Below are 70874 nucleotides of genomic sequence, written 5' to 3' on the forward strand. Positions count from 1 at the left end.
CTCTCTCTCTTTCTCTCTCGAAGCTGAACTGTCAAGTCACAGATTTGAACAAGGAGGCATCTGTTTCTTTCAACAATAACTCAGGTAAGCCCACACTCACGAAAGTTCTGTGCCATTCATTCCTAGTTTTTAGGCTATGCTTGAAAAAGAAAAAATATTTTAAACAAATTTACCCTGTTTTCAGGGAAACAGAGTGATAGCATTTGGCTTAAGTGAGGCCAGGTTACAGGACCTGTAATCTTCTTGGAATTTAGTTTACCCAGGAGTGGCAAAGAGGACATTACACAAAAGGGCTCACTGGGAAGAATTTGCTCATCAACACATGAGTTTTCTGTGCCATGTTGCCTGGTACAAGTTGCCAGTTTTTAAGATACTCCCCTCTGCATAGGAAAGGGAAGTAAATGGTAAGGCTTCTTGTGGGAAGAGGAAAATTCAAGTAACTAACAGAACAAATGAAGTGCATTTCTGGTTTAAAGAAGAGTGCACTTTCCCAAGTCGCGTTTTTAATTCACCCAGTCTCTCAGCAAGAGTCTCAGTGAGGGCAGGGGTTTGGCGGGGAGGTGGAGAACGCAGGTGGGGAGGAGGGAAGGAAAGCGGACTCAACCCGGGACAAGCACGGCAGACCTAGAAAAGAAACCCAGGAAAGCAAGAGAGGGGGCGGGGGGCCCCCCAGGGAGGAGGGACCCTAGAGGAGAAGTGGGCCTGTGGGTGAGAAGCAGCCAGTGGGGCCACAAACGAACCCAATCTTCTGACTCACTGAGTGAACTCTGAGCAACCGACTACATTTCTCTGTAAACCAGCGGTCGTAATTCTTTCCACCCACCTCCTCAGCTTTGTGCAGACAACTGAGGCATGGGTGTGAACATGCTCATGAAATATAAGGTTCTTTCGCGTGTCGTAACTCAAAAATGATCATTTTTTTAATTGAACTCTGGTCTCTGTCCCTCAGGAACAGCCATGAGCCAAAATGAAGGCAGTCCCTCTGGCGAGTAAGTGACCTCCTGTGCATGCCATTTCTGTCCTACTCTGTGCCTTAAGTCAAAGTGAAAGTCGCTCATGGACTGCATGGTCCATAGACTTCTCCAGGCCAGAATACTGGAGTGGGTAGCCTTTCCCTTCTCCAGGGGATCTTTCCAACCCAGGGATCAAACCCAGGTCTCCCGCATTGCAGGCAGATTCTTTACCAACTGAGCTATCAGGGAAGCCCTATTCTGTGCCTAGTTTGTATAAAAAGCATGCTATCCTCTAGAATCACAATATGAGCCAGCAACTATTTCTTCATCAGAGAGAATAACTTTGCACTGTTCATTTCAATTTCCCTGGTCCAATCACTTCACTGGTGGTCATGACCACACCTTTGCCCAGCCAAGGTCAGAGGAACCATCTCTGGCCCTGGAACAGGCAGGTTACTTACCCACCTGGAGATGGAACCACCATCTTGGCTACACATTTCTGATCTTCAAAAAATTTGCCTTTTAGGGGGCCAGAACAGAGTGATATAGACAAACTTTGAATGACAATATACATTTCTAATTCTATCTCATCCCCCAGTTTTCTTGGATCCAATATGACAATGCCCTACAGACCTAGAGAAAGCTAAATGCTTTAAAATCATCATCTTATTTGATAATAGAGTCAGCTTTTACTTTATAAATACAATATGAGAGTATCTTCTCCCAGATATTTCCTTATCATTAAAAATATTCCATTGGCATGACAGTATGGTAATAACAAAGTAAGTTGGCTCTTTTTTCACCTTGTTTTTTTTTAATTGAAATATAATTGATTTATAATGCTGTGTTAATTTCAGGTATGCAACGAAGTGATTTAGGTATACACACACACAAAAATATATTCTCTTTAGATTCTTTTCCATTACAGATTATTACAAGATATTGAGTATAGTTCCCTGTGCTCTACAGTAGTCCTTGTTTGTTATTTTATATGTAGTAATGTGTATATTTTAATCCCAAACTCATAATTTATCCCTCCCTTGCCCCTTTCCCTTTTAGTAACCAGAAGTTTGTCCATGTCTGGTTTTTATGATTTATTTATGCTGCATTGGGTTTGTTGTGGCACATGGGACTCTTCGATGCTTTGCTAGGTGCACAATCTTCTCTTCTTGCAGCACATGGTCTTAGTTGCCCTGCAGCATGTGGGATCTTAGTTCCCCGACCAGGGATTGAACCTGCGTCCTCTACATTGGGCCATTAGGGAAGCCCCTCTATCTGTTTTGTAAATGAGTTCATCTGTATCCTTTTTTTCTTTTTTTTTTTTTTGGATTCCACATATAAGCGATATCATGTGGTATTTGTCTTTGTCTTCTAAGTAAACTTGCTCTTAGCAGGACCTTATACAAAGAATCACCCAGTTCACTGTGCCAGAGGATCAGAGCTAAGAAGAATTCTGGTGGGCGAAACGGGAACCAGCAAAAGTGTGACAGGGAACAGCATCCTCAGGAAGCCAGCATTTGAGTCCAGGTTGAGTGCCCAGTCCTTGACGCAGACTTGCAGTGAGAGTCGGGGTAGCTGGGGAGAGACCGAGGTGGTGGTTATTGACACACCAGATATGTTTTGTGGGAAGGACCCCTCTGATTCCCTGAACCAAGAGGTGCACAGGTGCTACCTGCTCTCTGCCCCAGGACCCCACGTGTTGCTCCTGGTGATGAAACTGGGCCGATTCACCATGGAGGACCAGCAGGCTATTCAGGGGGTGAAGGAGATCTTCGGAGAGGGTGCCATGAGGCACACTGCTGTCGTCTTCACCCGCAAGGAAGACCTCAAGGGAGGCTCCCTGAGGGATTTTATCCAAGGCTCAGACAACAGAGCCCTAAGTGAGCTGGTGGCAGCGTGTGGGGGGCGAGTGTGTGCCTTTGACAACTGCACTACAGGGAGCACCTGGGATGACCACGTGAAGGAGCTCATGGACTCGATTGAGAGCCTGGTGACAGTGGAAAGGAGTGACCACTACACTAACAGGCTGTACAACCTTCTAACACAGTCAGAATGTGGGCCTGTACAGTCAGAGCAAAGACTGCAGGATTTCAAAGGGAGCTTTATAAAATACATGGAAATTCAGACACGTGGTACAATCATGGCCAAAGCAAATTGCCTGAGAAAAGCCCTACTCCAAACAGCGCTGTGTATTGCATTGTGTGCTCAGGTGTCTGCCACATTGCTCATTCAATTATTTTGTGTATTGCATAGGACATGCGATTTCTTTTGCCGCTTACCCTTTAGTATGTGCAGTTTATTCTGTAGTTTACTGTTAGTCATACCCAAACAATTAGTGATGATTTTTAGAAAGGCCAGTAGACTGGATGCAAGACTCCTGTGTCATAGTTACTGATCAGTGCCTCTTCATTCACTGTCATATCCTGGGTGAGTTACAGTTGCCTGCCCCGGATAGTCAGTGTCTGATATCGCTAAATGTTTGAGATTCTGTGAACTGTTTAGATCTTAAACTCATCCTATTTGTTAATGAACCAAACAATTTTAAAATTTCCTGTTTGTTTTGAAATATAATACCAAAACCTTCTGAAAGTTATAAACATAAAATTCCTCTCATTTGCAAATCTCTATCTAAAGTCAGTTTTATGCTCCTGAAAACTCCTTTTCTTCTTTATACCATCACTATTTCTTCTGAATATAACAAAAATGGCAATAAAATTTCTATAAGGTATAGTAAATTAACAAGTGAGCTGTAAAGTTTCTGAGCTCACATGTCCTTAACTCCGTGCTATGGTTTTATCCTCCAAAGATGGTAAATGGACATATGGCATATTTCTCTGATACAACCACTCACGCTCAACAATCACACATAGACACACACATCAATAGTCTGTTTTATGTCCATCGAAAGAGGGTCAGCTAGATTTTATCCCTTGTGTCCAATCCCAATCATCACTGAAGCATACTAGAGGCTTATGTTTCAGACAAGAGTGGACTTAGTATTTTGCATTTTGCATTTGCAGTATTTTACATTTAACATCTTCCTGTTAAATGCAACTAGAATTTATTAAAATAAACACAGTCTTTACGACTGATGAGCTCACTAGATAATTAGGAAAACTCCAAGGATGCAGCAAACAATACACATAAAAGGGAGGTGGGAAAATGTAAGAAGGATGTAGAGCTACAAGCACCTTCTCGTAACCAGGTAAACCCCCAGGCAAAGTCACAGATGGTGAAGGAAGACTCCACATGCACACATGAGAACACTGAAAGGCAAGGAGTTGCCAAAGAAACACTGAAAGCATCTTCCTGAAAGGTATATGTTGGGTAGCAAAGACTTAGTCAACACTGGTCTACATGGTTTGGACTAGGGTGAAGCCAGTAAGAAGCCATATTCACCTCAGTCTTAAGGAAATACTCACTCCCGGGTCATTCACCTGTAGTATGGGCACTTGAGAGGCCTTGGCAGTGTGTCTCCTTCAACTCTGTGCCCTGAACACCAAACTTTCCTCACACTAGTCCTGGCCCCGCTAGCCTAGTGGGAGAATGAGAGACTCCGGGCTTCAATAATGCTGAATGGAAAAAACGGGGGTGTCAGTCTTTCAAGAGACACTGTACCTGGAAAAAAAAAAGAATGGAAAACAGTTGACCTTGGGTCTCTTTCCTACCTGAAAAAATGGGCTGGAAAGAAAGATGAAATAGCAGGTCCCAGCCAGCAGATTAGGGCTCAGGACAGTCGTCTTTCCCACATCCAGCAACAGTCAACTCTAAAAAGCTTGAGTTGGATTGGTGACCTGACCAGTTTTAGGGCCAGTCCTTTGGTACCTGTTCACCACACCACTGGGTCTTTTATTGACCTCACTCTCATGACCCTCATGAGAGAAGGCAGAATAACTGGAATCAGTGATACCAACACAGATGACCAGATGAAGCCTCTACATAATGCTAACTTAGGAACAGTGTAAACGTATGGTGGCTTGGCAGTAAAGAATCCACCTGCTAATGCAGAAGACACAGGCTCGATCCCTGGGTTGGGAAGATCCCCTGGAGGAGGAAATAGGATGCCACTCCAATATTCTTTCCTAGAGAATCCCATGGACAGAGGAGCCTGGCGGGCTATAGTCCATGGGGTCACAAAGAGTCTGACATGACTGAGCGACTAAACAGCAACAACAATTCATCCTCATCCTCAATACATCAGCCAGCTTCAAGTCCTTTCATAGCTGAGAAGACATTCTTTCTCAGATAAAACTCTGCTTCTGGATTTTGCTGACAGACTAGACCCTAGAGTGGCACCGACCATAGGGATGTCCAGTCAATGGTCGGCTGTTGAGAAAAGCTATCATGTTCTTTGTTCTGGAGCAGAAAGCACCCTGGACTTCTATATGGGGAAAATACCTACATGGTAAAAAGTAATTGAAGATTAGATCACTAAGCAGTTCTAGAAGGAGACCCAGACCTTGGGGTCCTACAACAAGATATTTGGTATGGTGGGGCAGGGGGCAGGGCCCTGCTGGAGAACTCAGAAGATTAGTCGCAACAGGAGAGAGGTTTTGTAAGATAAATACTTAAAGCCTACATTGAATGTTCCTGTCTCTTTAAATCATCACCACCACCTAACCCTCCCTCTGGGCTCAGAGTCTCAAAGACTTCCTCTATGCAGAGTGGAAGGAAACAGCCCACCACACTCAAAACCAAAGAGAAAGCAAAGATGAGGGCCTTCTTGGATCACCAGTGAGAGCCTGTCACCAGGAAAGGCAAGCCCCGCAGGGAGCAGGAGCTACAACCAACCAGAAGGAACATGGTTCTGAGAGCATTTACTGTCTGAGCACCCAGGCTCCACCAGGAACCTTTCGGGTGAGTAAGAGCCAGATCCATTAAGATGGGGTGTCCGGATTTGTGAAGATGTTCAAAGTTTCCAATAGAGGAAGTTCAAAAAAGGTTTATGAGCATGGTCCCCAGTCTGGAGGGCACACATGTCTGTCTCCTTCCACACTTCCCCCATACAATAAGAAAAGTCTGTACTGGAACTATGTCTAGGAGTAAAATGCATTTTAAAACGCATTCAACATTGCTCAAACTGCACGTTCAGCACAGGCAAAAGATCTTTCTTGTGGCCTAAAGCAATCTAACTTCAGAGCAAGTTACAGTGTGCTGAGTCAGGAAACCATCAGAATTCAACCCCGCCCCGGATTCCCCCTCTCCCCTCTGTCCACAGTAAGGGACCCTCAAGAGACTAAAGAGGTTAGGAACCAGGTCTTCAACCCCTTGTCCTCATGACCCCTGACACGTTGACTCCCTAATTCAAGTCTCTCCCACCCCTGCTGTAGGAACACCTGTTTCCTCATCTGTACAATGAAGGGGGTCTGAATAAACGGCTCATTTCCAAACACTGATGTGTGGACTGATGATATCAGATACATCGGATTCATGAATCAGAATTTCTGAGCATGGTCCCCCCAGAATCGACATTTTTAAAGAACATTCAAGTAGTTTTGAAAAACAACATATTTGAGAGGCACTGAGTTACACAAACTTTGAATTTTCAGAGTATTCAGAATACAGAAATTCAACATGCTTTACAATAAAGAGCTATTTATCACCCCAGATTTCAGGAAGAGTTTATCTCCTTCTTAAAATTTATTTTAAATGATTTTAACCCACATTTCAAACTATCTGGAAATCCCAGTGACCTACTTGAGAGTTCTGTGGATTCCCTGTAGCACACTTTCTCATTTCCATCTTTGGTGAGGACCTCTTGCTTTAGCTAGTCTTCTTTAGGGTTTGAATCTTGTGGCTCTTTCTTCATTTCTGCTCTGATGTCAATTATGAGAGTTTGTTGATGCCTAGACAAAATAACTAATCATATCATGTGATTTGCCCCAGGGTAAACTTTACTGAAAGCTTTGCATGGGGCAGCAGGAGAGTGATGGCAAAAATACCAACAGCTTCGGCTCGGGTTCTAGACAAACTTGCCCTCTGAGTCCTTTGGCCAGAGAGGGGTTATCCACCCAGCCTCTTCCTTTGCTTTTCCTTCCCTGTTGGTGCCAAATGGGGTTGAATACAGTTACCTGCAGGAAAGAGTTGGGTGATGTGAGGAGGTAGAATTTGAAATGGATGTTGGAGTATAGACAAGACTCAGGCAGAAATGTGGGGTGGATGAAGGGTCCTGGGAGGGAAAGCACGAGGTGGGTTGGGAAAGGGCGCTGAAATCTGCTGTGTCTGGAGTGGCTGACTGCGGGCAGGGGTGAAGACAGAGCAGGCGAGGTGGGATTTATTGGAAATGAGGCTGGAGAAGTAGACTAAGCAGAGACTGTGGGCTCATGTTCAGAAGCTTGCGTGATCAGGCGAACGATCACAAAATGTTTAATTGTATTAAATGATGTTTGAGTGGGTGTAATCATTGTACTTAAGAAGCCTCAGCCTCGAGGGCCAGAACATAAAGAGCTGGAGGGGAGCCTCCCAGTCTCCCCATATTTAGATACATAAGGAGAAGCCAAACTATGTGGTTATCTAAGAGCAGAAACTCTCCAGATGAGTTTGGGAAATACGTCTGTTTTCCAATTTTCTTCTTGCTTGTTTCACAGGCCAGCCACCATAAGGTAGATCCTCTGTCAGTGAGCAAAGTCTTGTTCTCGGGGTTTTCCAAAGCCTACCCTCCATCACCACCCTCACTGCTGAAACTCCTGGGAAGTCTTGTTTTCAACAGCTTACGTCACTGACATAGGTACTCAGTCTCTTAGTCATGTCTGACGTTTTCTGACCCTTTGGACTGCAAACTGCCAGCATCCTCTGTCCATGGAATTTTTCAGGCAAGAATACTGGAGTGGGTTGCCATTTCCTTCTCCAGGGGATCTTCTTGACCCAGGGATCAAACCTGCATCTCTTGCGTCTCCTGCATTGGCAGGCGGATTCTTCACCATTAGCACCACCTGACATAGAATTACCTGGAGAAATTAACATCTAAAGTTTACTCATTGGCATGGATGGGATTAAGTGTTATCATCTCCCCTTTGCTCTTTGCATTTGAGGGCCCTGAGAAGACAAAGCCAAGCTCACCAGGTGTTCTCACAGCATCATCCCAACCCAGACCAGGTTCCTCCAATGTCTTCCCTAAACTCCGATGCTCAGAGGAGGGCAGGAACTATGACCTTCTCACAGTGGGGTCACCAACATTTTGGACTTGACCTGACACTGTAGGCAGCTGCACCTATTTGATGAATGAGTGAATGAACAAATTGTGTCTGGGATCCTTTCAGGTGATCATGGGAGGACGGAAGATGCCAAGAGATGAAGAAAATGCCTATGGTAAGAGCACATCTCACAATGAGTGTTTGCCCCCAGGAGTGAGCTCTAGGTAATACAGGGATGGGCTAATTCAAGACTGAACAGAGAGAAGCCCAGAGGTGTCTTGATGCTGGGGTGAAGTAGCAAGAAGCCTGGGGCTGGCACTTCACCTGAATCTTTACCCCCACCCTGCTGTGAGATATTAAGTTCTTTGATAACCTGCAGCTCTGTTCCCAAAGTAAAATGAATAAACAGAAGGGGACGTAGAGGGCATCAGATCCTGTATTAGAGGGAACATGATTCACCAGGTAAAAGGTGTTAGGGAACACGGATGGAGGTTATTAGACAGCAGTTTAAAGAGAGAGGAGAAGAGAGGAGGAGAAGGGAGGGAAGAGAGATGGCCTGGTCTTATCCTCCCAACAGCCTATGAGGACAGCGCTACAGTATTGATTCCGTTTGTGCAGAAGAGGTTCAACACTTAGATTAAGCAGTTCCGCAGGGTTACAATGCTGGTAGAGGACAGGTCTATGATTCAAACCCCAGCTAGGGGACTCCAGATAGCCCTCCCGGCCTGGCCCACTGCCCCACCCCTTTCTCCAGTGGGTCGGAATCAGGGAAAATAAGACAGAGGCTCCTGAAATTGTCAATGGGGACCAGCTTTGCACAGCCTGTATGACAGATCATATTAGACGAAGTAATGGCCTGTATTACAAAGGCTCATCCTCTAGAGAAACGTTCAGCAGCTGCTGGAGCACCTACAGGTGCATGTGTGACGCCGAAGACGGGAGAAATAGACGGGTAGAGACCCCCTTGGAGTGCCCAAATCTCATACCAGTTCACTCAGTAAAGGTTTGGCCCCAAACACAACCGTGGAAGCGCTCTGTTCTTTGCAAGCAAGGCGTCCAGGAGACCCGGGGACCGGGACATGTCGCTCTCAGGTTCCGAAGCTTACAGACCACCTGTGCCCACAGGTTTCCCGGAGTTCAGGTCCGCCCCGCAGGAGCGCAGGCTGCGCCTCCTCCTGGTTGGGAGGTCGGGGACCGGGAAGAGCGCCACAGGCAACAGCATCCTCCAGCGGAAGCACTTCCTCTCCAGGCTCGCGGCCACGGCGGTGACCCGGGCCTGCGCCACGGGGAGCTGCCGCTGGGCCTCGTGGGACGTGGAAATCCTCGACACCCCTGACCTCTTCAGCCCCGAGGTCGCCCAGGCAGACCCGGGCTTCGAGGAGAGAGCCCGCTGCTACCTGCTGTCGGCCCCGGGGCCCCACGCCGTGCTCCTGGTGACCCAGCTCGGCCGATTCACCGCCCAGGACCTGCGGGCCTGGCGCGGGGTGAAGGCGCTCTTCGGGGCGGACATCGCGGCGCGCGCCGTCGTGGTCTTCACCCGCAGGGAGGACCTGGCGCGGGGCTCGCTGCAGCAGTACGTGCGCGACACCGACAACAGCGCCCTCCGGGAGCTGGTGGCCGAGTGCGGGGGCCGCTGCTGCGCCTTCGACAACCGAGCGGCCGACGGGGAGCGCGAGGCGCAGGTCGGCGAGCTGATGGGGCTGGTGGAGGAGCTGGTGCGGGACCACGGCGGCGCCCCCTACACCAACGACGTGTACCGCCTGGCGCAGACCCTGGGCGGGCTGAGCCCCGAGGAGAGGCTGCTCAGGGTGGCGGAGCGACTGGCCGCCCGCACGCCGACGTGGCCGCGGCGCTGGCCTCTGGCCGGGCTGTGGCGGTGGCCCAAGGCGGGGCCGGGGACCCGGTGTAAACTGGGCCTGGCCGCCCTGATGGGCGCCCTGTTCCTGCTGTACCTGCTCTGCAGGCGCCGGCCCGAGGCGATGACTGCGTGACCTTCAGTCTCGCAGGTCACCTGGCAAGAAAGGCCCTGAACACTTGGATCTGAAGGGGGATTTCAAAGGAATCAGAGTTTTCATAAACTTCATGTTTACCCCAGCACATAATTTTTAAATAAAGTTGTACCACTTCAAAACATCCTTAAAATGTGTTTAGTTATCTTGATATATTGGTCGTCTGTGAGAAATCGTAAAATGACTGGCAGTTTTCGGTAGAAAACGGATTCCTAGCAAAGGGAAAACCCACTCTTTATTTTGAGCTAGTGTGTGTCTGTTTGCTGGTTTGTTTGTTTGTTTAGACACTGCCTTGCTCTCTTTGGACTGCTGTTTTAAACACACAGAGAGAGAGTCTGGGTGGCTTTAAAAAGACAGAAATTTATTCCTCACAGTTCTGGAGGCTGGAAGTCCAAGATCATGATCGGGTTTAGGGGAGAGTCTTCTCTGAGACTGCAGAATGTCAGCTTCTGACTGTGCTCTCACACTCAATTAGAACAATCAATTATAACAAGGCACTAATTCCAAACATGAGGAATCTACCCTCCTGACCTAAGACCCTCCCAATGACACCACCTCCTAATACCCTCCTCTCCAGACTAGGTTTTCAACCTGTGAGTGTTGAGGGGGGAGGGGGCAGACATAAACATTCAGACCATAGCCTATACAGACTCTTCTTGATATTTTCTAGTTCTTAAAGGTAATTATCTCCCTTCAGTGATCCTTGCAGATTTTTATTATCATCAAGGAAAGAGAAGTCACAGTCAAACATCTTAATGTTTATTTCCAGGTGACACTGAAAGTGAAAGTCACTCAGTCCTGTCCAACTCTTTGCAACCCCATGGACTATACAGTCCATGGAATTCTCCAGGCCAGAATACTGGAGTGGGCAGCCTTTCCCTTCTCCAGGGGATCTTCCCAACCCAGGGATTGAACCCAGGTCTCCCGCATTGCAGGCAGATTCTTTATCAGCTGAGCCACAGAAAGAATCCACCTAGCAATGCAGGAGACTCAGGAGCTGGGTAATCGATCCCTGGGTCAGGAAGATCCCCTGGAGAAGGAAATGGCAACCCACTCCAGTATTCTTGCCTGGAAAATCCCATGGACAGAGGAGCCTGGTGGGCTATAGTCCATGGGGTTGCAAAGAGTTGGACACGACTGAGCACACACACATACATCACTTTATTCACCAGCACAATGACTTAGAACCAAGAAGTTAAAAGTGACTATACTGAAAATAACACAATTTCCAATTTTCTAGCATGTATTATGGTTCATGTCTGTCCAAAATGAAGTAAGATTTGGGGAAAATAACATGCAATGTCCTCAATGTAGTTATCTATCTAGATTTTTATGCACGTAATAATAAAGTTCCTGTCTCAGAGAAGAGAGGAAGCTGCAGGTGCATCAGCAGAGAGCCACAGAGAACTAGAGGTTAGGTGTGGCTGCACCCTTGTGGGGTTTTACACAGGGTGGGTCAACCCACCTAAGTCCTTGAACGCCATCCTTACGGTGTGTAAACAATCGTTATCGTTACCGTTTCTTTATTTCTGAAACAACACTTCAAAGGGAAGCCTTTCTACCAGCCACGCCCTAGTTAGGAGGTGTGAATGCGGGAGGACACAGATACCCCAAGACTATCAAGGCTCAGGTGTGCTAAGGGGGAGGGTGATGTGTGGGGGGCGGGGAGCAGGCCGGAAGGAGAATTGGGGCAGGGGTGGGGAGTGAGGTCGTGCGCAGGCACCCTAGGGCCGTCCCAGTTCCGTGGAGCAGGAGGCTATGCGCATGCGCTTCAATGTCATCTCAGTTCGGGGGAGACTCGGGATGGACTCTGGCCTTAAGGCTGCGTGCAGTTGGGGGGCCTGAGAGCACAGACACATAAGTAAATGGAAGACACAATTTTTAGTTTCGTAAGTGTAATAATGTAAGAACTTCCCTGGCACCTCAGAGGTTAAGACTCCATGCTTCCACTGCAGGGGGCACGGGTTCAATCCCTGGTCTGGGAACTAAGATCCCACATGCTACACAGCACAGCCAAAAAAAGTTTAAATATAATTTAATAATACACATGTAATACAAAATAGATATTAAAGCAAAATAATGCAAGATTGATCATAAAATAGAAAACATAATTGTAGAGAGAATACCATAAAAATTTATTGCATAATATTTTTTGATAAAAACTACCTCATGAAGTATGAAGGATAATATTCATTAAGAACTTTTTATTTGTGGAGGAAAGTGATCTACTGAGAATCAAGTGATTTACTAAAGGCAAAAAGTGGCAAATCAGAACCTGAAATTATTTTTCCTTACTGTCATATAAAAAGAGCTTCCTTAACCAGACACAGGATCAAAACACTATAACTTCTCAAAAATGCTCTAAGTGAATGTATATTCATATCATTTACATAGGTCTCCTCTCACCTTTTATCTCTTCATGCATAAAAATTCCTTGTTTGTGTGTTGATAAGCTTCTTTCAGATTTCCATGCCCTACTGCCTGGATCAACTGTCATTTTACACAGAGAGGTTCATCTATGGCTTACTTCTGAGAGTTGTTTTTGGCCATGATGAGGTTTTCAAGCAGATTTCAAACAATGCATACCCTCTTACCTAGTCTTGTACCATATTCAGTGTTGTACAATGTTCAATAATTATACACAATATTCAGTATTTATCAGCCTGGCTGGACAGATGCCATTACTCCTTCCAGAGAATACCATGTGGACTGAATTCTTTAGAAGAGGAACTCCTATAAGTCTTTGGGGAAGCCAGAGCTAGACTATTACCCAAGACTTTTTTTTCCTGCTCTGGAGCCCTCATCTAATAGTGGTAGTATATGCCTTTTCTTATAGAACTGGATTTGTGCTTGCTTATTTCAGCAATAAATATTTTAAGTTTTTTTTCCTAAATTTGTCTTTTACTTTTTCTTTTAAAGTAGTTATCTTCCAAAATATAATGTAGTATTTTATTTTATTTTATATCTTATGAAAGTGAAACTCACTCAGTCGTGTCCTACTCTTTGCGATCCCATGGACTATACAGTCCATGGAATCCTCCAGGCCAGAATACTAGAGTGGGTAGCTTTTCCCTTCTCCAGGGGATCTTCCCGACCCAGGGATCTGTCAGGGGAGTGTGTAATTTCCTCCATTCTGTCTCATCACAACAAAAACATGAAGCAACAGACGTTAAAGCCCTTTGACAGATGATGTCTCAGCTCTCAGAGAGACCGTGTTACAGCTCTCAGACAGATCAGTGTTACAGCTCCGTGTTACAGCTCAGTTTTATTTAGAAAATAAAGGAAAATACATCCTCGAGGCGTGAGGGCATGCTGACCCAAAAGACATGAAGAGGAGGGGGGCGGGGGGAGAGAAGGAGGGAGAAAAAGCGAGAGAGAGAGACAGAGAGAAAGGGGAGAGAGAGAAAGAGGGAGGGAGAGATCCCCCACCCCCCCACCCCACCCCACTCCCCCCACCCCTACCCTTTGGCTCCTCTTTTTATATTTTTTTCCTCCCCTGGGCCTGCCCTATGTAAATTGGGCTAGCCAGGAGTGCTGTTTGTTCTACCTGAGGTCCTCACTCCAGTCCTCAGACCTTCCTTTGTTCTTTTTCTTGGGCTTTTCCCTTCCTTGTCTTTTAGCCACCACCATTCTGGACTCCTTTTTCCTATTCCAACTACCTAACAGATCAAACCCAGGTTTTCTGCATTGCAGGTGGATTCTTTACCAGCTGAGCCACAAGAGAAACCCCATGTGGTACCCACTCGAGTGGGTAGCCTATCCCTTCTCCAGTGGATCTTCCCAACCCAGGAATCGAACCGGGGTCTCCTGCATTGCAGGCGGATTCTTTACCAACTGAGCTATGAAGAAATATCTTATATTCAACCTTATTCTTGGCCCGATTCTTATTTTGTATTTCGTTTCACTCTTTACCCCCATTAAGTTTCAGTTCAATTCAGTTCAGTCACTCAGTCATGTCCAATTCTTTGTGACCCTATGGACTGCAGCATGCCAGGCCTCCCTGTCCATCACCAACTCCCCAAGCTTGCTCAGACTCATGTCCATTGAGTCGGTGATGCCATCCAACCATCTCATCCTCTGTCGTACCCTTCTCCTCCTGCCTTCAATCTTTCCCAGCATCAGGGTCTTTTCCAATGACTCAGCTCTTCACATCAAATGGCCAAAGTATTGGAGCTTCAGCTTTAGCATCAGTCCTTCCAATGAATATTCAGGACTGATTTCCTTTAGGGTTAACTGGTTTGATCTCCTTGGTGTCCAAGGGACTCTCAAGAGTCTTCCTAGCACCACAATTTAAAAACATCAGTTCTTCAGTGCTTAGCCTTCTTTATGGTCCAACTCTCACATCCATATATGACTACTGGAAAAACCATAGCTTTGACGATATGAACCTCTAATGACAAAATGATGTCTCTGTTTTTTAATATGCTGTCTGGGTTTGTCATAGCTCTCCTTCCAAGAAGCAAGCATCCTTTAATTTTGTGGCTGCAGTGATTTTGGAGCCCAAGAAAATAAATCTGTCACTGCTTCTACTTTTTCCCCTTCTATTTGCCATGAAGTGATGGAACTGGATGCCATGATCTTAATTTTTTAAATGCTGGGTTTGAGGCCAACTTTTTCACTCTCCTCTTTCACCCTCATCAAGACGCTCTTTAGTTCCTCTTGGCTTTGTGCCATTAGAGTGGTATCATCTGCATATCTGAGGCTGTTGATATTTCTCTTGGCAATCTTGATTCCAGCTTGTGATTCATCCAACCCAGCAATGCAAGAGAAAGTGAAAGTGAAGTTGCTCAGTCATGTCCAACTTTTTGCAATGCCATGGACTGTAGTCTGCCAAGCTCCTCTATCCATGGGATTTTCCAGGCAAGAATACTGGAGTGGGTTGCCATTCCCTTCTCCAGGGGATCTTCCCAACCCAGGGATCGAACAGGCAGGCAGACTCTTTACCATGGCAACGCAGGAGACACCAGTTCAATTCCTGGGTCAGGAAGTTCCCCTGGAGAAGAGATAGGCTACCCACTCCAGTATCCTTGGGCTTCCCTGGTGGCTCAGAAGGTAAAGAATCCACTGCAACGAGGGAGAGCTGGGCTCAGTCCCTGGATTGGGAAGATCTCCTGGAAGAGCAGCACAGCACATTCTGCGTATAAGTTAAATAAGCAGGGTGACAATATACAGCCTTGATGTACTCCTTTCCCAATTTTGAATCAGTCAGTTGTTCCATGTCCAGTTTTAACTGTTGCTTCTTGACCCACATACCAGCACCACAATTCAAAAACATCAGTTTTCAGGAGACAAATAAGACGGTCTGGTATTCTCATCTCTTGAAGAATTTTCCAGAGTTTGTTGTGATCCACACAGTCAAAAAGAACTGCCTACCACTCCTCAAAAATCACACACACACACACACACACTCCCTAAGAACAGACAGTCCAACCCCAAAAGCAAAAGACAAGGACAGCGGCTCTCTGACTCCCAGTTCTGAGGAGTTTCTAGAAAGGAAGAGGGTTCCATTCCATCCTGTTCTGCACCTTGCTCCAGCTTTGCACAGAGGGTAAAGAAGTTCTCCGCCAAAACCCAACACTCCCACGGAGGCAGCCAGTGGGCTTTAGCAACGAGGGGGTGAGGGACGGGGAGTTAGGGGAGTCCATATTTTGCCCTCTCACAACCCAAACATCACTTCTTTTCTTCTCTCATGTCTTAAAGAGGAAATGAGAGGGGGCGAGGCGTTCGCGGTCTCCGACAGGAAGCATCCCTGAGTGTAGTGGGGGTTGGGGGGTGGAGGTTGGGGGGCGGTGGGTGGCGCACGCTCTGAACCCAGTGCTCTCGGTTTCCGCGGCAGCAGTTTCTCCCCGCCCGGAGGGGACAGGGGGCGCCCTCTTTCAGCCCCACTTTCCTTCTTATCCTGCAGTCTTGCCCTGCAACCTTCGGCCGCGCGCTCCCGCCGACCCACCCGCACCCAGCCCGCAGCCCCGCGCCTGGTAAGGGGACCCTGGAGGGGGTCCCGGGGTTCTGGGGAGGCGGGGGTGCGGGGGGCGGCGAGGAGCCAAGCAGGAGGGGAGCGGGGGCTGGGGAGGGCGTCTGGAGCCAGCAGTTGAGTCAGGGCTACTGACTTCTGGTGCGACCTCACACCGGTTCCATGCCTCTGGGCTCCCCCGTCAGTGAAACCCGGCGGCGCCGATGGAGAGCGTTGTGGACAACAGCGGGTTCCCAGCGCGACTGAAGCGGGTTTGGGAACCGCTCACTCCGCGTACACAGCCCATCACTTTCCACAGGGCTGAGATCTTTTCCGTGTCGTGTCTACTTCTTAGCTCCTTTGATTTTCATAAGCTTCACAGGGTTTCATAGAGCTTCACTGATAGTCTCTTCCATTTGACAGATGAGAAAAACTGAAATTCACAAGCTGCCCTAAGTAGGTAGAGCGAACATCTTAAGTTTTAGCGTCTTCACTTCTCCAATACCACCCCCGGCCCACCCCTGACAAGCACCACCTCCCAGAGATGTCAGGGCGCAGGAATCCATTCCTAGGGTTCCTTAGGACGAGTACCCTCACTGAGTCACATGTTCTCAACAAAACCTCTCAGTGGACATTGTTTCAAGATCTTGATCTTCTGAAAACCACCCCATTCTCCCCCAGACACACCATACGTTTCTTGCGACACAATGTAGAACTTGATTCTATGACAGAGAGACCCCAGGGTGTACAAGAAACATCCCTTGGTCTGCTGTCAACCCCCTGTGAGCGCCGTGTTATGAAATTATGATGCTAAACTGTGAAACCAGCGATGCTGGGAAACAGTGGGACCAGGGCACACCGGGAAGGAGAAACTCATGAATAAGGAAAATGAAAAATGTTTTAACCTTTCCTAAAACAGCATACATGAGAGAGCCCGCTTTCTCATGGTTTGATAAAATAACGTATTGTCAAGATAACGTCAGATTCGCCCAATTTAAAAATCAGAAGGTATATAATGTTCATTTGCTTCAGTCTCCTCCCTAAATTAGATCCTCCTGCTGTTCCGGTCAAATACCCTTATGATCTCTGCTTGCACATCCTCTCTATCATGATTCCTGATCCCGTTTGGGGAGGATTAAGATTTTCTTTGTGGAGAAAAAAATCTGCCTCCATTCTTCATTCCCCCACTTTTCTCTGTTCTGCGATGGACACATGTCACATTGCTTCAGGTTTACAATGCTTCCGGATGTCTTCCTAGGCTTGATTCAGTCCTTTTAATATCCTGTCATTTCGGCATCTCCATCAGTATCCTTTCTGACTAGTCTCTGGACACTTTAGTATTTATTAATATCCACCCCCCAAAAAAAAATCCATTTTTCAGTGGGATGTGTCTCCCCGGTGGCCTGACCCACTCAGAAGATGGTTCAGGAGGATGGTGCTGCACCTCTGCTCACCAACCAGAAAATTGACGGCGTTTTGTGGCAGCCACAGAGCTCCATTTGGGTCACACAGATCATCAAGCCACGGAAAAACACCAGATCGTTTAAAACTGAAATCCTTCCATTCTGAACAACTTCTCCCCGCTGCAATTTTACGTTTGAATTTTTTTTAAAAATGCACCCAAAATTTTGCAATACACTTCTCTTTGTTGGTTTTAGCGCAAGCTTCCAGCCTGTTGGGTTCAGTTTTGTCTTGACCAGGGATGGCAACATGGTATGTGATGTTCCAAGAGGCTGGTTGACTTTGTAATCGCTTTTCTGCCCTGACAAATCTAAGAGAATATGCAGGCAAAATGTGTCATTTTTTGCTCTTAGCCCAACTCTGGCAGTTGTGTGATCATGGGCAGATCAGTTAAGGTTCAGTTTCCCAATATTTTAATAGAAAATTTAATACCTATCTTGGTCACATCATAGGGAATTTTGAAGAACAATTAAAATAATGGGCATAAAAGAAACTTTAAATTTTAAAATAAATGCACAGAGGATTATTATGATGGTAAAGTTCATCAACATTGTCACCACTATCTTCGTCATTTTTACCACATTGATATACTGATTCCAATATATAGTAAATCTCATCTGAGGTAGAAACGATGTCAGAGAATTTGTTCAGTTTTAGCAAAATCTTGAGTATAATTTATCAGAGGCAAGGACGGAATATGGGAAAAGGTGGTGAAAAAAATGCTCTTCTGGGGGTGAAGGAAGGGAAAGGGGTGTGGGAGAAAAAGGAAAGATAGGAAGTTATCTTAATATATTCTAACAGTGTGACAAGGGATGGTTTCCCTAATGGGGGCCATTTCTAAGCATCTTGACTGAGTGAATAGAAAAATGTAAAAAAGGTAATAATACCAGAATAAACCTAAATAAGCAAATCAGTTATGAAACCCATTCTGAATTCAATGTTAATCAATAAAATGCAAGTTTAAACCAATTAAAACATAAGACATTCTAATGTATGCCTAAAAGGGTAACCAAAAAATTAAAAATCTAGTATTACCAAGTATAAGTGAAGATTTGAGGGATGCTCACATGTGACTACTGCCAGCCTGATAGCAAAAGTCTCCTGGAGTCGGACTTGGCAACATCTAGTCAGGTGGAAGCTGTCCATCCCAGAGATTCTCACATGCACAAGATGTGTGCAGGACTCTTCTGCAGCACTCTTGGTAGTAGCAAGTATGTATTTGGAACACCAAATGCTTGTTAAGAAAGAAATGGATAAAATGTTACATAAATAATGTCACTTGCATAAAAGATTAAAATACCAAAAAGTACTGTATCTTAACTATAGATAGATGTGTATGTACAAGTGTAAATACACAAATGAGATAGATACATAAATATCTCAGAATACTGATTACGTCTGAAAGGAAGAGTGAGAATGAGACTGGAAAGTGGAGGAGTCAAAAAATAAAGAAATGGAGCTATATGAGTAATGCTCTTTTAGTGTTTTCAGTCCAACAGAATAGCAGCAATAACAATGCCAAAATACTGAGATTTGTTCACTGCAAATGGTGGGCATTCATTTCATTCCTCTGTGTATTTCTCTCCTTAAAATGTTTGTTTCATGACTGCATAATCTTTAAGATTGACTAAATAAAATACAGGCTCAGAGTTCATCTTAATTATAGTTGCATATTGCATGCTTGCCTTTTCTAATGCATACTTATCTTTTCTAGCACCAAGAAGAATGACACAATAGCATGCCTCAACTGAATAAAACCTTTATCTCTATGGTTTTGCCAATTTCTGGTGACATCAACTAGGATTTTTTTAAGTGGCTATTGATTTAAACATTTGATTTAAAACTGAGCAGGCAATGACTTTATCCTGAATTTGTCCCGAATGTTGCTGCTGTCCCTCAGTCAGGGCACCAGTTTCTCTTCCCCCAGCTGCTCAGTGGGAGGAGGATGGTGACCATGTCGGCCCTCTCCCCCTTCTCCCTCTCGTGTCCATCCTCAAAGGAGCCCTGGACCCCAGTTCCACACTCCCACTGGGAGCTACATTGTACTTTCCCCTTTGCCACTGGGATGTCCATCTGATACATATAGTTTCTGGGACTGGAAATGCCCGGTACTTCAAACAAACCACTATTCATTTACAGTAATGCAACTTTTATTGTCTAGTCTAGCAAGTTTGCCTACCTTGATTCTAATAATAATAATAATAAAATAATAATAAAAAGTCCAGCTTCTCACTCCTAGAAGAAGGCTTTCTTTATTTCATGCCTTTTCAGCTTGAAAGGAGATAATCAGCTGATGTGTACTCAAACATTTCTTGCTTTCCTGTAGAATGAGAAACAAGCATGAGTTCACTGTGTTAACATATTCTAGCATCACCTGGCTTGCTTAAAGTTATATATGAATATTTGAAAGCAAAATAGAAGTTAGAAAGTTAGCAATGGAAATGCCTCATGAGAGGATAATTATTTTTGGCTGTCTGAATTGGAGGTGTTCTCAGGCCTTACCAAGTCCTATAAGGACACTTGCCTTTATTCCTTTCTTCTTTTTATTCCAGAAGTGAATGGAAGGGCTTCAGAGGAGCAGATACGGAACCATGGCCGAAGGTAAGAAACCCTCCAATTCCTCAGGCTCTCTGGGCACCAGGGGAAGATCACTGTCTTCAAATACTGAGACAGAAGAGAAACCAAATTATTTTAAACTGCAGAAGAAGAAAGCAGCTGTCGTGTTCTTTGAGCTTCCCTGGTAGCTCAGCTGGTAAAGAATCCACCTGCAATGAGGAAGAGGTTGGTTCAGTCCCTGGCTTGGGAAGATCCACTGGAGAACGGAATAGCTAGCCACTCCATTATTCTGGCCTGGGGAATTCCATGGACTGTAGAGTCCTTTCCCTTCTCCAGGGGATCTTCCCAACCCAGGGATCAAACCCAGGTCTCCTGCAATGCAGGCGGATTCTTTACCAGCTGAGCCACAAGGGGAGCCCCAGTATACTCCATGGGGTAGCAAAGAGTCTCGGACACAACTGAGTGACTTTCACTTTCATCTTGTTGTTTATCTTCCCTACCATCAGCACAGCCCACACACCCAAGTGTGAAGCTCTGCCCTTCGAGGTGATGTATGAGAAATGTGACAACAAAACTTCAAGTCAGAAGTCAGGGAATTTGGAACCAGATTGTGAAAATGTTTTTCCCTACCTGTGCTCAGCTGAAAAGAGGGCAGTTTCCCCATGTGTGCATGCTAAGTCACTTCAATTGTGTCCAACTCTTGGCCACCCTCTGGGACTGTAGCCCACCAAGCCCCTCTGTCCATGGGATTTTCCAGGCAAGAATACTGGAGTGAGTTCCTCCAGGGGATCTTCCTGACCCAGGAATCAAACCTGGGTCTCTTGCATCTCCTGCATTGGCAGGCAGATTCTTTACCACTAGTGCCACCTGGGAAGCCCAAAGTTCCCCCACAGAGATTTAGTAATCATGTTTGAAAAAAAAAAATCCAGAATACTTAAGGAAAGGCAGAACCAACACAGAGTAAAAGGAGTAAAATAACAGATTTTGGGAGCCTAGAATGAACTTAATTCATTTGGGCTTATAAGAACTCCAGAAATGCTTGCATTCTCACTCTCTTCATCCCTAGAAGACTTAGTTCTTGGTACAGAGAGACCCTCGCCAACACCACTTATGTTATAATTTCCTGTAATTCTATCAGCCACATCAATGATCTTTCCAAAATATGTATTGCTAATGTTCTTATCTCTTCTTCAGCCACCCATCCAGGGTCATCTGTCAGACTCTGTCCCTGACATCAACCACAAGCCTTCTGTAGGCTCACTTTCCAATATTCAAATCCCTACCCTAAGAGCAGAAACCCAGGGACATTCAGCTGGTCCTCCGTGGGAGGTCACTGGGACTCTAACATCTGAGACTTCCTTTACCCCCAGGGTTCAGATGATTGTTATGAGCAGTCTGTGTGCCTGGGAACTGGTGGGTGAAAAGCAGATGATAATATTTTCTCATTTATGATTTATCCTCACCTCCTTGTAATTTCACCTGAGATTAGCATGAAACTGTCCTAAGTACCATCACAAGAAAAGAAAAGGATCACTTTTCTTTCTGAAAACCTGTGTTTTCGTTGGTCCTGAAGAAGTCCTTGGAGCATCCTTCATAGTGTAGTGGTTCTGGCTTTTGGGTATGGGTCCAAGTTTGGGCTCCCAATGTAGGCTTCCTACCAGTCAAGAGCCCCCTAAAGTTGTATGCAAACATCTGTATAATTTTCATATCACTGTTTGGCAGAGAGAGGTCCATAGCTTTCATGAGATACCATGAAAGGTCAGGGACAGAAAAATCTGGAGAATCACTAACTTTACCAACAAAGACCTACTGTATGGCACAGAGAACTCTGCTCAATAGTCTAAGTAATCTAAATGGAAAAGAATTTGAAAAAGAATAGATATACATGTAGGTATAACTGAATCACTTTGCTGTACACCTGAAACTGAAGCAACAATGCTCATCAACTTTTTGTTCAGTCGCTCAGTCACGACCTCCTCTGAAACCCCATGGACTGAAGCACACCAAGCGTCCCTGTCCTTCACCATCTCCCAGAGTTTACTCAAACTCACATCCACTGAGTCCATGATGCCACCCAACCATCTCATCCTTTGTTGTTCTCTTCTCCTCCTGCCTTCAGTCTTTCCCAGCATCAGGGTCTTTTCTACTGAGTCAGCTCTTCTTTGCATCGGGTGGCCAAAGTATTGGAGTTTCAGCTTCAGCATCAGTCCTTCCAATGAACACCCAGGACTGATCTCCTCTAGGATGGACCGGGTTGGATCTCCTTGCAGTCCAAGGGACTCTCAAGAGTCTTCTCCAGTACCACAGTTTGAAAGCATCAATTCTTCAGTGCTCAACCTTCTTTATGGTCCAACTCTCACATCTGTACATGACTACTGGAAAAACCATAGCTTTGACTATACAGACCTTTGTTGGCAAAGTGATGTCTCTGCTTTTTAATACACTGTCTAGGTTTGTCATAGCTTTTCTTCCAAGGACGGCAAACATCTTTTAATTTCATGGCTGAAGTCACCATCTGCAGTGATTTTGGAGCCCAAGAAAATAAAGTCTCTCATTGTTTCCATTGTTTCCCCATCTATTTGCCGTAAAGTGGTGGGACCGGTGCCATGATCTTAGTTTTTTGAATGTTGAGTTTTAAGCCAGCTCGTTATCTGCTCCAAGAGTAAATAAAAATTTTAAATTAAAGGAAAAAAAAAGAATCACTACCGTGGTAAAACAAGAAAATTCTTTTTCTTTTACAGGCGGGATAGAACATCAGGGCTTTGAACCCTCCTCCTCCTTGAGGATCATCCTGGTAGGGAAAACAGGCAGCGGGAGAAGTGCCACCGGGAACAGCATCCTCTGCCAGCCCGTGTTTGAGTCCAAGCTGGGGGCCCAGTCGGTGACCAGGAAGTGTCAGAGGGCAACAGGCACGTGGAATGGGAGGAGCATCCTGGTGGTGGACACGCCCCCCATCTTTGAGGCTGAGGCCCAGGATCAAGAGGTGTACCAGAACATTGGATCCTGCTATCTGCTGTCGGTGCCAGGGCCCCACGTGCTGCTGCTGGTAACCCAGCTGGGGCGCTTCACCGAGCAGGACGCGGTGGCCGTGACCAGGGTGAAGGAGGTCTTTGGGGCGGGAGCCGAGAGATACATGGTCGTCCTCTTCACCCACAAAGAGGACTTGGCGGGCGGATCCTTGGATGAGTACTTGGCAAACACAGACAACCTCAGGCTGAGGAGCCTGGTCCGGGAGTGTGGGCGGAGGTACTGCGCCTTCAACAACCGGGCCTCCGGGGATGAGCAGAGAGAGCAGCTGGCCCAGCTGATGGCCGTGATCGAGGGGCTGGAGCGGGAGCACCAGGGCGCCTTCCTCACCAACGAGCTCTTCTTTGATGCACAGATGCTCCAGCAGATGGGGGGTGGCGCCCATGGAGAAGATTACAGGCAATACCTGGACAAGGTACGGCTGCAGGTTGCAAAGCAAAAGCAAGACCTGAAAGAGACTGAGACAAACTGTGCCTTCAAGGCGCTCCTCCGACTCAAAGCCTGGATCGTTTCTCATGCCAAAATATTTGTTCTTCTTGTCCTATGCCTTTTTATTTTTCTTGCCATTGTAATTATTTTCTCTAGTATCCATCAAGGTTGAGCATTTTCAGATGACATCTGCCGTCAGCTTCCATTTTTTTCAGAGTCAGTACATCACCGACTCAATGGACATGGGTTTGGGTGGGCTCCAGGAGTTGGTGATGGACAGGGAGGCCTGGCGTGCTGCAGTTCATGGGGTCGCAAAGAGTCAGACACGACTGAGCGACTGAACTTAACTGATATATATCTATATTGGTCAGAAACTTTATTTGCTTTTTAAATAATTTCACTTTCAATTTCACTTCCTTGCATCAGACATACCATCCCTTTTCTTCAGTTGCTTTTTAGGTAAATAAAATGCAAAGGGGGAAAAAATCTCATTCTGTTGTGTTAAAATGGTGAAGGCAAATAATAAACTAAATCCACAACATCAAGAAATATCGACGAGTTTGCGTAAAGGAAAGTAAGTGGACTGACATGCTGTGTGAGCAAGCATCTCACCGGGGACCTACTTTTTACAGTTGAAATTGCTTATTTTATATGAAACATACTCTGATTTCCTTGTAGGTTGTAAAAAAAAATAATTATACACTCCACAAGAGAGAAAGACTAGGGTGTTCTGGGACTTCTCTGGGGTGTGAAGAGGCTGGGGGATAAAGGAAGAAGGCCCTGGAGATGGGTGGGGAGGAAGATCTCCGCATAGCCAGCCACTGGGAAATTAAAGAACCAGAAATCCTTAGAGCAGAGATGGACAAGAGCCAGATGGTGAGTGTAGGAATTCAGACGTAGCCAGCCATCTGGTCTCCTTCAACACCCAACCGTCCTCTTGAGTACAAAAGCCACCCTGGACAAGAAGGAAGTGACCTGCAAGGCTGCATTCCCTACAAGTTTAGAAATTTGAATTGCATGAACTTTTCATATGTGGCGATGAAACATTCTGCTTCTTTTGATTTATTCACGCTTTAAAAAAATGTAAAAGCCTTCCTCAGCTCACAGATTATACAGACCTGGCCTCAACCTGGATTTGCTCTGCAGGCTGTGGTTTGCCCACTCCCGTCTTAGAAGAGATTTTCTATCATGGGTTGAGCTGGGATGTAGTGGAACATCTTGAACCCCAAGGTCAGCACAATCGTGTGTGATACCTGTAGAAATTTGGGGAAAGGGTGGCATTGCACATTTCAGTGGTAAAAAAGAGTAGTGGGCAGACACTGGGATGAAGTCTGAGTGGTGGTCACCAAGTGAGTGGAAAGAGGAAATCAGATGAGGAAGGGTCTGGGTGACCCCTTCCCAACTTCTCCTTCTATGGGATAGCTGCCCATCCCTTCGTACCCCCTCCCTCCAGGACTGACTTCAGGCAGAGGGAGCAGGCAAGCCATTCGGTATCACAGTAATCCAAGTCTGTGTCCCAACCAGTAATGCTGGGTCAGACAGGAGATTGAGAATCACTGGAGGAGGCAGGGAGGGACCAGGCTGGGCGAGGCCCTAGGCGGGTTCAAAGGCTTTCTCCCCGAGGTTTTTAAGCAGGTTAGGAATTTCAGGAAGATCATGCTGCAGCAATGTGGTAGTTGGACTAAATAAGTGTGAGCCTAGGAACATGGCTTCACACCCAGAAGAAAAGAATTCCATCTCAGCCATCCATTGGGGCCTGAGCCATAATGGGAAGTGTGGGGATGGAGAGGACATGACAGGAATGGGGACACTGAGGGGATGAGTTGACACAGAGTGGCACTGATATCAAGGTCGGGAGGGAGCCAGCTTTCTGTCTTGACCACCGGGGACCTTGGCTCCCCCCACTGCCAGGGCCCTCAGAGGAGACTGGGCTGAGCAGAGGAAGGTGGAGACTTCAGATCTGGTGGAGTGAACCTAGAAGCCCTCTGGACTGGGCCATCTCCTCCTCCCTCCAGTGAAGGCACTGGACCAGGGAAACTCACTTAAGAAAGTATTTGGGAGCAGGGCTGTGGGAGGGTGGCCTCCCTCCAGGGATGCAGATGATTGGTTCCCAGGCCTCGCGGCAATGAGAAAGCATCTCTCACCCCAGGAGCAGCGTTTCTCAGTGATCCAGATGGCATTCCTCCTTTGTTGACTTTCTAGGGGAGTAAAGCTGGAGGGTGATCCCAGGAATATTTTGCCATAGAGGAGGAGACAGTGTCGTGCTCCACCTTGACTCACACATGGATGTTCCCCAACATAACCTCTTGGAAAGTGTTCAAATATGAGCACTGAATCTCCCTCAAAAGGTGAAGGAAGCACAGAAAAAACCACCCGGGGGCATCCCATTTCCTCAGCCCCTCCTTTTGTCATTTTCAGGATAATTCATTCCAGGGGTTTTTCACATTCTTGGGATGCAGTGAATTTCCTTGAAGTGGGAGCTTTAGATATAGGCAGAGGTCTCCCCTGTCACCTGATAAAAGAGAAATTCATTTATTTATTCTCAATTCACTTTTTTGGCAGGAAGCATGAAAACACGGGTGTTCTGATAAATTTCAGGATTTCTTTTAAAGAGATATGAAGAACTCTTTATTAGTTCAAATGTTTTCAAGTGCAGGTAAAAGAGACCCCCAACTCCAATGGCTTAAGTAATAAGGGAATTTATTGGCTGACAGAATCAGAAATCAGAGATGGGGTGGGCTTCAGGGCTGGTTGATTTAGGGTCTAGGGTTGATTCCATTACTCTGCTCAGCTTTGAAATGTTGGGTAAGGTGGCCGTGGAGAAAAAGAGAGTAAGCCAGGCATTCAGGCAGAGAAAGATTTATTATAGGAAGAAAGAAAGAAAGTGACTGGCTTTAGAGAAAAACCAGTGCCCTCCCTTTACAGCCAACCCTTCTTATACCTTATTGATGGGAAATTGTGCCCTGAAGGGAGGGGGCCTTAGTTTATCTTTAGCCTGCAGGTGGGGTCTTGTGGTCACATAGTTGAAGGGGTCTCAAAGTTGCGGGGTCACGTAGTCTTGAGAAACTAGCACCAGCAGGGAGAAACAGGATATTGCCTTCAGGAAAAACAGGACGCCCACCAGGCCAATGTGGCCACTGTGACTTCATCTCGTTTGTCAGGGCACCACATGGGCCATATTTTAACTATATGTATGAGCCCCTTGTGAACCCTAACATTTTGCCTTCAACCTCACATGGCTGCTGTCTTTCCATGCCTTGCACTCAGATGCCATAGTGTCCCGAGGAAGAAGAGGCTGTCTCTCTATGGAAGTCTCTGCTGGGCAAGGAGATACTCTCTGGCCCCACCTCTGCAGACTTTTACTCACTTCCCATTGGCTCAACTTTGGTCTCAGGCCCTTGACTGAGCTGGTCACTGCAAAGAAAATGTGATGGTACATACACCAGCCAGGGACCCCTGAAACTCAGTCGTTGTCTTGTTCTGAAGCACGTGGCTTCACCAAGGAAGCTGTGGAGGCATGAACCAAGCCAGAAATCTACAAGGAAGGAGGGTCGGGGGAGCTGCAGAGACGGCAAACCATGTCCTCAGCAGACCAGGAGACTTTATTTCTGAATTAAACAATGAATCCATGAGGTGATATTTGAGAAATGGCTCTGCCACACAGATGTCACACAGAATTAAAGCTGGTACAGGATGATCAGTAGAATAAGAAGAAAAAGTAAACTACACCAAGCAAGACAAACACAAAGCTCATAATTCACAGTGATCCAGGCTTTGAGTCGGAAGACTGTCTTGAAGGCACAGTTTCTCTCAGCCTCTTTCAGGCCTTGCTTTTGCTTTGCAACCTGCAGCCGTACCTTGTCCAGGTAGTGCCTCTGACCTTCTGCATGGGCGCCACCCCCCATCTGCTGGAGCATCTGTGCATCAAAGAAGAGCTCGTTGGTGAGGAAGGCGCCCTGGTGCTCCCGCTCCAGCCCCTCGATCACGGCCATCAGCTGGGCCAGCTGTTCTCTCTGCTCATCCCCGGAGGCCCGGTTGTTGAAGGCGCAGTACCTCTGCCCACACTTCCGGACCAGGCTCCTCAGCCTGAGGTTGTCTGTGTTTGCCACGTATTCATCCAAGGATCCACCATCTAAGTCCTCCTTGTGGGTGAAGAGGACGACCATGTATCTCTCGGCTCCCGCCCCAAAGACCTCCTTCACCCTGGTCACGGCCACCACGTCCTGTTCAGTGAAGCGCCCCAGCTGGGTTACCAGCAGCAGCACATGGGGCCCTGGCACCGACAGCAGATAGCAGGATCCAATGTTCTGGTACACCTCTTGATCCTGGGCCTCAGCCTCAAAGATGGGGGGCGTGTCCACCACCAGGATGCTCCTCCCATTCCACGTGCCTGTTGCCCTCTGACACTTCCTGGTCACCGACTGGGCCCCCAGCTTGGACTCAAACACGGGCTGGCAGAGGATGCTGTTCCCGGTGGCACTTCTCCCGCTGCCTGTTTTCCCTACCAGATGATCCTCAAAGAAGATGATCCTGGATTTAAGCTCTCTCCTCCTCCACCTGTCACAGCACATGAAAAGTTAATGTGCAATCCTTGTGGGCTGAATGTGTCCCCCCCCAAAAAAAATTCATATGTGAAACACTGATCCTCAACGTGATGGTCACTGGTGGTCAGGTCTTTGGGAGGTGATGAGGTCTAGATGAGGGCATGAGGATGAAACTCCATAATGGAATTAGTGTCCTTCTAAGAAATCAAGGACTATATTCATTAGAAGGACTGATGCTGAAGCTGAAGCTCCAATATTTTGGCCACTTGATGCAAAGAGCCAACTCTTTGGAAAAGACCCAACTCATTGGAAAAGGCTGGGAAAGACTGAGGGCAGGAGGAGAAGAGGGTGACAGAGGATGAGATGGTTGAATGGCATCACTGACTCAATGAATGTGAGTTTGAGCAAACCCTGGGAGATGGTGAAGAACAGGGAAGGCTGTCCAGGACAGGCATGCTGCAGTCCTTGGGGTCACAAAGAGTTGGACACCACTTAGCGACTGAACAACAACAAAGAAGAGAAAGAGACTGCTCTCTGTCCATCAGATGTGGACACAGCAACCAGGAGGTGGCTTCTCCCCAGACACCAAATCCCCTACACCTTGATCTTGGACCTCCCAGGCTCCAGAAAGTCAGAAATAAATATTTCTTGGTTACCACACAGTCTCTGCTATTTGTTTTAGCAGTTTTAACTGACAAAAAGAGTAATACATGCCTCTTGAGGAGGAAGGGAACAAAAGAAAAAAAAGGAAAATATTTCAAAGGACTGGCACACCTGGATCAATTTGGCTATCACACCCTTTATTCTCACCATGGACCTGGGCTCAGAGTAAATATTCTTATATAGAGAAAAAGGGAGCTCACACAGGGCTGGTAGAATAAATCACCCAGGATGGCCAAAGTCTTTAGGATTGATCTTTCCAGGATGCTGGACTCTCCAACCTTTCCAGAACCTTCTCCCTATTCAGTTCCCACCCAGAAGTCTTTCTGATGCTCCGAGCTTCCTATAACCACTGAATTAAATATTCGTCCCATACTTTCAACTCCTCCCATCCCTGCCTGGTCTCCGTTTTGTCACATGGCAGAGTTTTCTATGAAAAAAAACATATCCTCAGTAAGGAGAGTATGACAGCAAATAGCCTAGTAAGTTCTATTTCCTGGGGAAATACATTTTCTTTGTCTTCAGGTGACTCTAGTCTTGTACCTTTCACTGCAGGTGGGAACTTGGCTGCCCCCGTGCTGTGCTCATGGCCCCCCAGTGTCGTGAAGGTCTCCTCCAGAACTTACCTGTGGTGCAGCTGTCTCTTCCACCCTGCCGAAACCTTTCCATTTTGTTCTAGGGAGAGAACAGGCAAGGATTGTTCAGACTGGAGTTGGATGTGACATCCAGCACAAAAGACCACATTTTATAGACAGGAGACTGAAGGGGGCAAAAAGCAACTGCTGAAGGTCAACATAATTTAAAGGATGTGCTGAGACTAAAACCGAAGTCTACTGACCCTCTGTCACTCTTGGCACTAGATCAAGGCTCCTAGTGAAGAGTATATAAGACAGTCCCAACATGAGAGCACCGACACGTGGTTTCCCACCACTGGTATTTAGTTACTGACAAGATGCACTGAAAAACGTGTTGTCCACCCAGAAAACCAAACATGGAAGCTGGTCATTTCCTGGCATCCTGGCTCTCTGCCTTGAGGGTCTCAGTCCTGTCCTGAGTCCCAAACTCAAGATTGCCTGGCAAAGTTCCTCCCTTTGGTAAGTTCACAAAAGAAGCTCTTCCCTAAGTTCTTCCATGGTGATCATGGTGTGGAGGGTCACCAATCATCCCAGTTTGCCCTGGACAGAGAGGGTCCCCTGATCAAAGGAGCATCAGTGTTGAAACTGGGGGAGTCCCAGGTGTTGGTCATGGCAGAAGCAGGAGATGGTCATGAGTCCAGGTGGGCAGGAGGGTAGACCAGACATCCGGTAAACAGAGGAACACCTGATTTGTTAGGTTCAGATCAGCTGTTGTTACCAAAGATCTACGCTTCTATGTTCTCAGCTCAAACAGTCCTAGACCAGTAACTACCACAGGGCCATCTCTCTTGAGCCCTCTCCTTCTTTCACTGTCCCCCATATGCCTTTTTCTTGATCTTTCTCTTTCTTCCCACCTCCTACTTCTTGTGCTCAGTGAGGGGGTCCACTGAGGCCCCACCCAAGGATGACTACTCAAGCTTCATTACTGAGAAAGTTCTTCACAACCCTTTCCAAAACTACATCAGAACCTTGCTGTGTGCAAACTTTTAGAGTATTTTCTAAAGCTCAAGGAGTTAATGCTAAAGAATGAATCTCTAATTGTGGAATTTCAGTATCTAGGACAGATGAACCAAAAAAAAAAAAAAAGTTGTGGAATAAGTGAATTTCCTCCACCATCCATGGGATCACACCATATAGAGTATTATCTAACCTCTCCATCTGTGAAATTGGCTGCAATGATTACCTTTGAAGGAAAGTCAACATTCAGCTTCTGTCAGTTTCCAGATAATATTTTGTAATTAATTCTAATGGTATTGTATTTTTCAAGCCAAAAGACAATTCTGCCTCAAGACTTCATTGTCACCTCCTGCCTGAGTTTCCAGCCTGCCAGTCTGCCCTACAAATTTCAGACCTACCATCCCCCATAATCGTGTGAGCCAATTCCTTCAATTAAATTTCTTCATACATATATCCTATTGGTTCTGTTTTTCTAGAGAAAACTGATACTTCAATTCAGCTAATTCTCTATGTTGAAACTCGGAAAAGGAACAAACCTGAAAATAATTCTTATCTTTGGCTGGATCTTTTCAAGGAGGATTTTTAAACATATTGCATAGGGGTGGCAAATGGGAGAACCAGGTTTTATTTTAGGTATCAGCTTGTTTTCTGTGCTGATGATCTTGAAACCAGGTGTTCTATTTTCTCACATACTGCCCTTGGGTCATCTTGAATGGTGGTCTCCAGAGAGGACCACTGAGGAGGGGCTCCCGAGCATCTGAAGGTACCACACAGGTGCCAGGTAAGTGACTAGAGTGATGAGGGGCAGAGAAGGTGATGCTGAAAGAGCTGCAGAAAGGGGAACTGGAGCGGGGGTGGCTGGAGATGATATGCCTGGACTCATAGAGAAATCAAATGATGCTGTCCACATCTTTTAAATATGAGGAAACTGAGGCTTCAGGGGGTAGGTAATACAGCAATGGCATGAAGCAGCCTGCACCCAGGACTGGTGTTGAAGGGATATCAGAGAGAGATGGCAACTCTTTCGCTGTGTCTCCTGGCCAATTTAGAATGCAGGCAGTACCAGAGCATGCCACCTGCCCTGCGTGTTGGAAGAGACTGGTCCCCTCGGGCTGCCCCTAAGTCCCTTAGGAACAGGTCAAGCAGAGCTATTCACATGGTATGTATGACCAAGCAACTGGTAGCCAGCCATCTCTTCCAAGAATAAGAAGCTTAAATTGCTGCTCTCTTTGAGCCTAGCCTGAGCAGAAAGAGAAGTTTTTTTAAAAGGTGGCGGGGGGGGGAGGGGCCTTCTCAAGAACCATCTTTCTCAACTATTTTTTGAAGGTTTATTTCTTCTTTCTAGCTTAGTGTAAATGGCCACACCTCTGATGAGAAGGCTGCCACCATGTCCCAGCTGCACCCTCTCCCCTGCTCTGTCCCCTGAAGACCCCTGTGCCCATCAGTCCCCTCCCAACATCACCATCACCACGCTTCCTCCTGCCAACAACCCAGCTCCCTCGCTTTAAAGCCATCATCCCTTCATTCATTCATTTAAGCACTACTAAACACTTCTCTTCCTACACTTGGAAGACAGCTGGACCAGTTTAGAGAACAGCTCCTTGCAGAGACTGGGAAAGAAGGTGATTCCTTCTACCATGCTTGGATAACCCCACTTGCCACCACATCTCCACTGGGCAGAGCTGAAAGGGGAACATGAGGATGGCAAAGATAGAGGCACTCTTGCTAAAATTGTGAAACTGATTCAGTTTCAGGAAAATACAGAAACTGGCCTGAAATGGACCAAAACCTGGGCAGATTATCTTACTCTTTGCCAAAAGCATTAGGAATCTCCTCCTACTGGCCCCATAGGAGAGTGGTGGAGAGTGTGACACCCTGATTCAGAATCATAGACAAGGTAGCATGGTGAGACACTGTTCCCATCCCAGGGAGCCAAGCAGGATAATCCTCCAGGAATAACGCCCTCATGACCCCATTCTGGCTAATGAAGGAGATAAATCATTTTTAAACCTGTAAATTGTATTTCTTTCTCAGAAATAAAGTACATGCTTTACCTGAGCAGATCATCTTGAATCCTGTTCCTAAAAATTTCTCCCCTCTTGAAAATAGAAATTTTTCTTCCAGTTAAGCAGTGTATGCAACAGAAACAAGCAACAGATAGTTGGGGAGTTTGTGGTGGACACGTACCCACTGCTAGGTTTTAAATGGATAGCCAACAAGGATCTACAGAAGAGTCCATGGAACTCTGTTCAATGTTGTGTTGTGCCCTGGATGGGAGGGGAGTCTGAGGGAGAATGGATACATGTGATTGTATGACTGGGTCCCTTCACTGTTCACTTGAAACTGTCACAACATTGTTTGTTCATTGGCTATACCCCAATACAAAGTAAAATTAAAAAGTAAATAAATAAAAATTAGCCATCAACATTCTAAAGATAAGGAATTTCACCTTTAAAAATCTGAATTTATGTGGTTACCAGTGGAAAAACTGGGGCGGGGTGGTGGGGGGGAGGAACAAATTGGGAGATTGGATTGACATATATACACTAATATATATATATTATATATATATATATTATATATAGATAGATAGATAGATAACAAATTAGGACCTAATGTATATAACACAGGGAACTCAACTCAATACTCTGTAATGAACTATATGGGAAAAGAATCTAAAAAAGTGGATATATGTGTATGTATAACTGATTCATTTTGCTGTACAGCAGAAACTAACACAATATTGTAAATCAACTATACTCCAATAAAAAAAATTTTACATCCAAAACAAAAAAGACAGAGAGAAGCAAAAGACATCAAGTCAGATTAAAATAGCAAGGCAGTTTTTCAGCCCGTTTTTCAAAGGACATCCTGTGACTTCAGGGAGCAGGTCAGACCCTCCTCCCAGCAATGTGCAGAAAATTCGATAGGTCCTGGTGGCTCAGACAGTAAAGAATCTGACTCCATTGCAGGAGACCAAGGTTCAATCCCTGGGTGGGAAAGATCCCTTGGAGAAGGGAATCACACCCCACTCCAGTATACTTGCCTGGAGAATCCCATGGACAGAGGAGCCTGGTGGGTTACAGTCCATGGGGGTCACAAAAAGTCAGACTTGACTGAGCAACTAACACAGACATGCATGAAGCAGCCACTATGTGCATATGTGAAAATGCTTTTGCACAAGCACAAGAAATAAGCAAGCTAGTATCACCAGAGGGCTACTGTCTGAGCTCATTATGCTCCATATTTTAGGTTCTGAAAAGTATGGGCTTCCCCTATGGCTCAGCAGGTAAAGACTCTACCTGCAACATACAGGAGATGTGAGTTGGATCCCTGGGTTGGGAAGATCCCCTAGAGGAGGAAATGGCAACCCATTCCAGCATTCTTGCCACTATTACACTAGTCCGATGGATTGATACAATCATTTCTGAAAAGTATAGTACCAGTAATATTTTCTCTTGCAGTAAATTTGGGGCTTTAGGCTACATAATTCCTGACCCTAATAATTTTGAAATAATGAAACTGAGGCTTTGAAAGATCAAGTGTGCAGGCTGACCCAGACTGTTACTGGGAGAACCACGTTGAGAGGGAGGGAGGGGGAAAGAGAGAGAGACAGAGAGAAGAACAAACCTTGTCACCTGCTAGATGCTGCAAAGTTCTGCAAGTTCTCAGACAATCTTGCTGCAATCTTCCTTCCTCTCCAGGCAGCCTCTTTCTTTGGCTTCTAGTCTCATCACAGAAACACAAGATCAGTGGGTGATGAAAAAAACCTGGCCACCGATCCTATCTGCCAGAGACAGAGAAGGACCAGTCCCCCAGGGTAGGCAAAGAACAACGCATGGGTTTCCTCACCAAGCCATCCTTGGAGAATGATTCAAATGACCTCAGAGGCAGATAGACCCAAAGAAGAGGGTTTTTTTTTTATTTTGGTTTTGTTTTCTTTTTAATAACATGCCATTTCCTTCTCCCCACCACATCTCTATAAGGCTTTTGTGCAAAACAAGTTCTCTACCTGAGTTAGTCTGGAGACCCAGGGGAGCCAATGAACATCTGGGGCATAGCTGCACCCCAAACCAAGTATTTGCGCCTTTCACTGGCCTGAAGTGGACCAACAGGCATCTCCGCTCATCCACCATTTACCTCTTCTGCATAGATAGTTCTTTTATGTAACTCCAGATGGCAGCGAAGGCTGAACTCAAGCAGGCATCTTGCTTGAGATCTTCTGTGGATCTGGGCCCCTTGTTTCTCTGTCAAATGCCCTGCCCTCAAGTTAGTCGTGTTTTGACTTGCACGCATGTTAAATTGTCTCAGTCATAACCAAGTCTTTGCGACTCTATTGACTGTAGCCCATCAGGCTCCTCTGTCCATGGGATTCTCCAGGCGAGAATACTGGAGTGGGTTGCTGTGCCCTCCTCCAGGGATCTTCCCCACCCAGGGATCAAACCCATGTCTCTTATGTCTCCTGCATTGTCAGGCAGGTTCTTTACCACTAGCACCACCTGGGAAGCAAGGTGCGTACTCATGCAAATTACCATGAAAGTTGGAGTTCGATAATCTTCTGTGTAGGTTTTTTTACTACTCACATATGAAAACTATCTGAGATTGAACCCATGCCTCCTGAAGCTCCTGCATTGGCGGGAGGATTCAGGGGGAAGCAAAGTTTGGTAGATTTCTTCATCTGGGTGGACTTGTATTTCCATGGAAGCCAGGGACACATCTGTCCCCACCCACAGTATGATCTAGGCAAAGTGACAAGTATTTAAGGGGATGCCCTGGCGGCCTCCCACTTCCTCTGCTTCCTGGGGGCCCCAGGGCTGAAGCACCTCTCTGGAGACATTCTTAGGGTGAAGGGGGCATTACCAGCCCATTTGGGTTCAGATCAACTCTGGGAAAGCAACGCTAAATGGGACATAGAGATAGAGGTAACTCTTGGTTCATTTGCTTAGCTTGCAGAAGTGTGCTAAGTCATTTCAGTCGTGTCCCACTCTTTGCAACCCCATGGACCATAGCCCTCAGGCTCCTCCATCCATAGAATTTTCCAGGCAAGAATACTGGAGTGGGTTGCCATTTCCTCCTCCAGGGGATCTTTCTGACCCAGGGATCAAACCTGCATCTCCTGTGTCTCCTGCATTGCAGACGGATTCTTTATTTGCTCAGCCATAATGCAGTTTAACACCCACATTTCACATTTACAGTGAAAGCCACACTTAACTTACAAACTATCCATCAATATTAATGCTGTAACTTTAACTTTTCAAATAATACTGTTACACTGAATGTGGTGGATACATGCCCTCCTACCATAGAGGACAGAAAAGCTTGCTTTTAACATACAGAAGACATTATTTTCTCTTTGCTAGCTAGAAAAGCCTCTGATATCTCATTCTTGCCCAGGGCGGGGGTGGCATGAGGAGAAGAGAGTTAAAAATCAACTCTTCTAAAACAAAATTATTTTGCTACACATTTAACTCTTAACTGGTTTATCATGAATATTTTTATGCCTGAAGTCAACTTGTTCAGTCATCTCAGCACATATTTTGCAAATACTTGGGACATTGCTCAAAGGAATCAAATCTACATCTGCCTTGTGAGTTTTAATGGTTAAGGTAACCTGGTCTTTTCACCTGTCTTAAGCTACTGGTGCCCCATACCATAAAGACTACAGGTCCTGACTAGCTACTTTCTGTGCATTAGAGAAAATGCAAATTAATCATTAAAAAAAAATCATCTTGGTTCTGTCTTCAGGCATTTTCTCAGCTACAGCAAAGGGTGAGATGGGATGGCCTTCTATTGGGGACAGTTGTACACTTTTTCCTTTAGACAGCCTCTTTATACTCTTAGCTGGTATTTTCTGTTAAATTGTATGTGTTTTTCTCATTGATTCAAGAAAAGCCTTTATTTATGACTCAAGAAAGCAAAAGATTATCTATCCTATATAACAACCATTAACACTCCTTCTCTGCCCCTTTCTTTTCTTTCTTTAGAGTTTTAGGGCTATTCAGGACTCCTCTTTTTCGTTCTGCATTAGCACTTGGAATTCTAGTGATGGATCTTCAAACCATGTATTAGTCGTTCAGTCATCATGTCCAGCTCTTTGTGACCCCATGGACTGTAGCCCACCAGGCTCCTCTGTCCATGGAATTCTCCAGGCAAGAATACTGGAGTGGGTTGCCATTCCCTTCTCCAGGGGATCTTCCCAACCCAGGGATCGAACCTGGGTCTCCTGCACTGCAGGCAGATTCTTTACCCACTGAGCCACCAGGGAAGCCTTTTAAACCACAGGGGCTTCTAATTGCTGGTGAAAGAAATAATAACAATACAGAAGGAAGGGAATTGCTCCTTCCTGCCCCTACAGGTGCAGGGTAAAGCAACAAGTATTATTCCTACATAAGAGTTTGTGAGATATTCAGTCCTTGAAAACTGTAGTTCTGCCCTGTGAAAATAACTGTTCATCTCTCTAAGTCTGTGGAATAATGGTTGTCTTATTTAATAAAGTGTTTCCCTACTGTGAGATGTAAATTGAAATCTAGTCATTCCTAACAGGTCTTAATACTCATACGGTTTCTTGAACAGATCCACAGGAGATCACTGACAGTCCTTTCCTCTGCCATAGGCATGCAGGCAATAAAACAAAATAGAGAAGTTTGAGGTTTGTGTCTCACATTTAAATTCACAACACGCTCAGCAAAATAGAACTGTCGAGTGGCGTCAAATGTCTTGCAAATACTACCCCCTGCTGCTTATCTCTTGAGCTCACTATGTTAGGTTTTTTGCTCCTCTGGAAATTTTAACAATTGTTCTCTTTATGGCTTCTATCATTCCTAGAAAGCCCTCCTTTCTCATCCATTTATTTAAAAATATATTATTTAGGTCCACACAAAAATCTGCACATAAATATTTAAAGTAGCTTTATCCATGATCACCAGAATTTGATAGAAGCCAAGATGACCTTTAGTTCAGTTCAGTTCAGTTCATCACTCAGTCATGTCCAACTCTTTGCGACCCCATGAACCACAGCACACCAGGCCTCCCTGTTCATCACCAACTCCTGGAGTTCACCCAAACCCATGTCCATTGAGTCAGTGATGCCATTCAACCATCTCATCCTCTGTTGTCCCCTTCTCCTCCTGCCCCCAATCCCTCCCAGCATCAGGGTCTTTTCAAATGAGTCAGCTCTTTGAATCAGGTGGCCAAAGTATTGGAGTTTCAGCTTCAACATCAGTCCTTCCAATGAATATTCAGGACTGATTTCCTTTAGGATGGACTGGTTGGATCTCCTTGCAGTTCAAGGAACTCTCAAGAGTCTTCTCCAACACCACAATTCAAAAGCATCAATTCTTTGGCGCTCAGCTTTCTTTATAGTCCAACACTCACATCCATACATGACCACTGGAAAAACCATAGCCTTGACTAGACGGACCTTTGTTGACAAAGTAATGTCTCTGCTTTTTAGTATGCTATCTAGGTTGGTCATAACTTTCCTTCCAAGGAGTAAGCGTCTTTTAATTTCATGGCTGCAATCACCATCTGCAGTGATTTTGGAGCCCAGAAAAATAAAGTTAGCCACTGTTTCCACTGTTGATGAATGGATTAATAAGCTGTGGTACATCCAGTCAATGAACTGTTATTCACCATTGAAAAGAAATGTGCTATCAAGCCATGAAAAGACATGGAAGAACTTTAAACACATATTACTGAGAGTCAATTTCTAGGTAGGTTGATAAGAAGTCTGGGATCCCTGAGAAAGGGGTCTGGGGCTCTCAAGGAAGAGATAGGGGTCTGGAATTCTCAAGGAGGAGGAAAGGACAAACTTTTTTTTCCTACATTCCTTAGTAAGGATTATATAACAACAATGTATCCTGCTTGAGGACAGTTTCTCCTTCTTGAAAACCTTCTGACTAATCCTGTTATCTTAAAATGTATATTGTGGGAGTGGGTCTGGTAAGATCTTTACAACCTTGAGACATTCTTGGGAAGAGGAGAGCAGAGGATAAGATGTATAGAAAGAGTAACATGGAAACTTACATTACCGTATGTAAAATAGATAGCCAACAGGAATTTGCTGTATGGCTCAGGAAACTCAAAGAGGGGCTCTGTATCAATCTAAAGGGGTGGGATGAGCGGGAGAAGGGAGGGAGGTTTGAAGGGAGGGGATATATGTCTACCTATGACTGATTCATGTTGAGGTTTGACAGAAAACAACAAAATTGTGTAAAGCAATTATCCCTCAATAAAAATATTAATTAAAAAATTCTTTTGATTTATTGTAATAACCAATTGAAAAAGCATATAACTTCCTTTTCTAAGACTAGTGAGGGGGCACTTTCCATCCCCCTTCTGTTACCTATGTCAGAAGCTTTCTTTGTCTTTTTTCACTTTAGTAACACTCTGCTACATGAAAGCTCTTGAGTGATCAAGCCTGGTCCCTGGTCCCAAAGCTAAATCTTCGTCTTTGGAGATTCGGAATCTGACACTGTTCACTGTAAGCTATTATCTTGGGGACTCATCCGTGATTTCAGGACAAGGTAAGAACACTCGGAGCTCTAGCCTCTCTGCTTTCTCACTATACACGTTTTCTGCTTTACTTTACTAACTCTACGGTGTGCTTGTGTGAATGAATGACATGCCCTGCGTGAAGAAAGTGATGAGTTCTGCTCTGCAGTTTTGCGATGCCTCAAGATGACTGAAGGCAAGGCCCCGGAAAGGGGGGAGCCTTGTCGGGAATTCACACCGACCTGCCAGTGCCAAGAGACACCCAACATCCCTGCAAGGAGAGCGGCCAGAAACGGACGAAGCGTGTGGACTGAACTTTCCTTTCTTGGTCATCTTTTCCTGGTCTCTTTGACCATTTCATAATTGCCTGGGGAATTAGAACTACTAACCTAATCTGCCGGATCACAGACTTTCAAGGAACTTGTGATCCATGCCATTACTGTGTACTTTTACTTAGACCCCGTGTATGGAAGCGCCTAGCCTTGCTAGGAGCTGAAAGTTTCATGAGTACGTTTGGGATCGAGGTGGAGCTCTAGCTCCCTCTAGCTCCAGGAACGTCTCTCAGGCTAGATGTTACTCTCTTGCCTGCCTGCCTCAGGGGCCATGACCTGAAAGTGAGTCTTTATCATGGCTGTGCCTCCAAATCTATGTGGATAGAAGCATCGCTGGTGACCATTCGATTTTCGAGGACACAGACTGGGAATTGCAGGATCTGGTCAGATTGGAAGTGCAACAGGCTTCTTCCTTTGGTAGTGCAAACTGTCAGTGGATCAGAGGAGGTTCTGCAGTGGCTTCTGTTTCAACTCCTTAGATATTCTTTTTGTGGAATCTGTGCAAATGAACTGAAGGATTGGCCCCAGTAGCTTGAGGACAACAATCACTTTTTCCTCACTGGCCAACCCTCCACTACCTCTTTTGCTATCATATATACTGGCATGGTGACACTCAGAAGGGACATCTTGGGGTTTTTTCATCCCTTTATGACTCACCATTTCTACTGTGGTCAGGGCTGCACTCCGGAATCTGCATGGGCACATGTAAGATGAACGCTTCCCCTAGTAGTACTAGCTTGGGAAACATTCCAAAAGACTACTCTGCTCTACCCAACGTGGCATCAGAGGAAAAGGTTAAATTAAATAAAGGTCTTGATGATGTTGTGGCACTAAGCCAATTTGGGATGCCATCAGGTCTACCCCTGGTGCACCTCCACCCCGCCTCAGGTGGTAGAAGCAGGAGGGATGAGTAAGGTGCCTGCATTGGTAAGGGACAGACTAAGTCCGACCAGGGAAGGAAAGCTTCAGTGGAAAGTCTGTCTACACCCCCATCTAGAGCAGGCAGAGACACCTCCGGTGGAAAGAAACCAAGCCTGTGGATGCCGCCTTTTTCTCTCTTACAGATATAACATATTGTACCTTAACTATGGACATAATGTGACTTTCAACTTTGATTATACATTATCTTGGTTTAATGACTATTTTGCTGCACATAAGAAGGTAAATGGGTCTAGATCTGGTGGTTTTCTACCTGATGTTTATCAAATATGGGATGAGGTCATATGGCTAACTCCTGAAAAGGGATGCCTACTATCTAATGCTCCCATATGCTGGGAACAAATAGAGCCATCCCCAGAAGTCAGCCAGCAACTTAATTATAGTGATTGGAAACAATTGGGAATTTTTTGCCTCAAGAAATATGCGATGTAATCATTCCTGTGTTTTCCAATCCCAGTTCAGGTCCTCCTTTTGGCCTGGTCAGAGACTGATTGGAACTGGATTCCTCAGTCATGCCGGTTTGAGCCAAACGGGACCTACTGGATATGTGGATCTTACCTACGGGTGTGGCTTCCCCCGGCTGGATAGGGAGATGCACCCTAGGTCTCGTTTTTACTCTTGGCTTCATATTTTCAGAGCTTCCACAGAAGCCTGCTAATATGCCATACCTTAGAACTTGCTGGGCAAGATATGTATTTCACTGGTATGATTATCTGGCTGCAATATTCATTCCCTCTCTGGGGCCTACAGATGTTATGCTACAAGATGATGCTCTGACTAACTTTCAGCTCTTAATGATGAACAAATACAAATTAGAAAGGTGGTTTTACAAAAACAGATGGGGAGGGAGGCGGGAGGGGGGGTCAGGATGGAGAACACATGTAAATCCATGGCTGATTCATGTCAATGTATGGCAAAAACCACTACAATATTGTAAAGTAATTAGCCTCCAGCTAATAAAAATAAATGAAAAAAAATAGATTGGCCTTAGATATTCTAATGGCTGCACAAGAGGAACTTGTGCCATTATTCCTACCCAATGTTGTACATATATACCAGATATGAGTACTAATGTTACTTTATTAAACACATGAACAAGATGATTCAGGCTATGGATACTTCTAAAGCCTCAGTCACCACACTTTGAAAAACATTAACTAGCTCCCCATGGTGGAGAACTATCTTAATCACCATAATTCTAATTGTTCTGTTTTCCTGTTTGCTCCCTGCATCTGTAACTGTGTAACTGGATTTATTTCTAACCATCTGAAAGCTTTTAAGTTATAAATGGTTGTCCAGGCTCCTATGAGTGCCACGACCTCCTCCAACTATTACTTGGGGCCCCTGGATCAGAAACCCTCAATATGCAAGTCAGGAGAATATGCTGCCTTAGTTAGGGCCTGCAACCCTGGCCAGCAGGAAGTAGGTATAGAATGAGAGCGACACCCCTTTTCCCTTGGCAACCATATTCTCCTAAAAGAAAAGGAGGGAATAAGAGAGGCAATTTCTAGGTAGGCTGATAAGAAGTCTGAGGTCCCTGAGGAGGATAAAGGGGTCTGGGGCTGTTAAGGAGAAGATAGGAGTCTGGAATTCTCAAGGAGGAAAGGACAAACTTTTTTTTCTACATTCCTTAGTAAGGATTATATAATGAAAATGTATCCTGCTTGAGTACAGGTTCTCCTTCTTGAAAATCTTCTGACTAATCTTATTATCTTAAAATGTATATTATGGGAGTGGGCCTGGTAAGATCTTCACAACCTTGAGACATTATTTTGATTTATTGTAATAGCCAATTGAAAAAGTATATAACTCCCTTTTCGAAGACTAGCGAGGGGGTCTCTCTCCAACCCACTTCTGATATCTAGGTCAGACGCTTTCTTTGTCCTTTTTCACTTTAATAAAGCTCTTAAGTGATCAACCCTAGTACTTGGTCCCAAAGATAAATCTTCTTCAGAGATCACAAATCCGACACTGTTCACCACAGCTATCATTACTAGGTAAAGGACACCATCTGAAAAGGCTGTGTACTGTATGATTCCAATTCTGACATTCCAGAAAAGGTCAAACCATGAGGAAAATAAAAGATCAGTGGTTCCAAGGTTTGGAGACGTGGATGAATAAATAGGTGGAGCGCAGCATATTTTTAGGGCAGTGACACCATTCTGTCTGATGTTATAATGGTGGAAACATGTAACAACACATTTGTAGACATTCGTAAGCCAATATGCTATTGGAGAAGAGTGAAGAAATAGCTTCAGAATGAAGAGACGAAGTCAAAGCAAACCCAGCGCCCAGTTGTGGATGTGAACTGGTGACGGAAGTAAAGTCAGATGCTGTCAAGGACAGCATGGCGTAGGAACCTGGAATGTTAGGTCCATGAATCAAGGTAAATTGGAAGTGGTCAAACAGGAGATGGCAAGAGTGAACATTGACATTTTAGGAATCAGTGAACTAAAATGGACCAGAATGGGCAAATTTAATTCAGATGACCATTATATCTACTACTGTGGGCAAGAATCCCTTAGAAGAAATGGAGTAGCCCTCATAGTCAACAAAAGAGTCCAAAATGCAGTACTTGGGTGCAATCTCAAAAACAACAGAATGATCTCGGTTCATTTCCAAGGCAAACCATTCAATATCATGGTAATCCAAGTCTATGCCCCAACCAGTAACGCTGAAGAAGCTGAACAGTTCTATGAAGACCTACAAGACCTTCTAGAACTAACACCCCAAAAAGATGTCCTTTTCATCATAGGGGACTGGAAAAAGTAGAAAGTCAAGAGATAACTGGAAACAGGCAAATTTGGCCTTGGAGTACAAAATAAAGCAGGGCAAAGGCTAACAGTTTTACTAAGAGAACGCAAATACCCTCTTCCAACAACACAAGGGAAGACTCTACACATGGACTTCACCAGATGGTCAATACTGAAATCAGATTGATTATATTCTTTGCAGCCAAAGATGGAGAAGCTCTATACAATCAGCAAAAATAAGACCAGGAGCTGACTGTGGCTCAGATCATGAACTCCTTATTGCCAAATTCAGACTTAAATTGAAGAAAGTAGGAAAAACCACTAGACCATTCAGGTATGACCTAAATCAAATCCCTTACAATTATACAGTGGAAGTGACAAATAAATTCAAGGGATTAGATCTGATAGAGTGCCTGAAGAACACTGTACAGGAGGCAGTGATCAAGATCATCCCAAAGAAAAAGAAAGGCAAAATGTTTGTCTGAGGGGTCCTTACAAATAGCTGAGAAAAGAAGAGAAGCAAAAGGCAAAAGAGAAAAGGAAAATATACCCATTTGAATGCAGAGTTCCAAAGAATAGCAAAGAGAGATAAGAAAGCCTTCCTCAGTGATCAATGCAAAGAAATAGAGGAAAACAATAGAATGGGAAAGACTAGAGATCTCTTCAGGAAAATTAGAGATACCAAGGGAATATTTCATGCAAAGATGGGCACAATAAAGGACAGAAATGGTATGGACCTAACAGAAGCAGAAGCTATTAGGAATGGTTGGCAAGAATACACAGAAGAACTATACAAAAAAGATCTTCATGACCCAGATAATCACGATGGTGTGATCACTCACCTAGAGCCAGACATCCTGGAATGCAAAGTCAAGTGGGTCTTAGGAAGCATCACTACAAACAAAGCTAGTGGAGGTGATGGAATTCCAGTTGAGCTATTTCAAATCCTAAAAGATGATGCTGTGAAAGTGCTGCACTCAATATGCCAGCAAATTTGGAAAGCTTAGCAGTGGCCACAGGACTGGAAAAGTCAGTTTTCATTCCAATCCCAAAGAAAGGCAATCCCAAAGAATGTTCGACCTACCACACAATTGCACTCATTTCACACACTAGTAAAGTATGCTAAAATCTCCCCAAGTCAGGCTTCAACAGTACATGAACCATGAACTTCCAGATGTTCAAACTGGATTTAGAAAAAGCAGAAGAACCAGAGATCAAATTACCAACATCCCCTGGATCATGAAAAAGCAAGAGAATTCCAGAAAAACATCTACTTCTGCTTTATTGACTATGCCAAAGCCTTTGACTTTGTGGATCACAACAAACTGTGGAAAATTCTTAGAGGTGGGAATACCAGACCACCTTACCTGCCTCCTGAGAAATCTGTATGCAGGTCAAGAAGCAACAGTTAGAACCAGACATGGAACAACAAACTGGTTCCAAATTGGGAAAGGAGTACATTAAGGCTGTATATTGTCACCCTGCTTATTTAATTTATATGTAGAGTACATCACAGAGAAGGCAATGGCACCCCACTCCAGTACTCTTGCCTGGAAAATCCCATGGATGGAGGAGTCTGGTAGGCTGCAGCCCATGGGGTCACTAAGAGTCGGACACGACTGAGTGACTTCACTTTCACTTTTCACTTTCATGTGCTGGAGAAGGAAATGGCAACCCACTCCAGTGTTCTTGCCTGGAAGAGAATCCCAGAGACAGGGGAGCCTGGTGGGCTGCCGTCTATGGGGTCGCACAGAGTTGGATACAACTGAAGTGACTTAGCAGTTAACAGAGTACATCATGTGAAATGCCAGGCTGGATGAAGCACAAGCTGGAATCAAGATTGCTGGGAGAAATATCAATAACCTCAGATATGCAGATGACACCACCCTTATGGCAGAAAGTGAAGAAGAACTAAAGAGCCTCTTGATGAAAGTGAAAGAGAAGAGTGAAAAAGTTGGCTTAAAACTCAACATTCAAAAAACTAAGATCACGGCATCCAGTCCCATCACTTCATGGCAAATAGGTTGGGAAACAATGGAAACAGTAAGAGACTTTATTTGGGGAGGCTCCAAAATCACTGCAAATGGTGACTGCAGCCATGAAATTTAAAAATGCTTGCTCCTTGAAAGAAAAGCTATGACCAACCTAAACAGCATATTAAAAAGCAGAGACATTACTTTGCCAACAAAGGTCCATCTAGTTCAAGGCTATGGTTTTTCCAGTAGTCAGTCATATATGGATGTGAGAGTTGGACTATAAAGAAAGCTGAGTGCCCAAGAATAGATGCTTTTGAACTGTGGTTTTGGAGAAGACTTTGAGAGTCCCTTGGACTGCAAGGAGATCAAACCAGTCCATCCTAAAGGAAGTCAGTCCTGAATATTCATTGGAAGGGCTGATACTGAAGCTGAAACTCCAATACTTTGGCCACCTGATGAGAAGAACTGACTCATTGGAAAAGACTCTGATGCTGGAAAGACTGAAGACAGGAGAAGGGGACAACAGATGATGGCATCATGGACTCAGTGGACATGAGTTTGAGTAAACTCTGGGAGCTGGTGATGGACAGGGAAGCTTGGTGTGCTGCAGTCCATGGGGTGGCAAAGAGTCGGACATGACTAAGCAACTGAACTGAACTGATAGGCTATACAGCACCAAGAATGAACCCTCACGCAAACTGTGGTGTTTAATTAATAAGAACATATCAATACTGGCTCATCAATCACAACATACCACACTAATGCAACGTATGAACTGAGGGGATACAGCATTCAGATCACAGCAAGAATTAAATGCTTATAGCAGAGAAAAAGAAAGTTCTCTGAAACTAGAAAAGAGCAAAGCAAACTCAAAAGGAAGAAAACTGAAAATGATAAAGATAAGAGTAGAAACAGGAAAAACAGAGAAAAAAAAAAAAACAGGAAAAACAAAATGTACCCAAAAGCTGATTCTTTGAAAAGACCAATTAATAAACCTCTAAAAAATATTTTTCTGAACTTCCCTGGCAGTCCCATGGTTAAGATTCAGTGCTTCCAGTTCAGGGGGTGTGGATAAAATCCCTAGTCAGAGAACTAAGATCCCATATGCCATGCAGTGCAGCCAAAAAAAAATTTTTTTTAATTTCTAAATAAAAAAATTTTCCAACTTATTTTCCAAAGAAGAAAGGGAGAAGACACAAACTATTAATATCACCAATAAAAGAAGGAGCATTACTACTGATCCTACAGCAATTAGATAGACATTAAGAGGAGGAGCCAAGATGTTGGAAGACTAGGTCGGGGAGACCACTTTCTCCCCTACAAATTCATCGAAAGAACAATTGAACACAGAGCAAACTTCACAAAACAACTTCTGATCGCTAGCTGAGGTCATCAGGCGCCCAGAAAAGCAGCCCATTGTCTTCGAAAGGAGGTAGGACAAAATATAAAAGATAAAAAGAGAGACAAAAGAGCTAAGGACGGAGATCCGTCCCGGGAAGGGAGTCTTAATAGAGGAAGTTTCCAAACACCAGGAAACCCTCGCACTGGCGGGTCTGGGGGAAGTTTTTGAATCTCGGAGGGCAACCTGACTGGGAGGGGAAGAATAAATAAAACCCACAGATTACATGCCTAAAAGCAACTCCCAGCAGAAAAGTACCCCAGACGCCCGCATCCGCCACCAGCAAGTGGGGGTGGAACGGAGAGGAGCGGGCAGCATTGCTTAGGGTAAGGACTGGGCCTGAGTGCCCTGAGGACAATCGGAGGGAGCTTTTGTGAGTTACCAACTTAAACTGTGGGATAGCAAGAGAGAGAGAGAAAATTAACCAGCCCGAACACACTGCCGGCCGTTCGCAGAACAAAGGGTCTGAGCAAGTCCAGAGAAGAGCTAGCAGGCTGCGGACCGGCCCAGCCCCGCCAGAGGCAGGAGGCAGGGGGGAGGGGAAAGGGGCAGGCTCGGCCCCAAGGACCGCATCCCCTACCGCACTGCAAACAGGCCTCCAGTTTCTAATCAAAGACCTCCTGAGATTCTGGATGGTCGACATCCGCCGGGAGGGTCGTGGCGAGACACAGGGCGCAGGCACCCGACCGGCGCAGGCGGGGACTGGGGCTGGGGACGCGGAGGGGAGAAGGCGCGCCGCACCCGGGGAGAGTGCGCCCGTCAAGCTCCTGGCTGCCTGAGCCGCTCGGACGGGGAAGGCACAAAACGCAGGTGCAGCCAAGTCCACGCTTTTGTGGAACACCGGAGGGCTGGAACCGCGCGCAGCGCAGGGCACACTCCATATAGAGCAGCCGGGAGCCTGAGCAGCATAGACGGGAAAGCAGCGCCAGTCCCTCCCCGCAGCGCGACGGAACTAGCAACCTGAATAAGAGACCACCTCCGCCCGCCTGTGTCAGGGCGGAAATTAGGCACTGAAGAGACCGGCAAACAGAAGCCAAATAAACAAAGGGAACACCTTCAGAAGGGACCGGTGCAACAGATTAAAATCCCTGTAGATAACACTGACTACACCAGAAGGGGCCTGTAGATATCGAGAAGTGTAAGCTGGAACGAGGAGCTATCTGAAACTGAACTGAACCCACACTGACCACAACAGCTCCAGAGAAATTCCTAGATATATTTTTACTTTTTTTTTTTAATTTTTTTTTTTTTTTTTTTTTCTTTTTTCTCTTTTATTTTCTTTTAAAATTCCCTATTACTCCCCCATTACTTCATTTTTTTTTCATTTTATTTTAATTTTTTTTTTTCCATTTATTTTTATTAGTTGGAGGCTAATTACTTTACAGCATTGCAGTGGTTTTTGTCATACATTGAATTAGCCATGGATTTACATGTATTCCCCATCCCGGTACCCCCTCCCACCTCCCTCTCCACCCCATCCCTCTGGGTCCTCCCAGTGCACCAGGCCTGAGCACTTGTCTCATGCATCCAACCTGGGCTGGTGATCTGTTTCACCCTAGATATACATGTTTCGATGCTGTTCTCTTGAAACATCCCACCCCCGGGTTCTCCCATAGAGTCCACAAGTCTGTTCTATACATCTGAGTCTCTTTTTCTTTTTTTGCATATAGGGTTATCGTTACCATCTTTCTAAATTCCATATATATGTGTTAGTATACTGTAATGGTCTTTATCTTTCTGGCTTACTTCGCTCTGTATAATGGGCTCCAGTTTCACCCATCTCATTAGAACTGATTCAAATGAATTCTTTTTAACAGCTGAGTAATATTCCATGGTGTATATGTACCACAGCTTCCTCATCCATTCATCTGCTGATGGGCATCTAGGCTGCTTCCATGTCCTGGCAATTATAAACAGTGCTGCGATGAACATTGGGGTGCACGTGTCTCTTTCAGATCTGGTTTCCTTGGTGTATATGCCTAGAAGTGGTATTGCTGGGTCATATGGCAGTTCTATTTCCAGTTTTTTAAGAAATCTCCACACTGTTTTCCATAGCGGCTGTACTAGTTTGCATTCCCACCAACAGTGTAAGAGGGTTCCCTTTTCTCCACACCCTCTCCAGCATTTATTGCTTGTAGACTTTTGGATAGCAGCCATCCTGACTGGCATGTAATGGTACCTCATTGTGGTTTTGATTTGCATTTCTCTGATAATGAGTGATGTTGAGCATCTTTTCATGTGTTTTTTAGCCATCCGTATGTCTTCCTTGGAGAAATGTCTGTTTAGTTCTTTAGCCCATTTTTTGATTGGGTCATTTATTTTTCTGGAGTTGAGCTGGAGGAGTTGCTTGTATATTTTTGAAATTAATCCTTTGTCTGTTGCTTCATTTGCTATTATTTTCTCCCAATCTGAGGGCTGTCTTTTCACCTTGCTTATAGTTTCCTTTGTTGTACAAAAGCTTTTAAGTTTCATTAGGTCCCATTTGTTTATTTTTGCTTTTGTTTCTAAAATTCTGGGATGTGGGTCATAGAGGATCCTGCTGTGATTTATGTCGGAGAGTGTTTTGCCTATGTTCTCCTCTAGGAGTTTTATAGTTTCTGGTCTTACATTTAGATCTTTAATCCATTTTGAGTTTATTTTTGTGTATGGTGTTAGAAAGTGTTCTAGTTTCATTCTTTTACAGGTGGTTGACCAGTTTTCCCAGCACCACTTATTAAAGAGGTTGTCTTTTTTCCATTGTATATCCTTGCCTCCTTTGTCGAAGATAAGGTGACCATAGGTTCGTGGATTTTCCCCCATTACTCCTTAACTTTCATTTTCATAGATTTTTATGATTTTTTTTAATTAGGAAAAAAATTTTTTTTCTTGTTTTTTTTTTTTTTTTTTCTTTTTCTCTTCTTTTTTCTATTTTTCTTTTTCTCTTATTTCCTTTTAAAGTCCTCTATTACTCCTCTACTACTCCTTAATTTTCATTTTCATTACACTATAACCTTGCAAAAAAAAAAAAAAAGGCAAGCTCTATTTTTAAACCGAACTTCATATATATTTCTAAAATTTTTTGTGTTTTCATTTTTGTTTTTAATATTGTATTTTTAAGAGTCTAACCTCTGCTCTAGATTCTTACTCTTTGTTTTTCAGTATGTGATATAAATTTTGGACATTTAAGAATCCAATATTTAGTTCCCATTTCTATTCAGGAGTGTGGTGATTACTCTCCCACTTTTGACTCTCTGTTTTCTACCTCAGAACACCTCTATTTCCTCCTTTCCCCTTCTCTTCCCAATCCAATTCTGTGAATCTCTGTGGGTGTCTGGGCTACGGAGAACACTTTGGGAACAGACAACTGCGTAGATCTGTCTCTCTCCTCTTGAGTCCCCCTTTTTCTCCTCCTGCTCATCTCTATCTCCCTCCTCCCTCTCCTCTTCTTCATGAAACTCTGTGAACCTCTCTGGGTGTCCCTCACGGGGGAGAATCTTTTTGCCATTAACCTAGAAGTTTTATTATCAGTGCTGTATAGTTGGAGAAGTCTTGAGACTACTGGAAGAATAAAACTGAAATCCAGAGGCAGGAGACTTAAGCCCAAAACCTGAGAACACCAGAAAACTCCTGACTACATGGAACATTAAGTAATAAGAGACCATCCAAAAGCCTCCATACCTACACTGAAACCAACCACCACCCAAGAGCCAGTAAGTTTCAGAGCAAGACATACCACGCAAATTCTCCAGCAACGCAGGAACATAGCCCTGAGTGTCAACATACAGGCTGCCCAAAGTCACACCTAACACATAGACCCATCTCAAAACTCATTACTGGGCACTCCATTGCACTCCAGAGAGAAGAAATCAAGTTCCACGCACCAGAACACTGACGCAAGCTTCCCTAACCAGGAAACCTTGACAAGCCAATCGTCCAACCCCACCCACTGGGTAAAACCTCCACAATAAAAAGGAACCACAGACCTCCAGAATACAGAAAGCCCACTCCAGACACAGCAATCTAAACAAGATGAAAAGGCAGAGAAATACCCAACAGGTAAAGGAACATGAAAAATGCCCACCAAGTCAAACAAAAGAGGAGGAGATAGGGAATCTACCTGAAAAATAATTTAGAATAATGATAATAAAAATGATCCAAAATCTTGAAAACAAAATGGAGTTACAGATAAATAGCCTGGAGACAAAGATTGAGAAGATGCAAGAAATGTTTAATAAAGACCTAGAAGAAATAAAAAAGTCAATTAAAAATGAATAATGCAATAAATGAGATCAAAAACACTCTGGAGGGAACCAAGAGTAGAATAACGGAGACAGAAGATAGGATAAGTGAGGTAGAAGATAAAATGGTGGGTAAAAATGAAGCAGAGAGGAAAAAAGAAAAAAGAATCAAAAGAAATGAGGACAACCTCAGGGACCTCTGGGACAATGTGAAACGCCCCAACACTCTAATCATAGGAGTCCCAGAAGAAGAAGACAAAAAGAAAGGCCATGAGAAGTTACTCGAGGAGATAATAGCTGAAAACTTCCCTAAAATGGGGAAGGAAATAGCCACCCAAGTCCAAGAAACCCAGAGAGTCCCAAACAGGATAAACCCAAGGCGAAACACCCCAAGACACATATTATTCAAATTAACAAAGATCAAACACAAAGGACAAATATTAAAAGCAGCAAGGGAGAAACAACAAATAACACACAAAGGGATTCCCATAAGGATAACAGCTGATCTATCAATAGAAACCCTTCAGGCCAGAAGGGAATGGCAGGACATACTTAAAGTAATGAAAGAGAATAACCTACAACCTAGGTTATTGTAGCCAGCAAGAATCTCATTCAGATATGAAGGAGAACTCAAAAGCTTTACAGACAAGCAAAAGCTGAGAGAATTCAGCACCACCAAACCAGCTCTTCAACAAATGCTAAAGGATCTTCTCTAGACAGGAAATGCAGAAAGGTTGTATAAATGTGAACCCAAAACAACAAAGTAAATGGCAACAGGACCACACCTATCAATAATTACCTTAAATGTAAATGGGTTGAATGTCCCAACCAAAAGACAAAGACTGGCTGATGGATACAAAAACAAGACCCCTATATATGCTGTCTACAAGAGACCCACCTCAAAACAAGAGACACATACAGACTAAAAGTGAAGGGCTGGAAAAAAATATTTCATGCAAACAGAGACCAAAAGAAAGCAGGAGTCGCAATACTCATATCAGATAAAAATAGACTTTAAAATAAAGGATGTGAAAAGAGACAAAGAAGGACACTACATAATGATCAAAGGATCAATCCAAGAAGAAGATATAACAATTATAAATATATATGCACCCAACATAGGAGCACCACAATATGTATGGCAAACGCTAACGAGTATGAAAGAGGAAATTAATAGTAACACAATAATAGTGGGAGACTTTAATACCCCACTCACAACTATGGATAGATCAACTAAACAGAAAATTAACAAGGAAACACAAACCTTAAATGACACAATGGACCAGCTAGACCTAATTGATATCTATAGGACATTTCACCCCAAAACAATCAACTTCACCTTTTTCTCAAGTGCACACGGAACCTTCTCCAGAATAGATCACATCCTGGGCCATAAATCTAGTCTTGGAAAATTCAAAAAAATTGAAATCATTCCAGTCATCTTTTCTGACCACAGTGCAGTAAGATTAGATCTCAATTACAGGGGAAAAAAATTGTTAAAAATTCAAACATATGGAGGCTAAATAACATCGTTCTGAATAACCAACAAATCATAGAAGAAATCAAAAAGAAATCAAAATATGCATAGAAATGAATGAAAATGAAAACACAACAACCCAAAACCTATGGGACACTGTAAAAGCAGTGCTAAGGGGAAGGTTCATAGCATTACAGGCTTACCTCAAGAAACAAGAAAAAAGCCAAATAAATAACCTAACTCTACACCTAAAGCAATTAGAGAAGGAAGAAATGAAGAGCCCCAGGGTTAGTAGAAGGAAAGAAATCTTTAAAATTAGGGCAGAAATAAATGCAAAAGAAACTAAAGAGACCATAACAAAAATCAACAAAGCTAAAAGCTGGTTTTTTGAAAAATTAAACAAAATTGACAAACCATTAGCAAGACTCATTAAGAAACAAAGAGAGAAGAACCAAATTAACAAAATTAGAAGCAAAAATGGAGAGATCACGGCAGACAACACTGAAATACAAAGGATCATAAGAGACTACTACCAGCAGCTCTATGCCAATAAAATGGACAACTTGGAAGAAATGGACAAATTCTTAGAAAAGTATAACTTTCCAAAACTGAACCAGGAAGAAATAGAAGATCTTAACAGAGCCATCACAAGCAAGGAAATCGAAACTGTAATCAGAAATCTTCCAGCAAACGAAAGTCCAGGACCAGACAGCTTCCCGGCTGAATTCTACCAAAAATTTAGAGAAGAGCTAACACCTATCTTACTCAAACTCTTCCAGAAAATTGCAGAAGAAGGTAAACTTCAAAACTCATTCTATGAGGCCACCATCACCCTAATTCCAAAACCAGACAAAGATGCCACAAAAAAAGAAAACTACAGGCCAATATCACTGATGAACATAGATGCAAAAATTCTTAACAAAATTCTAGCAAACAGAATCCAACAACATATTAAAAAAATCATACATCATGACCAAGTGGGCTTTATCCCAGGAATGCAAGGATTCTTTAATATCTGCAAATCAATCAATGTAATACACCACATTAACAAATTGAAAGATTAAAAACCATACAATTATCTCAATAGATGCAGAGAAAGCCTTTGACAAAATTCAACACCCATTTATGATTAAAACTCTCCAGAAAGCAGGAATAGAAGGAACATACCTCAACATAATAAAAGCTATATATGACAAACCCACAGCAAGCATTACCCTCAATGGTGAAAAATTGAAAGCACTTCCCCTGAAATCAGGAACAAGACAAGGGTGCCCACTCTCACCACTACTATTCAACACAGTTTTGGAAGTTTTGGCCACAGCAATCAGAGCAGAAAAAGAAGTAAAAGGAATCCAGATAGGAAAAGAAGAAGTGAAACTCTCACTGTTTGCAGATGACATGATCCTCTACATAGAAACCCTAAAGACTCTACCAGAAAATTACTAGAGCTAATAAACGAATATAGTAAAGTTGCAGGATATAAAATTAACACACAGAAATCCCTTGCATTCCTATACACGAACAATGAGAAAACAGAAAGAGAAATTAAGGAAACAATACCATTCACCATTGCAACAAAAAGAATAAAATACTTAGGAGTATATCTACCTAAAGAAACAAAAGACCTATATATAGAAAACTATAAAACACTGATGAAAGAAATCAAAGAGGACACAAAGAGATGAAGAAATATACCGTGTTCATGGATTGGAAGAATCAATATTGTCAAAATGGCTATACTACCCAAAGCAATCTATAGATTCAATGCAATCCCTATCAAGCTACCAATGGTATTCTTCACAGAACTAGAACAAATAATTTCACAATTTGTATGGAAATACAAAAAACCTCGAATAGCCAAAGTAATCTTGAGAAAGAAGAATGGAACTGAAGGAATCAACCTGCCTGACTTCAGACTCTACTACAAAGCCACAGTCATCAAGACAGTATGGTACTGGCACAAAGACAGAAATATAGATCAATGGAACAGAATAGAAAGCCCAGAGATAAATCCACGTACCCATGGACACCTTATCTTCGACAAAAGAGGCAAGGATATACAATGGAAAAAAGACAACCTCTTTAACAAGTGGTGCTGGGAAAACTGGTCAATCACTTGTAAAAGAATGAAACTGGAACAATTTCTAACACCATACACAAAAATAAACTCAAAATGGATTAAAGATCTAAACATAAGACCAGAAACTATAAAACTCCTAGAGGAAAACATAGGCAAAACACTCTCCGACATAAATCACAGCAGGATCCTCTATGACCCACCTCCCAGAATATTGGAAATAAAAGCAAAAATAAACAAATGGGACCTAATGAAACTTAAAAGCTTTTGCACAACAAAGGAAACTATAAGCAAGGTGAAAAGACAGCCCTCAGATTGGGAGAAAATAATAGCAAATGAAGCAACAAAGGATTAATCTCAAAAATATACAAGCAACTCCTGCAGCTCAACTCCAGAAAAATAAATGACCCAATCAAAAAATGGGCCAAAGAACTAAACAGACATTTCTCCAAAGAAGACATACAGATGGCTAACAAACACATGAAAAGATGCTCAACATCACTCATTATCAGAGAAATGCAAATCAATACCACAATGAGGTACCATTACATGCCAGTCAGGATGGCTGCTATTCAAAAGTCTACAAGCAATAAATGCTGGAGAAGGTGTGCAGAAAAGGGAACCCTCTTACACTGTTGGTGGGAATGCAAACTAGTACAGCCACTATGGAGAACAGTGTGGAGATTTCTTTAAAAACTGGAAATAGAACTGCCATATGACCCAGCAATACCACTTCTGGGCATACACACTGAGGAAACCAGATCTGAAAGAGACATGTGCACCCCAATGTTCATCGCAGCACTGTTTATAATAGCCAGGACATGGAAGCAACCTAGATGCCCATCAGCAGACGAATGGATAAGGAAGCTGTGGTACATATACACCATGGAATATTACTCAGCTGTTAAAAAGAATTCATTTGAATCAGTTCTAATGAGATGGATGAAACTGGAGCCCATTATACAGAGTGAAGTAAGCCAGAAAGATAAAGAACATTACAGCATACTAACACATACATATGGAATTTAGAAAGATGGTAACGATAACCCTATATGCAAAACAGAAAAAGAGACACGGATGTATAGAACAGACTTTTGGACTCTGTGGGAGAAGGCGAGGGTGGGATGTTTCGAGAGAACAGCATGTATATTATCTATAGTGAAACAGATCACCAGCCCAGGTGGGATGCATGAGACAAGTGCTCGGGCCTGGTGCACTGGGAAGACCCAGAGGAATTGGGTGGAGAGGGAGGTGGGAGGGGGGATCAGGATGGGGAATACATGTAACTCCATGGCTGATTCATGTCAATGTATGACAAAACCCACTACAATATTGTGATGTAATTAGCCTCCAACTAATAAAAATTAAAAAAAAAAGAAATCAGATATCCATTAAGAAAATTTCTGTGAACAAATTTATGCTCATTGATCTGACACATTCAGTGAAATGCTTTTCCAATTCTTTGAAAGACACAAACTAGCAAAACTCACTAACAAGAAACAGATAGCTGAAACAGAATAGAGAGCCCCCAAATGAGCCCACAGTTTTAATCTACAACAAAGGTGGTAAGAATATCCAGTGGGGAAAGGACAATCTCTTCAATAAATTGTGTTGGGAAAACTGGACAGCTACTTGTGAAAGAATCAAATTGGACTAGTTTCCCACACCACTTACAAAAATAAACTCAAAGTGGATTAAAGACTTCCATCTGAGACCTGAAATCATAAAACTTCTAGAAGAAAACATAGGCAGTAAGCTCTTTGACATGAGTTTTAGTGATTTTTTCCTTTTTTGTATCTGTCTTCTTGGACAAGGGAAATAAAAGCAAAAATAAATAAATGGAATTGCATCAAACTAAAAGACTTTGCACAGCAAAGGAAATCATCAGCAAAATGAAAAGGTTGCCCACTGAATGGAGAATATATTTGCAAATAAGACATCTAAAAGGGAGTTAATATCCAAAATATAAAAGGAACTCAAACAACTAACATGAAAAAAAATCAATTAAAAAATGGGCAGAGGAACTGAATAGACATTTTCCAAAGAAGACATACATATGACCAATACACATGAAAATATTCTCAGCATCACTAATCATCAGGAAAATGCAATCAAAATCATAATGAGATATCACCTCCCACCTGTTAGAATGACTATTATCAAAAAAGCAATAAATAACAAGTGTTGGCCAAGGTGTGGAGAAAAGGAAAGTGTCATGACTGTTGGTGGGAATATAAACTGCTATGGAAAACAGTATGAAGATGCCTCAAAAAATTAAAAACAGAACTACCGTTTTATCCAACAATTTCACTCCTAAGTATATATATGAAGAAAACAAAAACACTAATTAGAAAAGATATGTACACTCCTATGTACACTGCAGCCTTATTTACAATAGCTAAGATATATGGAAGTAATCTTTATCCATGCATCCATTGATAGGCACTTAGAGGTAGATAGATAGATATAAGATGGAATATTACTCAGCCATAAAAAGAATGAAATCTTGCCATTTGCAACAACACAGATGGACCTAGAGGATATTTGCAAAGTGAAATAAGTTAAACAGAGAAAGACAAATACTTTATTATTTCACTTGTATGTGGAATCTTTAAAAACAAAACAAATGAACAAACATAACAAAAGAGAAACAGAGCTATAGATACAGAAAGCAAACAGGTGGTTGCCAGAGGGGATGAGGGTGAGAGGATGAAAAGAAATAGGTGAGAGAAATTAAGAGTTACAAACTTCCAGGTGCAAAATAAATGAGTCATGGGTAGAAAATGTACAGTGTGGGGGAAATAGTCAATAATTATGTACTATCTTTGTAACCTGATAAGTAATAGTAAGTAATAACTAGACTTATCATGGTGATCATTTTGAAATGTATCAAAATATTAAATCACTATGTTGTACAACAGGAACTAACATAGTGTTGTAGGTCAATTATACTTCAAAAACAAACCAAAAAACTCATGGAAAAAAAGATCAGATTTGTGGTTACCAGATACATGGGGTGAGGAAGGTGAAATTGGACAAAGGCCATTAAAAGGCACAAACTTACAGTTATAAGAGAAAGAAGTACTGGGGATGTCTGATACAACACGGTAAATATAATTAACACAGCTGTATATTACACATGAAAGTTGTTTAGAGAGTAAATCCTAAGAGGAAAAAATATTTTTTCTATTTCTTTAATTTTGTATTTGTGTGAGATAATGGATATTCACTAAACTTACTGTAATAATCATTTCATGATGTATATAAGTCAAATCATTTGCTCTACACCTAAAACTTACATAGCACTGTATGTTAATTATATCTCAATGAAACTCTAAGATAAAAAAATATGCACATTGATAAAGATTTATCAAAGCTTATAATATTTCAATTCTTTCAAAATTATATATCCAGTTAAATGGATACATTTCAACCTCAAGAGTAAGAGATATAATATAGTCATTTGATAGGTCTTGGTAAAGTTTTTTGATATACTTCCCAGATGTTGCAAAATCTAATGTTCCAAATGACTGACTAATAAGTCTTTTTGCAAGTCAAGCAGTTTACACTACTTTATTTTCAACAAAAACCAAAGGCAGATATATCCATTAATACACAATTAAAAATTAATGATACATCAGTATGTGGGGGTTTTGGCACTTTCCTTAAAAGGAGTTCAGAGAATTGAGTGGTATTGCCATTAAAAATTGCTTTTATTCCTTATTATTTATTTATGTGAACAAGGTTTTTCAGTGCCTGTACTGATTAAAACAAAAAATAGAAGTTGAATTGATCTGAACATTGTCTCATTCTACCAGAGAATAATAGTCACGCATGCGTTTATGAAATAAATGGGGGTAAGTCTCATTGAGTCTGAGAGATGAGATGCCATCTTTAAAATTAAAAAGTTTACTTTTTCAGTTATTATTTTACAAATGTTGTGGTATGTTTGTGTTGTTTTGATCAACTGTGTACTAATACTACTTAAATACAGAAGAGATGTTTTACACTTAAAGTTTTACATTCACACAATTTTTTCAATTTTCACATATATTTCGTGGCAGAAATATACACAAGGTTGATGGAGATCTTCCAGCAGAAAAATCCATTATAATAAGATACAAGTCTGTGGAGGATGTAAATGAACAAAGAGAGAAAGGCACAAGTATAAAATTTCTATTATAAAGGAGCTTGTCCATGTATTTTTAAAGAGCTTACTATTGGTAGCTAACTTATATGTGATTTATATTATTTTTTAAGAAAAGTAGCAATTTATTTTTAAATGTTAATGTCTGTAATATGTTAGAAATTGCATTCTTTGCAAACATTCACATGAAAAAAAATTTCAGTTCAGTTTAAAATTCTCAAGGGAACGCAGAGATTCAAAAAATTCTTTTACTGAATACGCAAACAAAAAAGTTTAAAGGCAGTAGCTCTAGAGAAATTCATACATGAATAAATATTTGAGCATATTTTTATAAGGAAGTTCACAACAGTAAAAAGCTTGAAATAACACAAATATCCATAAAGAGTAGATAAACAAACTATAGAATACTTATATAATGGAATAATACACAGCAGTAAAATGAACAAAATACAGTTACTGGCACCAACATGAGTAAATCTCACATACATTACATTAAACAAAAGTAGAAATTCCTAACAGAATAGACAGCCTGAATCCATTTTTGTCAAGCTTGTATGCGTGCATGCTAAGTTCTTTCAGTCCTGCCTGACTGTGACTTGCTAAGGACTGTAGCCCACCGGGCTCCTCTGTCCGTGGAATTCTCCAGGCAAGAACACTGGAGTGGGTGTCCGTACCCTCCTCCAGGGGACCTTCCAGATCCAGGGGTCAAACCTGCATCTCTTAGGTCTCCTGCATTGGCAGGCAGGTTCTTTACCTCTAGCGCCACCTGGGAAGTACCTTGTCAAGCTTAATAATGGATGAAATTAAAACAAATATATATATATATTACTTAGAGCAACAGACATAGGTACTAAAACTATGAGGAAAAGCAAGAAAATGTTTGTCATAAGGACAGGCCAGTGAAGATACTTTGCTAAGAGGGAGGCCACGTGATCAAGAAGGACCTTATTGGAGGGGAGGGGAGAACTTTGAAGAGCAATAAAACAAGATCTGAAGCAGTAGAAAAACTCACTCTTGTAACCTTGCAGGACACTATAAGACCTTCCCAGAGTAAATCATCATTCACTACTCATGTCCTTCACCTGCTTTTTGTCTATAGAAAAAAAACTTTAGTCAAAAGTTAAACTTAGAGAGGTGGGAAAATGCAGAAAGGAAAACAGTCAAGCAAGACAAAATATAATACTTTAGCCATTAAACAAAGTCAAGGATGGAGAAGGAAATGGCAACCCACTCCAGTATTCTTGCCTGAGAAATTCCAGGGACAGAGGGGCCTGGTGGGCTACAGTCCATGGGGTCGCAAAGGGTCAGACACAACTAAGTGACTTTCACAAAGTCAAGGATCTTTAGTTCTTCCTCAGGGACTATAGATAGTATTCTGAGCCATGTCCTTTGAGCAGTTTCATAGATACTGAAACTCCCCCAGGTGGAAGAAGTTAACTGTATGCTGCCCACAAGCATGGAGACCCCAGACTGGTTGGAACCAGAAGGTTGATGATGCTGACTCCCATTACCTCACCACCAGCCAGTCAGAAGAATGTCCATGAGCTGATCACACACCCCACAAACCTCCTCCCTCACCTTGTCTTTTTTTTTAATGTTTTTGTTTTTATTTTTTATTGTATAAATTTAATTTTAATTGGAGGCTAATTACTTTACAATATTGTAGTGGTTTTGCCATACATTGACATGAATCTGCCACGGGTGTACATGTGTTCCCCATCCTGAACCCCTCTCCCACCTCCCTCCCCATCCCATCCCTCTGGGTCATCCAGTGCACCAGCCCCAAGCACCCTGTCTCATGCATCGAACCTGGACTGGAGATCTGTTTCACATATGATAATATACATGTTTCAATGCCATTCTCCCAAATCATCCCACCCTCACCCTCTCCCACAGAGTCCAAAAGACTGTTCTATACATCTGTGTCTCTTTTGCTGTCTTGCATATAGGGTTATCATTACCATCTTTCTAAATTCCATATATATGCATTAGTATACTGTATTGGTGTTTTTCTTTCTGGCTTACTTCACTCTGTATAATAGGCTCCAGTTTCATCCACCTCATTAGAACTGATTCAAATGTATTCTTTTTAATGGTTGGGTAATATTCCATTCTGTATATGTACCACGGCTTTCTTATCCATTTGTCTGCTGATGGACATCTAGGTTGCTTCCATGTCCTGGCTATTATAAACAGTGCCACGATGAACATTGGGGTACACGTGTCTCTTTCAATTCTTGTTTCCTCGGTGTGTATGCCCAGCAATGGGATTGCTGGGTCATATGGCAGTTCTATTTCCAGTTTTTTAAGGAATCTCCACACTGTTCTCCATAGTGGCTGTACTAGTTTGCATTCCCACCAACAGTGTAAGAGGGTTCCCTTTTCTCCTTACCCTCTCCAGCATTTATTTTTTTGTAGATTTTTAGATAGCAGCCATTCTGGCCAGCATGAGATGGCATCTCATTGTGGTTTTTTATTTGCATTTCTCTGATAATGAGTGACATTGAGCATCTTTTCATATGTTTGTTAGCCATCTGTATGTCTTCTTTGGAGAAATGTCTCTTTTGTTCTTTGGCCCATTTTTTGATTGAGTCATTTATTTTTCTGGAATTGAGCTGCAGGAGTTGCTTGTATATTTTTGAGTAATTCTTTGTCAGTTGCTTCATTTGCTGTTATTTTCTTCCATTCTGAAGGCTGTCCTTTCACCTTGCTTATAGTTTCCTTTGTTGTGCAAAAGCTTTTAAGTTTAATTAAGTCCCATTTATTTATTTATTTCCAATATCTGGGAGGTGGGTCATAGAGGATCCTGCTGTGATTTATGTCAGAGAGTGTTTTGCCTATGTTTTCCTCTAGGAGTTTTATAGTTTCTGGTCTTACATTTAGATCTTTAATCCATTTTGAGTTTATTTCTGTGTATGGTGTTAGAAAGTGTTCTAGTTTCATTCTTTTACAAGTGGTTGACCAGTTTTCCCAGCACCACTTGTTAAAGAGGTTGTCTTTTTTCCATTGTATATCCTTGCCTCCTTTGTCGAAGATAAGGTGTCCATGGGTGTGTGGATTTATCGCTGGGCTTTCTATTTTATTCCATGGATCTATATTTCTGTCTTTGTGTGAGTACCATACTGTCTTGATGACTGTAGCTTTGTAGTAGAGCCTGAAGTCAGGCAGGTTGATTCCTCCAGTTCCATTCTTCTTTCTCAAGATTGCTTTGGCTATTTGAGGTTTTTTGTATTTCCATACAAATTGTGAAATTATTTGTTCTAGTTCTGTGAAAAATACCGTTGGTAGCTTGATAGGGATTGCATTGAATCTATAGATTGCTTTGGGTAGTATACTCATTTTCACAATATTGATTCTTCCAATTCATGAACATGGTATATTTCTCCATCTATTTGTGTCCTCTTTGATTTCTTTCATCAGTGTTTTATAGTTTTCTATATATAGGTCTTTTGTTTCTTTAGGTAGATATACTCCTAAGTATGTTATTCTTTTTGTTGCAATGGTGAATGGAGTTGTTTCCTTGATTTCTCTTTCTGTTTTCTCATTGTTCCTGTATAGGAATGCAAGGGATTTCTGTGTGTTAATTTTATATCCTGCAACTTTACTATATTCATTGATTAGCTCTAGTAATTTTCTGGTGGAATCTTTAGGGTTTTCTATGTAGAAGATCATGTCATCTGCAAACAGTGAGAGTTTTACTTCTTCTTTTCCAATCTGGATTCCTTTTATTTCTTTTTCTGCTCTGACTGCTGTGGCCAAAGCTTCAAACACTATGTTGAATAGTAGTGGTGAGAGTGGGCACCCTTGTCTTGTTCCTGACTTTAGAGGAAATGCTTTCAATTTTCCACCATTGAGGATAATGTTTGCCGTGGGTTTGTCATATATAGCTTTTATTATGTTGAGGTATGTTCCTTTTATTCCTGCTTTCTGGAGGGTTTTTGTCATAAATGGATGCTGAATTTTGTCAAAGGCTTTCTCTGCATCTATTGAGATAATCATATGGTTTTTATCTTTCAATTTGTTAACGTGGTGTATTACATTGATTGATTTGTGGATATTGAAGAATCCTTGCATGCCTGGGATAAAGCCCACTTGGTCATTATGTATGATCTTTTTAGTATGTTGTTGGATTCTGTTTGCTAGAATTTTGTTAAGAATTTTTGCATCTATGTTCATCAGTGATATTGGCCTGTAGTTTTCTTTTTTGTGACATCTTTGTCTGGTTTTGGTATTAGGGTGATGGTGGCCTCATAGAATGAGTTTGGAGGTTTACCTTCCTCTGCAATTTTCTGGAAGAGTTTGAGCAGGATAGGTGTTAGTTCTCTAAATTTTTGGTAGAATTCAGCTGTGAAGCTGTCTGGTCCTGGGCTTTTGTTTGCTCGAAGATTTCTGATTACAGTTACAATTTCCGTGCTTGTGATGGGTCTGTTAAGATTTTCTATTTCTTCCTGGTATAGTTTTGGAAACGAACTTAGTTAGTTTAGTTTGGAAACTAAACTTAGTACTTTTCTAAGAATTTATCCATTTCTTCCAAGTTGTCCGTTTTATTGGCATATAGTTGCTGAGAGTAGTCTCTTATGATCCTTTGTATTTCTGTGTTGTCTGTTGTGATGTCTCCATTTTCATTTCTAATTTTGTTGATTTGATTCTTCTCCCTTTGTTTCTTGATGAGTCTGGCTAATGGTTTGTCAATTTTATTTATCTTCTCAAAGAACCACCTTTTGGCTTTGTTTATTTTTGCTATGGTCTCTTTTGTTTCTTTTGCACTTATTTCTGCCCTAACTTTTAAGATTTCTTTCCTTCTACAAACCCTGGGGTTCTTCCTTTCTTCCTTTTCTAGTTTCTTTAGGTGTAGTGTTAGGTTATTTATTTGATTTTTTTCTTGTTTCTTGAGGTAAGCCTATATTGCTATGAACCTTCCCCTTAGCACTGCTTTTACAGTGTCCCATAGGTTTTGGGTTGTTGTGTTTTCATTTTCATTCGTTTCTATGCATATTTTGATTTCTTTTTTTATTTCTTCTGTGATTTGTTGGTTATTCAGCAGCGTGTTGTTCAGCCTCCATATGTTGGAATTTTTAATAGTTTTTCTCCTGTAATTGACATCTAATCTTACTGCATTGTGGTCAGAAAAGATGCTTGGAATGATTTCAATTTTTTTTTAATTTACCAAGGCTAGATTTATGGCCCAGGATGTGATCTATCCTGGAGAAGTTTCCATGTGCACTTGAGAAAAAGGTGAAATTGTTTTGGGGTGAAATGTCCTATAGATATCAATTAGGTCTAACTGGTCTATTGTATCATTTAAAGTTTGTGTTTCCTTGTTAATTTTCTGTTTAGTTGATCTATCCATAGGTGTGAGTGGGGTATTAAAGTCTCCCACTATTATTGTGTTATTGTTAATTTCCCTTTCATACTTGTTAGCATTGTCTTACATATTGCGGTGCTCCTATGTTGGGTGCATATATATTTATAGTTCTTATATCTTCTTCTTGGATTGATCCTTTGATCATTATGTAGTGTCCTTTGTCTCTTTTCACAGCCTTTATTTTAAGTATATTTTATCTGATATGAGTATTGCTACTCCTGCTTTCTTTTGGTCTCTACTTGTGTGAAATATCTTTTTCCAGCCCTTCACTTTCAGTCTGTATGTGTCCCTTGTTTTGAGGTGGGTCTCTTGTAGACAACAAATATAGGGGTCTTTTTTTTTATCCATTTAGCCAAACTTTGTCTTTTGGTTGGGGCATTCAACCCATTTACATTTAAGGTAATTATTGATAAGTGTGATCCAATTGCCATTTACTTTGTTGTTTTGGGTTCGAGTTTATACACCCTTTCTGTTTCCTGTCTAGAGAAGATCCTTTAGCATTGTTGAAGAGCTGGTTTGGTGGTGCTGAATTCTCTCAGCTTTTGCTTGTCTGTAAAGTTTTTTATTTCTCCTTCATATTTGAATGAGATCCTTGCTGGGTACAGTAATCTGGGCTGTAGGTTTTTCTCTTTCATCACTTTAAGTATGTCCTGCCATTCCCTTCTGGCCTGAAGAGTTTCTGTTGAAAGATCAGCTGTTATCCTTATGGGAATCCCCTTGTATGTTATTTGTTGTTTTTCCCTTGCTGCTTTTAGTATTTGTTCTTTGTGTTTGATCTTTGTTAATTTGATTAATATGTGTCTCAGGGTGTTTTCCCTTGGGTTTATCCTGTTTGGGACTCTCCGTGTTTCTCAGACTTGGTTAGTCAACCAAGTCCTTCCCCATTTTAGGGAAGTTTTCAACTATTATCTCCTCAAGTATTTTCTCATGGTCTTTCTTTTTGTCTTCTTCTTCTGGGACTCCTATGATTCGAATGTTGGGGCGTTTAACATTGTCCCAGAGGTCTCTGAGGTTGTCCTCATTTCTTTTAATTCTTTTTTCTTTTTTCCTCTCTGCTTCATTTATTTCTACCATTCTATCTTCTACCTCACTTATCCTATCTTCTGCCTCCGTTATTCTACTGTTGGTTCCCTCCAGAGTGTTTTTTATCTCATTTATTACATTATTCATTATATATTGACTCTTTTTTATGTCTTCTAGGTCCTTGTTAAACATTTCTTGCATCTTCTCAATCCTTGTCTCCAGGCTATTTGTCTGTAACTCCATTTTTTTTTTTTCCAAGATTTTGGATCATTTCCACCATCATTATTCTGAATTCTTTATCAGGTAGATTCTGTATCTCTTCCTCTTTTGTTTGGTTTGGTGGGCATTTATCCTGTTCCTTTACCTGCTGAGTATTTCTCTGCCTTTTCATCTTGTTTATATTGCTGTGTTTGGGGTGGCCTTTCCATATTCTGGCAGTTTGTGGTTCCTCTTTATTGTGGAGGTTCCTCACTGTGGGTGGGGTTGGATGGGTGGCTTGTCAAGGTTTCCTGGTTAGGGAAGCTTGTGTTGGTGTTCTGGTGGGTGGAGCTGGATTTCTTCTCTCTGGAGTGCAATGAAGTGTCCAGTAGTGAGTTTTGAGATGTTTATGGGTTTGGTGTGGCTTGGGAAGCCTGTATATTGAGGCTCAGGGCTATGTTCCTGTGTTGCTGGAGAATTTGTGTGGTATGTCTTGCTCTGGAGCTTGTTGACCCTTGGGTGGTGCTTGGTTTCAGTGTAGGTATGGAGGCGTTTGATGAGCTCCTATCGATTAATGTTCCCTGGAGTCAGGAGTTCTCTGGTGTTCTCAGGTTTTGGACTTAAGCCTCCTGCCTCTGGTTTTCAGTCTTATTCTTACAGTAGCCTCAAGACTTCTCCATCTATACAGCACTGATGATAAAACATCTAGGTTAATGATGAAAAGTTTCTCCACAGTGAGGGACACCTGGAGAGGTTCACAGAGTTACATGGAGAAGAGAAGAGGGAGGAGGGAGATAGAGGTGACCAGGAGGAGAAGAGGGGGAATCAAAAGGTGGAGAGAGCAAGCTAGCCAGTAATCACTTCCCTATGTGCTCTCCACAGTCTGGACCCCTCAGAGATGTTCACAGAGTTACACAGAGAAGAGAAGAGGGAGGAAGGAGACAGAGGTGGCCAGGAGGATAAAAGGGGGAATCAAAAGGAGAGAGACAGATCCAGCCAGTAATCAGAACCCTAAGTGTTCTCCACATCCTGGAACACACACAGAGATTCACAGAGTTGGGTAGAGAAGAGAATGGGGAAAGAGGAGACAGAGGCGACCTGGTGGAGAAAAAGAAGAGTCAAAAGGGGAGAGAGCAATCAAGCCAGTAATCTCGCTCCCAAGTAAAAATGGGTACTGAAGATTGGGTTCTTAAAGGTACAAAATTGATAACAAATACCAAAAAGCAAAGATTAAAAATCTAGAGTAGAGGTTAGACTCTCAAAAATACAATATTATTTTTTAAAAAGTCACAAAAATTATAAAATATATATATGAAGTTTGCTTTAAAAATAGGGTCTTTTTTTGCAAGGTAATAGTAGGTTATAAAAATGAAAATTAAAGGAGTAATAGAGGACTTAAAAATAAAAATTAAAAAAAATTTTAAATTTAAAAAATGATAATAGTAAAAATATATCTAGGAATTTCTCTGGAGCTGTTGCGGACAGTGTGGGGTCAGTTCATTTTCAGATAGTTCCTTGATCCGGCTTATACTTCTCAAGATCTATAGGCCCCTTCTATGTAGTCGGTGCTAACTACAGGGTTTTAATCTATTGCACCTGTCACTTCCAAAGCGGTTCCCTCTGTTTATTTTAGCTTCTTCTGTTTGCTGGTCTCTTCAGTATCTACTGTCCACCTTGACACAAGGGGGCGGTGGTGGTCACTTTCTTAGGCTCACTTGTTCAGTCGTGCTGTGAGGAGGGAGGAACACTGCAAGCAAATGTTACTGGCGAGTGTGGGGAGTGCTCACAGTGTTTCAGCCGCACTGGGTTTGCTCATGGCGCGTGCGCTTTCCCAGGCTACACTTCTCAGGCTCCAGGTTGCTCTGCCGGGACCTGTCTGAGGCGGGCCCTGGGTTGCGGGCACTTCCCATGTCTAAGCCGCTCAGGTTCAGGTTCTCGGGTACTCCACAAAGGCGCAGACTCGGTTGGGCCTGCGTTTTGTGCCCTTCCCAGGTCCGAGCAGCTCAGGTGACCAGGTGCTTGGTGAGCACAGTCGCCCCCAGTTGGGGGGTGCATCTTATCGCCTCCCCCGTCCCAGCCGCTCGGTTTTCTGGGTGTACAACGGGCGCGCCTTCTCAGGTGTGCCGTGTGTCTCTTCTGGGGAGCTGATCTCTGGCTGCGACCCTCCCGGCGGATGTCAACCGTCCAGAATCCCAAGAAGTCTTGGTTAGCAAAGAAGCCTGCTTGCAGTTTGGTAGAGGATGCCTCTCTGGGGCCGCGATTGCCCCCTTCCGGCTCTGGCTGCCCTCACCTGCCTGTCTCTGGCGGGGGATGGGCCGGTCCGCAGCCGGCTAGCTCTGCTCAGTCCTTTGTTCTGTGAGCGGGCCTGGCAGTGTCTTCAGTTCAGTTAAGTTCAGTCGCTCAGTCGTGTCCGACTCTTTGCACCCCATGAGTCGCAGCATGCCAGGCCTCCCTGTCCATCACAAACTCCCGGAATTTACTCAAACTCATGTCCATTGAGTTGGTGATGAAATCCAGCCATCTCATCTTCTGTTATCCCATTCTCCTCCTGCCCCCAATCTCTTCCAGCATCAGGGTCTTTTCCAATGAGTCAACTCTTCGCATGAGGTGGCCAAAGTACTGTAATTTCAGCTTCAGCATCAGTCCTTCCAATGAACATCCAGGACTGATTTCCTCTAGGATGGATTGGTTGGATCTCCTTGCAGTACAAGGGACTCTCAAGAGTCTTCTCCAATACCACAGTTCAAAAGCATCAACTTTTCAGTGCTCAGCTTTCTTCACAGTCCAAATCTCATATCCATACATGACCACTGGAAAAACCATAGCCTTGACTGAGAGACAGACCTTTGTTGGCAAAGTAATGTCTCTGCTTTTTAATATGCTATCTAGGTTGGTCATAACTTTCCTTCCAAGGAGTAAGCATCTTTTAATTTCATGGCTGCAGTCACCATCTGCAGTGATTTTGGAGCCCCAAAAAATAAAGTCTAACACTGTTTCCACTGTTTCCCCATCTATTTCCCATGAAGTGATGGGACCAGATGCCATGATCTTAGTTTTCTGAATGTTGAGCTTTAAGCCAACTTTCTCACTCTCCTCTTTCACTTTCATCAAGAGGCTTTTTAGTTCCTCTTCACTTTTTGCCATAAGGGTGGTGTCATCTGCATATCTGAGGTTATTGATATTTCTCCTGGCAATCTTGATTCCAACTTGTGCTTCTTCCAGATCAGCATTTCTCATGATGCACTCTGCATATAAGTTAAATAAGCAGGGTGACAATATACAGCCTTGACATACTCCTTTTCCTGTTTGGAACCAGCCTGCTGTTCCATGTCCAGTTCTAACTGTTGCTTCCTGACCTGCATACAGGTTTCTCAAGAGGCAAGTCAGGTGGTCTGGTATTCCCATCTCTTGAAGAATTTTCCACAGTTTATTGTGATCCACACAGTCAAAGGCTTTGGCATAGTCAATAAAGCAGAAATAGATGTTTTTCTGAAACTCTCTTGCTTTTTCTATGATCCAGCAGATGTTGGCAATTTGATCTCTGGTTCCTCTGCCTTTTCTAAAACCAGCTTGAACATCTGGAAGTTCACGGTTCATGTATTGCTGAAGCCTGGCTTGGAGAATTTTGAGCATCACTTTACTAGTGTGTGAGATGAGTGCAATTGTGCAGTAGTTTGAACATTCTTTGGGATTGAAATAAAAACTGACCTTTTCCAGTCCTGTGGTCACTACTGAGTTTTCCAGATTTGCTGGCATATTCATAGGCAAAATGATAGGATACTGAAAGAGGAACTCCCCAGGTCAGTAGGTGCCCAATATGCTACTGGAGATCAGTGGAGAAATAACTCCAGAAAGAATGAAGGGATGGAGCCAAAGCAAAAACAATACCCAGTTGTGGATGGGACTGGTGATAGAAGCAAGGTCCAATGCTGTAAAGAGCAATATTGCATAGGAACCTGGAATGTTAGGTCCATGAATCAAGGCAAATTGGAAGTGGTCAAACAGGAGATGGCAAGAGTGAATGTCGACATTCTAGGAATCAGCGAACTAAAATGGACAGGAATGGGTGAATTTAACTCAGATAACCATTATATCTACTACTGTGAGCAGGAATCCCTTAGAAGAAATGGAGTGGCCATCATGGTCAACAAAAGAGTGTGAAATGCAGTACTTGGATGCAATCTCAAAGAATGACAGAATGATCTCTGTTCATTTCCAAGGCAAACCATTCAATATCACGGTAATCCAAGCCTATGCCCCAACCAGTAACGCTGAAGAAGCTGAAGTTGAATGGTTCTATGAAGACCTACAAGACCTTTTAGAACTAACACCCAGAAAAAGATGTCCTTTTCATTATAGGGGACTGGAATGCAAAAGTAGGAAGTCAAGAAACACCTGGAGTAACAGGCAAATTTGGCCTTGGAGTACAGAATGAAGCAGGGCAAAGGCTAATAGAGTTCTGCCAAGAGAATGCACTGGTCATAGCAAACACCCTCTTCCAACAACACAAGAGAAGACTCTACACATGGACATCACCAGATGGTCAACACCGAAATCAGATTGATTATATTCTTTGCAGCCAAAGATGGAGAAGCTCTATACAGTCAGCAAAAACAAGACCGGGAGCTGACTGTGGCTCAGATCATGAACTCCTTATTGCCAAATTCAGACTTAAATTGAAGAAAGTAGGGAAAACCACTAGACCATTCAGTTCAGTTCAGTTCAGTTCAGTCACTCAGTCGTGTCCAACTCTTTGCGACCCCATGAATCACAGTATGCCAGGCCTCCCTGTCCATCACAAACTCCCGGAATTTACTCAAACTCATGTCCATTGATGTCAGTGATGCCATCCAGCCATCTCATCCTCTATCGTCCCCTTCTCCTCCTGCCCCATTCCCTCCCAGCATCAGGGTCTTTTCCAATGAGTCAATTCTTTGAAATCAAATCCCTTATGACTATACAGTGGAAGTGAGAAATAGATTTAAGGGACTAGATCTGATAGACTGAGTACCTGATGAACTATGGTTGGAGTTTCGTGACATTGTACAGGAGACAGGGATCAAGACCATCCCCATGGAAAAGAAATGCAAAAAGGCAAAATGGTTGTCTGATGTGGCTTTACAAATAGCTGTGAAAAGAAAAGAAGTGAAAATAAAGGAGAAAAGGAAAGATATTCCCATTTGAATGCAGAGTTCCAAAGAATAGTGAGCCACTGGACTAGGTCATTTCACCCTTACAACATCCCCGAGGAAAAAGCAGAGAAGAGTCAATTATCCCTACTTGAAGGATGACGAAATTAAGATTCAAGGCCATTAGGAGATTTAGCCAAGACAGGGGTGGCGACCAAGAACGCCAGGCTGTGACGGTGCAGGAACAGCCAAGATGAGCTACCCCACACCCGAGGTCAGGGGCAGCCACTGAGAGGAGCAACCCCACTTCCAAGGAGCAGCGGCTGCGCTGGCACAGGAGGGCTGAGAGGAGCTATTCCAAGTTCAAGGTCAGGAGGGGTAGCTGTGAGGAACCCCTCATCCAAGGTAAGGAGCAGCGGCTGCCCTTTGCTGGAGCAGCCATAAAGAGATACCCCACGTCCAAGGTAAGAGAAACCCAAGTAAGACGGTAGGTATTGCAAGAAGGCATCAGAGGGCAGCACACTGAAACCACAATCACAGAAAACTAGCCAATCTGATCACAGGACCACAGCCTTGTCTAACTCAGTGAAACTAAGCCATGCCATGTGGGGCCACCCAAGACAGACAGGTCATGGTGGAGAGGTCTGACAGAATGTGGTCCACTGGAGAAGGGAATGGCAAACCACTTCAGTATTCTTGCCTTGAGAAACCCCATGAACAGCATGAACAGCAGTGTCTTAGGTTAGGGCTTTTCGCAGGATAGCTATCCCACAGTCTGGGTTGCTATCTCAAGTTAGTTCCCTCAGATTGCCCTCGGGGCATTCAGGCCTGGTCCTTACCCTAAGCAATGCAGCCCATGCCTCCCTGTCCAGCCCCCACTTGCTAGTGGTGGATGCGAGTTCCTGGGCTGCTTCTCCACTGGGAGTTGCCATTAGGAACATTATCTGTGGGTTTTATTTATTTATTTATTTATTTATTTTTCCTCCCGGTTATGTTGCCCTCTGAGATTCCAAGACTCACCACAGACCCGCTGGT

At 43.2% G+C, this 70874-nt stretch overlaps 4 protein-coding genes and 1 long non-coding RNA gene across 11 annotated transcripts in view; 3 read left to right on the plus strand and 2 right to left on the minus strand.

The window, feature by feature from the left end:
- Positions 1-10219, plus strand: part of LOC110123117 (GTPase IMAP family member 1-like) — a 19644-nt gene extending 9425 nt beyond the window's left edge. Inside the window, exons 2-6 of one of the 4 annotated variants that reach the window (XM_070464672.1) lie at positions 24-84; positions 950-989; positions 5617-5810; positions 8213-8261; positions 9212-10219. In XM_070464672.1, the coding sequence (XP_070320773.1) occupies positions 968-989; positions 5617-5810; positions 8213-8261; positions 9212-10077 (1131 nt within the window). In that variant the 5' untranslated portion in view covers positions 24-84; positions 950-967 and the 3' untranslated portion in view covers positions 10078-10219. Of the gene's footprint in view, positions 85-946; positions 990-5616; positions 5811-7540; positions 7681-8212; positions 8262-9211 lie in introns of those variants that run through there. The other 3 variants (XM_070464671.1, XM_070464673.1, XM_070464674.1) reach the window with 3 other exon arrangements.
- Positions 1346-4853, plus strand: GIMAP2 (GTPase, IMAP family member 2). The gene is made up of 2 exons (XM_070464670.1): positions 1346-1370; positions 2330-4853. Exons 1-2 carry the CDS (start codon positions 1346-1348, stop codon positions 3346-3348), a joined length of 1044 nt encoding a protein of 347 aa, XP_070320771.1. The 3' UTR covers positions 3349-4853.
- A 5701-nt stretch (positions 10220-15920) lies between the features above and the next one.
- LOC110123118 (GTPase IMAP family member 5-like) lies at positions 15921-24067 on the plus strand. Of its 2 annotated transcripts, XM_070464676.1 has the most exons (4): positions 15955-16070; positions 17704-17758; positions 20059-20107; positions 22804-24067. In XM_070464676.1, exons 3-4 carry the CDS (start codon positions 20065-20067, stop codon positions 23688-23690), a joined length of 930 nt encoding a protein of 309 aa, XP_070320777.1. In that variant the 5' UTR covers positions 15955-16070; positions 17704-17758; positions 20059-20064; the 3' UTR covers positions 23691-24067. The 2 variants fall into 2 exon arrangements, with proteins under 2 accessions (XP_070320776.1, XP_070320777.1); XM_070464675.1 differs by lacking the exon at positions 17704-17758 and having other exon boundaries at positions 15921-16070.
- On the minus strand, positions 16047-20914 carry LOC139034227 (uncharacterized). 3 transcript variants are annotated; one of them, XR_011486648.1, is made up of 4 exons: positions 20031-20914; positions 19686-19826; positions 18574-18740; positions 16047-16497 (listed from the first exon to the last, which is right to left on the minus strand). It is a non-coding gene; the product is annotated as an uncharacterized lncRNA (long non-coding RNA). The 3 variants fall into 3 exon arrangements; XR_011486647.1 differs by having other exon boundaries at positions 18542-18740; positions 20031-20913; XR_011486646.1 differs by lacking the exon at positions 16047-16497 and having other exon boundaries at positions 17897-18740; positions 20031-20911.
- Positions 24068-27099: 3032 nt separating the features above from the next.
- Positions 27100-34433, minus strand: LOC110123119 (GTPase IMAP family member 5-like). Its single transcript, XM_070464677.1, has 4 exons — positions 34428-34433; positions 33953-34097; positions 29349-29397; positions 27100-28075 (listed from the first exon to the last, which is right to left on the minus strand). The coding sequence occupies exons 1-4, from the start codon at positions 34431-34433 to the stop codon at positions 27196-27198; spliced, it is 1080 nt and encodes a 359-aa protein (XP_070320778.1). The 3' UTR covers positions 27100-27195.
- Between the last annotated feature and the right edge of the window lie 36441 nt (positions 34434-70874).

The sequence above is a fragment of the Odocoileus virginianus genome, unplaced genomic scaffold (assembly GCF_023699985.2).
Source record: "Odocoileus virginianus isolate 20LAN1187 ecotype Illinois unplaced genomic scaffold, Ovbor_1.2 Unplaced_Contig_57, whole genome shotgun sequence".
Classification (NCBI taxonomy): domain Eukaryota; kingdom Metazoa; phylum Chordata; class Mammalia; order Artiodactyla; family Cervidae; genus Odocoileus; species Odocoileus virginianus.

Excerpts from the sequence above, each read along its gene's own strand:
- GIMAP2 (XM_070464670.1), top strand. The coding sequence starts at position 1,346 with ATGACCACACCTTTGCCCAGCCAAG. Across the intron at positions 1,371-2,329 it reads CACACCTTTGCCCAGCCAAG|TAAACTTGCTCTTAGCAGGA; the intron begins GTCAGAGGAACC and ends TTGTCTTCTAAG.
- LOC110123118 (XM_070464675.1), top strand. The coding sequence starts at position 20,065 with ATGGAAGGGCTTCAGAGGAGCAGATACGGAACCATGGCCGAAG. Across the intron at positions 20,108-22,803 it reads ATACGGAACCATGGCCGAAG|GCGGGATAGAACATCAGGGC; the intron begins GTAAGAAACCCT and ends TTTCTTTTACAG.
- LOC110123119 (XM_070464677.1), bottom strand. Across the intron at positions 29,398-33,952 it reads AACTTTGCAGCATCTAGCAG|AACAAAATGGAAAGGTTTCG; the intron begins GTGACAAGGTTT and ends TTCTCTCCCTAG. Across the intron at positions 28,076-29,348 it reads AAGAGACAGCTGCACCACAG|GTGGAGGAGGAGAGAGCTTA; the intron begins GTAAGTTCTGGA and ends GTGCTGTGACAG.